The following is a 72,089-nucleotide window of genomic DNA, read 5'->3' as shown; positions in this document are numbered from 1 at the left end:
GGATTCCATCGTCTCTCGTGACCTCCAGTACAAATATGTTAATATTCTAAATCAAATAGAAAAGAAACAGATTAAGAATATAGCACAATACTAACTTCACCCTTTTGCCAAAAATAAAACATGCTTTGTAAAACATTTTGCCCTTTTTCTTTCGCCTTCTGAAATTAAGCACAGGTTATAGAGAACAAGCATACATAAAACAACATTCAATATTTAATGCATTTTCATTCTGCACACCGACTCCATAAACTTCAGCTTCTTTTTTATATTATGTATATATTTACATATATTACAGTATTTATGTGCCATTATAATCAACCATCTTTATTTAACTTCTCTGTCACTGCCTCCTGACTGTACCCATTTATTTTACCTTTTTGTGTTCAAGGCACTTTATCTGTTTCTACACGCTCCAGATTTTTTATCTTATGTCTTGGATGACATGGCTTGATTTGGTTTACATGCACAAACTGTTCTGTTGCTGTTTTACCTTCAGTCTTTAAAATGTTATAAACTACAGGAGAGACTGTATCTATAATTCGGAATGGCCCCTGCCAGGCTGCTAGGAATTTGGAATTTTTCTGTTTACTTTTTCCAAAATGAAATTTATACACCTGATCCCCTACACAAAATTCCTTTACTATTGACTTTTTATCATAATATGTTTTAGCACTGTCAGCAGCCCTTTCCAGATTTCTCTGTACAAAAGCAAATGCATGTTGTAAATGCTTCCTCAGCTCATCAATGTATTCATGAACTGTAGATGCGCTTACAAGTGTTTGCTCATGTGTTCTGTATAGCAGGTGTTGCGGCAACACCATTTTCCTACCTGTCAAGACCTCATGTGGGCTAATACCTGTTGCTTTGGCAGGAGTTGATCTGATTGCCATCAAAACCAATGGTAAACGTAAATCCCAGCTGGAACCTGCTTCAGCTACAAATTTCTTTAAAATGTCCACAACAGACCTATTACCCCGTTCAACTCCACCTGAAGAAGCCGCCCGATATGCGATATGTAGTTTCCTTTTCACACCCAGTATTTGCCATACCTTGCTCAATAGAGCACTTGTGAAATGACTTCCTCTGTCTGACTCAATTCTTTGTGGCAACCCAAACCTTGAGAACACATGATTCACTAGCAATGTGGCTGCTGTTTGCGCACTACAATCTGGTGCAGGAATATACTCAATCAACTTCGACATCAAACGTACCACGCTCAAAATATAACAGTTTCCTCTGCTCGATCTTTTTAAAGGCCCTACATAGTCTATTTGCAAATCTGACCATGGAAGAGTTAGGCCTCTTTTCATTAGTGGAGCTCTGTGCATTGGTGAAGCAGGTTTAAATTGGGCACATACTAGACATCCTCTAGTACACAATTCCACATCTTGGGACATATGTGGCCAATAAGCATAATCATTTAGTATTTCCAATGTTTTTTTGTGAACCTCTGTGGCCTGCAGTTATGGCATCATGTGCATGGTGTAGCATTAGCCCTCTAAATGAAAGGGGTACCACCCATTGTATCTGTCCTGTTATGGACTCTCTAACCATGAGTCCATCCTGTAGTCTAATTTGTTTTTTATTATTTAATAGCACCCTCAATTCCTCTTTTCCCACACAATCATCTTCTGTTAAAGGGTTTTGTCCAGGATCTATCAAATGGTTATAATAGATTCCCAAAATTTGATCATTCTTTTGTGCCTCAATCAAATCTTGGTCTGGGGTGTTGTAACTCCATTGTACCACTGGTTGCTCTGTCTCCTTTGGTGCTTTAGAACGTGTTACTGCATCAATCTGTATTTCACCCAGTAAATGTTCAATAGGTAGCAATTCTCTCATCACAGCCCCAATTTTAGCCAGTTGGTCTGCCTTATCATTCCCCTCCTTATCCTCTCCTGGAGTTTTTAAATGCCCACACAATTTTCTCCAGTATATTGTCAAATTATTTTCTGACACCAATTTGTCTATGGCTTGTATCATTTTTCCATGCTTAAGTGGCTTTTTGTTGTATGTAATCATGCCTCTCGCTTTCCAGCCAGGTAGATGTTCCACAAAGCTATTTCGTGCATAGTCAGAATCAGTCACCAGGACAATTTCACTGAATGTATTATCAATTGCCGTAGCAACTGCTTTATAAATGGCTGCCAATTCCGCTACTTGACTGCTCCTAGCTCCAATTCTCATCCCTATGCTGGGGATACCTTCACATTTCAACCAGACATTTCCTATTCCTGACACTAATTGTTTATTACTGTCATTTTCAATGTGAAAAGCACAACCATCAACATATACAGTTGGCAAGTCCTTGCATGTTTTTTCATCAAAAGCTTTGTGTGGTGATTGTTCAAACTCCTGTAAATTAGGTTCTATTTCCATTTCATTTGATGCTTGTTCAGCTGCACAGTCGTGTAAATCTGCTAAACCTTGAGCAATTGGGCTCTTTTTATTTTGGCCATATCTCACTTCTACAGGAAAACCTTGTAATGCTAGCGTCCATGAAGTGATTCTGGACTGTGCTAGATTACCTGACCTAATTCTTTTACTCTCTAAGAATTGCAAAGGTTGATGATTTGTTTCAATAATCACCTTTTCTCCCTGAACAATGGGGTGGAAATGTTGTAGCGCCCACACAGTGGTTAATAGGGCCTTTTCACATTCATTGAATTTCATTTCAACTTGGGAAAATGCTTTACTTGCATAGGCAATGGTTTTGTGATTCCCATCATGTTTTTGTGATAACACTGCTGACATACAATGTTCAGAGAAACCTATTTCTATAAAGAAATCCCTATCCTTTATGGGGTATGCTAAACATGGTGCCTTTACAAGACATTCCTTCAATTTGGCTACTGCCTCAGACGGCTCTTTCTCCCATTTCCAGGGCGTATTTAGTTTTAGCAGTTTAGTCAATGGTTGAGTGATTTCAGCATAATTTTCAATTAACTTTCTGTTATAGCCTGTCATTCCTAATAAACTTTTCACCCCTTTCACATTTTTAGGGTCTTTTAGTTTTTGTATGGCCTCTATTTTCTTCTTTTGTGGATTTAGTCCATGTTCAGTCACTTCATGGCCTAGAAAATGCACTTTTTTCTTGCACCATTGTGCTTTTTGTAAAGACACTTTGGTGCCTGCTTTCTGCAATGAGCCAAGCACATGTCTTATTTCATCAAAATGGTTTTTTAAGCTTTCATTTCTTATCAGGACATCATCCACATAAACTATGGTTCCTCTTTCTGCTGCATCAGGCATAGCCTTTCTCAAAAATATTCCAAATTCACTCCCACTATTGACATACCCGAATGGAACTCTAACCCATGCGTATTGAGTCCTGTCAAATGTAAAGGAAAATACATTCTGTATCTCTTCTGCCAATGGCACGCACCAATATCCAGAGGTGAGATCTAATGTGGTAAACACCTTTGAACCATGTACCTGAGCTAGGCCCTGAACAATGAAAGGCAGTGGCCATTTGGACACTGGTACTCTTTTATTTAACTCCCTCAAATCTGCACCTAGCCGCCATTGACCATTTGGCTTTAACACGCCTAAAATGGGCGTGTTGGATGTGCTATGGATAGGCCTGATGATTCCTCGCGATTCTAAATTTTTAATAATCTTTGCCAATGATTCTAAACATGCCAGCGGTAGTCTATACTGGCGTACAAATACTGGACTTCTGCTACACCCTTCCGGAAGTGTGGCCACATGTAAATTAGTTAACCCGCAATCATAGGCATCTTTTGCAAATACATCTTTAAATTCCATAAATATCTTCCTCAATTCGTTTCTATCCTCATCGTTGTCACACGCATCCGCTAAGGAGATCTGCTCTTCTACCATTTTGGAAAATTCCGGAAAATGTTCTGGTAGTGGAATCTCGGCGCTTTCCTCTAGCTGTGTCGCTGTGTCTCTTTGTAAAGCTGCCACTTTTAAATGTTTTGTCATGTCAGCTTCCATTTCAATGGGCTGATTTTCCATTTCATTTTCACTTAAATCAAATGTTATACAACTCTCTTGATAACAGCACACTGTCTCACTTGAATCAAAAGGGTACACAGAATGAATTTTAAATATTCCTTTGGGCTGAGAGTCCAGGTATTCTGGCAACTCACCCTTGGCATCTACATACTTTTCAGGGATATTTCCAATCACCATGTTATTTAGATCTGCAGTATAATGTGGTTTATGTATGGCCATTCATAATGGGGAGTTTTCCTCTAAGTGAATATCTTGACAACCCTTATTATTTACCATAATTCTTACAGGCCCTTCACCAATATCTACCAATGGAATGTATTCATAATCCAGGCCTTGCTGTTTCATGGATTCATTCAGGCACACAAATGCATCAGAGTCTTTCATCTGCTGTCCATTTTTGCATTTCAGTGTTATTGCAAACTGTTTTGTAAATGCAGGAATAATAGTATCTTTCCTCATTTGTAGTTCGATTGCATAAGGAACCAGTTGTGCACAATGATAAGCCCTTCTTTTGTCTTCAAATTCAGGTGCCGGCCCACCTAGGCGGGACCATATTTTTTGATTAAGGAAATCTAACACCATACACATTCTGTGCATGATGTCATTGCCCATGTAAAAATCATTTTGTGCTCCACTCACTATCCATACATTATGGTAAATTGTTTTCTGCCCAATGCTAATTTTAAGCATGCATCTGCCTGCAATTCGGTTTTCAAAGTCTGGACTGTCCAACCCAGAAACATATTGGTTTTTAATCCTAAATTTTGGGATTTCCTCCCTCTCCAATATTTTTTGCAACAATTTCTCATTAATGAAGCTCCTCTCCTGTTCAAGCGCTAAAGTGGCTTTTATTGTTTTAAAACCGTCATTTATACCAACATCAACCCATGGTTGCTCATCTTCCATGCGTATTTCAGCAAGAGTGGTAATGTGTTTTTCTGAATCTGCTTTAGGAGTAATATTTTGTTTGCATATCTTTTCTTTTAAATAAAAACGTAATGTGTGCTCATCTATGGCGGTCTGCCAATTTTTCCTTGGGTCCAAGTATATTTGTACAGGTAGTTTTTCATTGGCGCTCTGCATTTTGTCTTGACACATTAATATAACAGTGACACTAGGTATGCAACTATTCTGGAGATATACCTCCACAGCATCATTTGTTTTGGCCATGGTGTGACATCCATTTATGTTGCTGTTTTGTGATTTTAGTTTCTTAGTTCTCAATGGTTTTTTGGTTAAGGACCACAGCACTCCATTCACCCCATCTATGAGAGGAGACAATCTTTTCAGGCAATCTGTCCCCATCAGAAATGGAATTTCACAAATAGATGTGATCAATACCTCTTGTTTCATTCTGTGCTTTCCTATTTTTATGTCAACCTCAGTTACGCCTATGATGGGCACCTCCTCCCCATTAAAGTTATGCACTGGACCTTGATTTTCCTTCACTGTGATCTGATTCTGTGGGGATCTCCCTTCATTGATACTCTTTACCAGCTCCTTGGACATAATTGTGGCCTGTGTGCTAGTGTCAATCATTGCAAATGTTTGGCATTTTTCTTCTACAGTGATGGGAGCATAATACCTGTCCTCAACTTCCTCTAATACACATAAAATGTGTGAATTCTTACTGATTTCAGGACTCACCTTTCTCAGGCATTTTTCACTTGTGGATAAGCACATTGGTAAATGGAAACACATTTTTCCCTCCTTTTTACCCATTTCTGCGCAAGAGACTTTATTCATTTCTCCATGTTCAGAGGTTTTTTGGAGTGTGGCCACTGTTCGCCTATCCATCCAGGTATCATCAGAGGCCACATTACAACCCTCCAACTGAACATGATATGATATGGCATTTGTAACGCGCCTATACACAGGGGTTTCAAGTGTTTCAAGGCGCGACGAGGCAGGGAGGGGGAAACGCGGGAAGACAGAAAACGATCCTACTAGGCCAGGTGTCATTCAGATCGCGCAAGTGCAGGGGTAGGGGGAAGGGAGAAAGTGCAAGGGGAGGGGAGGGGGGAAGTGCAGTACAAGGTAAGTATATATAAATAAAATGAATAGGGCCAGCTGGTGGCAAGTGCAAGGTAAGTGCAGACAAGTGCTGGAACGGGGGCTTTAGGGATACAGAGACAGTCCCTCAGTGCAGGGGTTGCCAGGGAGGCAGTGCAAGTGGAGAGCGGCTGGGCCCAGGACCAAGGTCAGCGAGAGTGGCCCAGTTGCAGATTCGGTGCAGATTCAGCGAAGAATTAGCAGGGGAGAGGGAGAGAGAAAGCAGAAGCAAAGAGGAAGGTTTTGAGGTGCTTCCGGAACCGTAGATGGTTCTCCTCAAGTTTCAGGGAGGCAGAAAGGCTGTTCCAGAGGGAGGCCCCTGCCGCAGAGAGAGATCTACCCCCAGTTCGTTGCTTCAAGAAGCGGCTGACCCTGAGGGAGTTGGAGACGGATGAGCGAAGGGCTCGGGAAGGAAGATATTTAGGAAGAGAGAGTTGAAGGTATTTAGGCCCCAAACCCCAGAAGGCCTTGTGGACAATGCAGAGGGTTTTGAACTTTATCCTCGCAGCCACTGGGAGCCAGTGTAGAGACTTCAGTCCTGGAGAGATACGGTCCCTGGGCTTAAGGCCAAGGACAAGTCTCGCAGTTCTGTTCTGGATGAGTTGCAAAGGGCGGAGAGTGGAGTCAGGCAGATTAAGATAGAGGCTGTTATAGTAGTCCAGCTTTGAGAGAACCAGGGCTCGTGAGACAGTGAGCTTCTGGGGGAAGGAGAGGAAGGGAAGAATACCTCTGAGGAGGTGCAGCTGGTAGTGTGACTTCTTAGAGACGTCAGATATATGAGGAGAGAAGGAGAGTGTGGAGTCGAAGATAACCCAAAGGTTTTTTGCCGTGCAGGTAGGTGCAGGAAGAGGGCCAAGAGAAGCCGGCCAGAGAGCTGCAGGGAAGGAGGGAGTGGGTGTGCCGATGAGGAGAATCTCAGTCTTACTGGCATTAAGGCAGAGGTCATTGGCAGCACACCATTCCTGGATAGCAGACAGACAGTCAGAGATGAGGGAAGGAGAGGAGGAGGCCGAGGGTAGCCTGAAAATGAGCTGGGTATCGTCCGCATAGCACTGAAAGTTGGGGCAGAGAGCGGCGATGCGGTGGGCAAGGAGTGCCAGGTACTGGTTGAACAGCCAGGGGGAGAGATTTGATCCCTGGGGGACACCACAGGTGGAGAAAAAGATGTCAGAGAGGAAGAACCCCAGTTGGACCTGGGAGGGTCGATTGGAGAGGAAAGAGGTCAGCCACGTCAGAGCCTGACCAGTGATACCCAGGTTATCACGGAGACGGTTGAGCAGGATGGCATGGTTGACAGTGTCAAAGGCAGAAGAGAGATCTAGCAGAATGAGAACACACGGAGTGTTGGAGTCAAGGTTCAAGAGTAGGTCCTCACGGATGTTCAGGAGAGCAGTTTCCGTGCTTCTGGCAGCTCTGAAGCCAGATTGATGGTCATGAAGACTGCCAACAGATTCAGCATGGAGGTTAAGCTGGGAGATGGCCAGTTTCTCCAGGAGCTTGCCCAGGAAGGGAGCGATGGAGATTGGGCGATAGCTAGCCGGGCAGGAGGGGTCAGAAGAGGGTTTCTTAAGAAGAGGGTGCACAAGGGAGTGCTTAAGGGGGGATGGGAAGACTCCAGAGGCGAAGGAGTGGTTGCAAAAGTCAGCCAGGGCAGGAGCCAGGGCGTCGATGTGGTCCTTGATAGTTTTGGAGGAACAGGGGTGAACCTGTTTAGATGAGACTTTCATAGATCGGACTTGTCTGGAAACCTCGTCAGAAGAAACAAGGGGAAAGGCAGAGAAGGAGGGAGGAGGGTTGGCTGTAGAAGGGCCAGAGGAAGAGCCAGGACGAGAGGGAGGGAGGTGATAGGAGGAGAGTGAGGACAGGATGTCCTGAGTTTTAGAGATGAAGTGAGAGGCAAGTGCAGTGCAGAGGGCCTGGGAGGGGACAGGAGATGTAGAGACTGCAGCAGGGTTGGCAAGCTCCTTGCAGATTTTAAAGAGTTCGGCCGAGTTGTTAGATACCGCAGAGATGCGGGCTTGGATAAGGGCTCTCTTCTTGGAGAGAACGGAGAGACGGTATTGCCTTTGGAGCAGGCGCAGGCCAGTTTGTCAGAGGATGAACATGAAGAACGCCATTTCCTCTCTGCCACCCTGCACTTGCGTTTAAGGGTGACGAGCTCCGAGTCATACCAGGAGTTACATTTGGCTTTGAGCTTCAGGCGGATTCTCATGACAGGGACAAGGATATCAAAAGTATCAGATATAGCAGAGTGGAGCATGGAGAGGGCAGTGTCAGGGTGGGAGTCAGCCGAATGGGGAGGCGGGGTGCGAAGGTGGCAGCGAAAGCCTCAACTGACACGCGCTTCATGGGTCGGATGACCGATAAGGTGGGTGGCAGTGATGAGGGTGGCTTTGTCAGTGGGGTAGGGAGGGTGATGTGGGAGGATAGGAAAAAGTGATCACTCCAGGAGAGAGGAGTGGAGAGAGGGACGGAGAGGGGAAGGTCAGAAGAGATCAGAGCATCAAGAGTGTGCCCTGCAGAATGAGTAGGCCCAGACGGGAGAATAGAGAGTGAGAGAGAGTCGCAGAGGTCACGAAAGATTCCCGTGGGGGGACAGGAGACATCCAAGTGGATGTTGAAGTCACCAAGAAAGAGGAGTTGAGTGGTTGAGGACAGGAGTGAGGAGGAGAGGTCAGCCCACTCGGAGAGGAAGGAGGAGATTTGACCAGGTGGCTGATAGATAGTAGCCACGGTAAGGGAATGGCTAGGAGAGAGAGAGAGACGGCAGACAAGGCATTCAAAAGAGGAGTATGACTGCGTAGGAGTGACAGTGGCAGGAATCCACTCAGGGAAGATAAGGGCTACACCCCCCCCTGCACGGTTGGGCCTGGGCACGGAGAGGATCTTGTAGCCGTCAGGTAGGAGTGTGTCAAAGCTGGTGACAGAGCTGGCCGTGAACCATGTCTCAGTGAGACCGAGGACGTCAAGGTCCAGTTCCTCAAGAAGGTGACAGATATCAGAAGAATGCTTGATTGCAGAGTGAGAGTTAAGAGTGGCAATGTGGAGAAGGTTGCCATCCTTGAAGGACTTCCGGGGAGGGGTACAGATCAGAGGTACGCCCTGTGGAGCTGTTGAAGAAGGGGCAGGGGAGGGGGCAGGGAGGGAGGGTAGAGGCAAGGTGGGCGAGGACAGAGGAGGGGGGACAGCAGGAGAGGAAAGGAAGTTAATGAGGCATGTGTAGCAACATCATTCAGCAATCTGTCATTGTTTAATTCTGTGCATTTGTGATCATTTAGTGTGGTACCAGCCCTTTCAGCCTCTTCAAAAATATGTGGCTCAAAGAATTCTTCAGGTGATTGGCATGTACCCTCCCTTGGAGTATTTCCTTTTTCTGCCTGTGTTTGGTCATTGTTGTGACTGCCCAGGGAAGAAATCATAGCATCTCCACTTACTCCCTGTTTACTGGTATTCCCCATGCATGAGTCATTTTTCTTAAATCTGTCTCTTTGTTCTCTTGGAGTTTCAGGTTTTCTTATTTCATTTGTACAAATCTCCAATGTTTGATTTAGCTCTAGGTTAAACCGTAGAAGTATTTGCACTTTCTGTTACATGTTCATTTACTAGCATTTTCACTTTTAAATCATTAGACATCTCAGAGTCATTATGCGAAATTACATCAGAGCAATCTGTCTTCTCGGCGCTGTAGGTATCATGAGTACTTAGTCACTTTTCAGAAGAAGCCCCCCGGTCCTTGCTATGGCCATCAGCCCCCTCCTTTGATGACTGTTTTTGTGCTGTACAAAGCTTCCCTATTTGTTCAGCTAACATTTTCACTTTGGCCTCAAGGCACTGGAACCTTTCCATCTCTCTAGAATCCTCCCTCTGTGGCCTAGATCGATATTGGTTGCTTTCTCCCTGATTGGATCTATTCAGATACCTCCCAGGTGAGTGATTTCTATTGGGATAGTTTCTGAACTCTTGATTCATTTGTGGATGGGAGCGGGGTGCACCCATCCTTTGGTTGTAGTCCCCTGGTGGGGAATCATTGTACTGACGTGGAATGTAATTCATGTTCTGTCTCATGTCCTGTCTGTCATGTTGTGGGTACTGACCCCTATGTTGATTCCCATTATCAGCAAATTATCAGCACTCAGCAAATCGATCCACATATCGGGGTTTACCTTGATTACCATATATCATGGCGTTGGGATCAAATTTGCTCTGTGTCCCTAATGTCTGGTAGGGACCATCATTTCTTTGATCTTGATTTTGTCTCTGATTGTAGTTCATACCTGACATATCAGGTTAATAGCCTGCCCGGGGCCTATCTCCTAAATACCTAGGACTGATGTAGCTCTCCCTATTACTAGGATCATGTGATTGAAACATTGGTGCAGAGTGTGATGACCTTTGTTGATTAACCCTTTGTTCAGGTGCCGAATTATTTTTACCTGGACTTTGAGCAGACTCAGGGGACATCTTGGCTGATCTGATTTCCATCACTGTTGCTGAGGGTTCTTTAGATTTAGGTCTAGTATCTTTCATTTTATCACTTTCTCTACCCTGACAATAGAGTACCTCATATAGTTTTGTGCTTTGATGCACAATCCACTCAAGGGACCCGCACAGACAAATTAATGAACCAATGCACCTTGATGTCTTAGAGCAGCCTCCCCAAAGGTTGGTTTTGGCACTGGCTGCCCAGGAGAATGCTGCAAGTGGCGGTCCTCATGTTAGGGGAAGAACGAAAATGGAAACTGACTTGACCTACGGTCTAACCTCAAACAGACCAACCCATTCCGCTTACAGTTCTGAGCTTCAAGATGAACAGCCCAGCAGGAGATTGGCAGACAGCGATCCCTTGGACCACGTACCACAGAGAAACACTGACATGGAAAGGGAAGATGCTGCAAGCAGAGAGCGGCGGTCTCCAAACAAACCAGATTTCCTCTATAAAAAATCAGCCCTGTGAAAGCATCACCCATGCTCTCACTGTGACTAAAGGTTGTGGAGTGTCACATTTTACAACCTTTAGGCTGACACAACAAATGCAAACATGCCAGCAGATAACTGTGTTTATTTTGTTTGGATTAAGTTTCTGTACATACATGCTTTGCTAGGAATAGCATGCTGACAATTTATTTGAATGCTGCTTCTGGGTATTGGGTGTATTTTTGTGTTATAAACATAATTTGTTATGCCTTTTACAAAAATCCATAGATGGCACCTTGGTTCGTTCTTTGCACCTGTACATTTATTTTATTTTTGTGTATTAATTTAATTTAATATCTATATCCTAACTTTCTGCGCAAATGCGCTTCAAAGCGTATTCAACATCTGTTCACTGCAGTATAAATACCTATAATGTACCATTTTCAAAATAATGGATTTCGAGAATTCACTCTGCACCGAACTCTATTTCCACAGTGGGTTGCACACTACAAAAATGCATTTATTAGAAAATACTGTTTCTTAACTAACAATTCCAAAGACCAGGACCTTGACTATCTCGTATATAAAACACTCCTTTAGTTCTATTGTAAAATTTGCCTAGTTGACCATTCAAACATACATTTGAATAATCACTTGAAACTGGGTCTTCCAGTCCATGTGCCGTTGGCTGTATTGTTTTTGTCCTTCGATTGTTCACCTAGAAAAGGACTTCAGAAAGACCAATCAGAACTTCTCTGAGCTTTGATATGATTACACAGTCATTATGATAAACGTAGTGGTTTGGCATTGAATCTAGATAGTCAAATATGTTTGGGGAAAGCACCATGATTCATTTGTAACACTGTGTTAATTGTGAGATCATTTAAAAGGCGGGGAAATTGTCTACAATCTCTGTCCTTGGGCAGTCACATAAAGGGGGAAATGATTTGATATCAGCCTTGTCTGCTCTTTAGAGAGCGCCATCTAATGGCATTTTCATATCTAATGGACTATTTCTTCAACCCAAAAACAATTCCTAAAAGCCTCAAGCCCTACCTATCCCATGCATTTCCACTAATCCTGCGCTTTAATGTCTGGCTTTAATAGGGACAGGTTTACACTAGAATGTAGTTACTGTGATGGTAGTTGACATGAGTCGAGGCTGTGATTCACTGTACAGATTTATAGTTAAAGTTGTGAAGTGCAGAATATATTGTACCAAATCTTTCCTTTTTAAAATGTGCTCATGGAATCTCGGCTTTGTCTTCAACCTGTTATTTTTACATGCATTCTTGCCTAAAAGTGGGGAAGACAGGGTGTGATCAGTGGGCATGATTTAGGACATGTAGTGTATTTTGGTCTTAAAGTGTAGCGTTCTTTATATTTTAAAATTGAGGAATAAAGTGTCAATATTTCCCTCCTGTGAGTGGAACGATCATGAAAGATGTTGGTTACCATATAATAGTGCAGTGAAATCGTGGAATATTATATATAGCTGTTCATTTCAAGATTTTTAGCATTAAACCCCATCTAGGATCTAAAATTCATATAATGTACAAGTTATTTGAACTACAACAGTAGAAACCTGAGTGGTGTTATCAACCAAATATTCGAGCCTGTTTTACTTAATGATGAAATGGTGAGAATGTCATCCACGTTTTAAATACGTTTTTCCCAGACGTACAACTTGAATGGAGTTTCCTCTGACTTTTCCTGTAGTAAATCGGTGAGCTGGTGTAAACGTCTACTGCTACTTTCATTTTCCTCTAGTAATATTACAAAATCCTATTAAGCTCTAAGGGAGTTTATTAGCAAAACAATGCCAAATTCTTATTTGTAGAGTTATAAACCCTCTTGCGATTGACAAACCAATGAAGCATCTTTAAAGATAAGGTGAATAGGATAATCGCTATAGCACAGGCAATGTTTATGAAGAGCTTGTACATTCTAACAAGTTTGTGAAGTACTATATTTGTACAATTGTTAATATTGAAAGAGAGGTGTGATGGTTAGCTATGTTGGGCCGGTAGTATGGCAGTTCACTGTAGTCACCTGCATCTGCAGCACTTTCGTCCAATAGCCCAAATCATTTCCTTAGACTAAACATGAATTCAGAGACCCCAGTTGCCATTTTCTCTGGGTCAGCAGACACAAATAAACTGGCGTGAATATGTGGAACTATTTGAAACAAGAATTTGCCTTGGAAGGTGATTATTACGTGTCAAAGGGAAACGCACACTAAAGGCCCCTCTCCAGGCAGTATTCTAAACACTACTCCAAGGGCGTCTGTAAAAATGCTGTTTATTACATCATACTGAAGAAGTTGGGATCCAAGATTAATTTTTATCAGGGAAGATACAAGCCAATGTGTCAAATATGAAAAAACCTGGAGTACTCTGCCCCACACCAGTTGCCTATCTCCCCTGTTGGTACACAACCAATTTAGTGTAGATATAAAGGTATCACTTTTCATAAATAGTGATGGATTCTTCTTTAAGAGGTTTTGAGATTAGACACAGATTGTGCGAAAAGCCAACCAAGTGTTAAATGAACGGCGAGAGTTTTGTGCATGAAATCTTTCTTCTAAACGGGTTAGATTCTTTCTCATGTACTCTTAGTAGAAGAATACGGCATGATCACCACCAGGATTTAGGCAGAACACTGCCCTGGTTCAGTTGGGGGGGGATCCCACTATGCCAGGACATTGATAGTTATTTGCTTAATGTCACACCAATCCACATTCAATGAAAATAGTGTACATACGGAAGAATTCGTGCTGCTTTCCAGCAAGGCCAAAAAAGCAATCTTTCAATGAAAACAAGATCCGTTGCATGTTTCACCAAACCTGATCTTTGCTTATTTTTCCATGGAAACAGTGAAGTAAGGAACATTTGCCTTGACTATAAAAAAAACCCAATACTGATTGAAACATATGCAAACATTTAAGTGAAAACATTTAAAACTGATAAAATCCTAGAATTATCATGCTCAACATTTCAAAGGGAAGAAGCTCAGGAGTCTTTCAGGTGCTAGTGTGGTATGATGGCAGAAAATATGCAACCTTTGTAGGTATTGCTTTATAAAGCAGATTTCTTGACATGAGAACCATTCAGTTTGTCATTCACGCTACATAACTCTTCCTCACTCTAGCTTTAGTAAACAGGTCACATTTAATAATGTATATTTACCACATTAAAAATTGTGCTCCTCGTTTACAAAAGGGTATAGTTGAATCTGTCAACTATTCACTCTTACATTTAAAAGATTATAAAGAGATGACGGATCTAAAAGTAAAAGAACCACTTAATACAATATATATTAAATAACAAGGGAAACCAGCCCAGGGAGCCGAGACACATGTGCATTTGAGAAGAGAATACAAGCTGAAACTGTGGTTAACCATGCTCCGGCATCTATAGCTATTCGTACAACATTGGTACCTTAGAAAATGTAATTCTCATGAAAAAAAGTTGTTAGAGTTCACTTTATGTAAAGAGAAAAAAGTGTATTGTGAGGCTTGTATGAAGACAAACTTGACCATGTCCCTGAAATTGGCCTAGGAGAAAAGAAAAACCAAAGCAATAAGGTGGAAATTGCATATGCCTAATTCAATCATTCAAATAATGCTTGCGAAAGCTCAGACTTCCAGTTTATGTTTTCCTGGAAATTCTCTGCCCTCCACCATGCAAACCGCCTGAGATTTCAGTTTGTCACAATTGCGTACAAGACAGTGCCTTCGGTGAGAAAAAGTATGTGCTGGAAAATTAATCTGTCAAGATTAGAGGAGTGTTCCTGTTTAGCAGGTACACATGCAAATTATAGCTTGTCTTAACAGTCTGATTGTCTAGGGGCTTGAAAGTAACTTCACTTGCTCACTTCTATGCAAATACCCTTTAATAGCAAGAGTACGAATTACAAACCTGACCATAGTACATATTCCTTCATTAACCTGTTCAATTATTTTAAACAAAAAAGCAAACTGTGCTTATACACTACATACACAAACATACAACCTACTATACCAAAAGGACAGTTCCATCTACCGAGGCTAGTTTGGAAATACACATTTCTTCTACAAAACATTTAGTCTCATAACAAACGTAACACGTTCCCCACAACTTAATGTACCATTTTATAAAGAAAATTAAAGAAAGGGTACTCAATGAAAGTTGAGATTTGTGACAAAGCATTGTCTTTTAAAATGAAAATCCTAATGCACTTGCCTTTTTTTGAGGATCCTCCATCAATGTATATAATACGATTCCAAATGCAAGAACAATTGTGTGTACCTAGATCGAAGACAGTTGAGAAATAATTGTTGGTTCCTCATAGCTCACCAATAGTTCAGAAAAAAATGTTTACTTGAAAATGTCTTTCAAATGCCCAAACTAGATCTGTTCCCAAGTAATTCTTTTTTTTAGTAGTTAATGACCAAACCACAACGCCACCCATTAAACATTCCCGGCCAACGCACCATAAATATGTAGGGTATTTTGTATAGATTTGGGGCCTAGGAGTATTTTCTTACCGCCAAAATGAAAATAATTCAGTAATAATCACTCTTTGCATTCAGATTAGATTTGGTATCTAGTACTACAGTATACATACATTATTTCAGCACACAGATACATTTAGTGGTATACATTATGTTGGTATGCGTTATTAGTTTGTTCGTGTGATCACTAGAGAGGACTCAGGCTTACATTTCAGGAACACCACATTTTCAATTGGAGTGCCACCATGGGCTGTCCTCACTGACTTATCTACGGCAGCGAGCTAACATGTGGTATTCATCACCAACCTATCTACATCGGTGACCTATGTCCAGGGCCTCTCTTTCTGCTGACTCATGTACCTCCAGCAGCAGTCTATTTCATTATGTTATTACTATGTTCCGTTTAGAAAACATACACTTATATACTGAATGGAATCATGCACACAGCTACCGCTAAGTCTTATTTTTAGCTAGCTTAAAAATGACAATTGCACTGTCTAAACCTCTCCCCATATTATCAGTACTGTAATGGTAGATGCACAAATAAAAGAGAAAAATAAAACACACTATCCATCTGCTTTCAGATATTTTTTGTGTATTATAAAAAATTGCATTTCAACACGATCTTACTCTTTTTACAGAAATAAATGGAAATTGCACAGTAACAACCTTATCTGTAACAAAATGAGAAGAGAGTGGCGAGAACATATTCAATTCGCAACATTAAACATGTTGATAAAACACTGGAGTTCCCTCTTCCACGCTGACTGAATAGTTTTGCACACATACACACTGCCCCCACACTCTGTAATATAATTACCAGGCCTGTCCAGCATGTGAAATTCGTCGGCTGGACGCCTTCTGGAAGTGGTTCAATGAATTCTTCTTAAATCACCCCAGCAAGGACGAGCATCTGCCGTCACTCAAACCGGGGCTTATTGACTAGAATTCCCAGTCTCTGCAGCAGTGCACTGGGATCTGCTTTTTCAATCAGGAAAGTCCCCAGCCACCAGCCAGGTCTTTCTCCCAGCTGTCTAAAATGTCTTCGCTCCCTCTTCTTCCCCGAGGTTCATTAGAAAAGCTCTGTTACAGCCTACCAAATGAGTTCAACCAATGAAATTCTATCATGTCCTACCCTCCTTCTCTTGAACAATGCTTGGCTTATACAGTTGCAACTGTAACCAAACTGATTTCCTGCTTATTCAAGTCTTTGCTTCCTGCAAATACTGTGGACAGAGCACAGATAGAAGCAAAGAAATAAAATCTGGATGCGCGTTTAAAATGACTTTCAGAGCCTGTCATTTTCCATCTCATTTTGCACTGGAGAACACATTATATTATTAATGAGTTAGAATCGTTAGTATTGTTAATGAGGTTAGGTCATTAATCCTCAAATGTGTCTCCTGCAACAGAGGAATTTCAGGTGAGAAAAAACATATGCTTTTAACTGTGAAAAAAAAATATTTGCATTTTAGATGTAGAAATCGTTTTTTGACTGAATAGCCTGTTTTCATTTACATGTCCATGTCACACTGGCAACACATGCCTTGCTGTACCGCATTATAGCAATGCACCAAACCCTTGCAGTGGTGCTGCATGAAAAGAAAATGTTAAATACTCTTACAGATGTCAAACCATTAGTTTTAGCTTTGGGATTTCCTTTCATTCTTTTGGGGACCTGACTTTGAATAGGATTGGGTTGAAACTTTGTACTTCTCATCTTTGTTAACATTTCTTTTTCTGAAGCATTCTCTACGGGTTTGGGTGTCCTCTCCTGAGCCTTTTTCTGAACTTGAGAACTCACAGACCTGTTGGCAGCCTTTGCAAGCTCCCTAGGGTCTATGATAGTCTTGTCCACAAGCTGCTAGTATAGGTCAACCTAAACATTCTTCAATACATGTTCACCCGCAATCAAAGTGTACATCCCTTTAAATGTGTGAACTTTTCTACCAGCCACCCACCCGCTCAGATATTTCAACAAGTCTTTGAATGCTTCAAATGTCTGCCCACTTTTCTTTCCAAGCTCTGTGAAGCACTTTAATACTGTACAGGGGTTTTAGAGAACTTCCTAAGAAGGGCCGCCTTCATGCTCTGATAAATGGGACTTTCCTTGGGAGTTAACTGAAGAATTACATCAGTCTCTGTTGTCGGTAGGTGACTCATCAGGGCTACACCCCACAGTACATTGTCTACCTCCTGTAGATGAAAAGTAAGCTTGAGCACTTCAAACTAGTCAAAAATATCCTTCCCCACCTCATAAGCCTGCACTAAGTCTTTGGGGATGCAGCGCTGGTGTTTATCCCATGCACCCTGGTTTGAGCCACTACTGCTGCTTTTGCTAGAGGTGGAACTGTTGGCCACCTTTTTCTCATCAAGTGCCAGTATGTGCAGCTCTATGGCGGCCCTGTCCCGTTCCTTTGCGACCTTGTCCCGCTGTTTTTGTTCCTCCAACACCAGTCTCCACTCCACAAACAGGAGCTTTCTAGCTGCTATATCGTTAACAGCCGGAACAATTGCTGGGCCACTTAGAGACTGTGCCGAGTCTTGGGACCTGCAGGATTCCGCAATAGCCCCTGATGTCCATGACACTTTAGAGTGATGAGAAACCACGCTTGCCCCTTGGTCGGATGGTTGGGGAGAAACTCTGCTCATGGTGTCTTCCTCGTCCTCTTCCACTACCCCTCCTGGAAGTTCTTCTTCATTTAGGTACCTGCGGTCTAACTCATCCACCACCCTCCCTTCTACCCAAGCTGGAAGGCTGGTCAGCAACTCAGGTTTATTAACCTTAGTGCTGTGGGGAAGTCCCCTCTCTTGACATAGGATGTGAAGGACATCTTTGCTCATGCCTTTCACAGTCTCTATGTCAAGATCCATGATTATTACAAATACGTAGCAGTGCTCTAAACATTGCCTGCAACAGTACTTTTATCGTTGGGTGACAAAGCTGTGCGCAAGGCTTCATCTAGATCCAATGGCATGCCACCAATGTGACGAATCAACGTCAGTGGAACCAGTGGTCAAGGGATGAATATCAGTTTCTTAACCATCAACCAGCTCCACATCTCTGGTACAACAGAAGGGATCTGAACAGATTGGAAACCCAAGCAAATTATAAACCTCCTGTCCAATTTTGGTAATGTGGACGGACCGGCAGGCTTATCTCCGAATGGTCATGGATCATTGGTTAGTTGCAACACAGCGAAAATAAAATTATTACCAAATGATAAAAGGGACTGTGCAGCCAAGGTTGTATACAATTATCTATTATATTATCATAACAGTCAGTTCCAGCACACTACAAATTACAACCCACCCTGTAAAGGAATGCAGAGGACCGACAGTTTCAAATAAGGAAAAGGGATGCACTCTGGATAATGACAGGAGGGTAGTCGGTTTAGTAATTAATCACAATAGTTCAAGGATACTTGGTTTAAACACAAAGGTAGCAATGGGTCGTAAAATGTCACAAGGGGCCCCCGGAGAAGGACCTGGGAACAGAACAGAACCACAATGTACCTTGTGCTGGAGATGTTTTTGGTGCTCGACAGGGCTCAGTCTGTTTCAGGGCGCTTTGCAGCTTCTGCAACAGAGTTCAAGATGGGAGACAGCTACAGGTATCAGGCAGTTTGGCGAGCGAAGCTGGACGGATTGCTGTAGGCTGGCCTAACTGTGGATCAGTTTCAGGAATCATTGAGTACTGGTCGGCGATTCTGAAGAACTCGTAGAGGCGTCTCAGATGGCTTTAGCAATTGCGGCATAACAACAGTCACCAGAGCAGTCAGTAGCATATCAAGGGGCTTGACTGACTAGAAAATATTGTTTTAGGCGTGCATCGGTAGATACTTCTTCATGCACTCCTTCTTCTTCAGTGGGCTTGTGTCATCCTTTAAGGGGGACGGCCAATGCTCAGGAGAGTGTTGAAGGCAGCTGCCTTGTCCTTGGTTTGGTTCAGAGACTCTCTGGCACTTCCCACCTAGCAAGCTTGCTGCAGACCCTAGCAGGCCATGCTGTGTGCTGGCTAGATAACAGTTCTGGAGCTGCTGAACAGTCTGCTGGATTCAGTATCTCTCCCTGTTCCCTGGGAGATGTTTAAGGGAGGGATCTTGCTTCCCTCTTGAAGGTCCTGGCCTTCCTTCACTGGCAGAAGATGTTACACAGGCTCTACCTATAGCCAGGGTCCTATGATGAGTTCTTTCTTCTGCTTCTGGTGAAGCATTCAGATGATTTTCCAAAAGAAGGGCTCAGCCCTATTTAAAAGCCAAATGGACACTGGGTCCCCACCAACAATCTTGTGTATGCATGAGGTCATAACCAGAGTGCTTACCAACAGAAAAGGGAACAGGGTAAAAACATGTAATACTAAGTCCCACCCCTCCTCCTGTCTGCTGTGGATGAAAGGGTCCCTCTGGTTTATGGAGCTCTCTGTAGTTCCTGATTAAAGTGGCAGGTCTCCCTTGAAGCTGCGGCGAGACAAGACTTTTTGGCACCATCAATCCACATACTTGTACCTTCTGAATGAATCTCCCTGCATGGATGTCTACTGTAAACATGCAGTCCTAGACATGATATTTCATTGCAATCGATACTGAGGGGAAGAGCTATCATCAGGTGGGCAGAGTGCATATGAAAGGGTTTTGGGGTTTCCTGTCTCCTTTGCTAGCCTCTGCAACCAGGCCTCATGTGGGCCTGCTTGAATTGAACTCTGAGTAGTATGTGAATGCTGCCACCAGCTACATGGTTCAAGGACAGGCAGATCTGTGGAGCCTTTGTGAGTTAATTAGGCTGACCATGGCTGGGGGAAAGTTCCCCCTCTTCCCTTCTGAGATGACATGGTGTACTGATGGCTGTCATATCCCAACTAAATATGACAAGTAGTATCTGTAGGGTGTTTCCACCAAGAGTACACAGGTCTGTGTGTATGTCTTTCAGTGAGCATAGGAAAATGTGTATGGATAAGCCCCACACATTTTCCGGAGGTTGATCTACCATCATCCAGTTTCCTTTAACAATTCAAAAAAAGCCCAGGCGAGTGCACACTCACCAGGCAGATGGTAGAATTCTTCACAAGACCTTCATCAACTGTGAGGCCCTTTTGAGGGGGAGAGATGAGGCAGCAGCATCAATAGCCTTCAGCAATGTCATGTGAATTGCAACAGCCACAGAGATATACAGGATTTCCAGAAAGAGTGGAATGATGAAAAACCCTTAGAACATGAGCTGGAAATGGAAAGAAAATGTAGCAAGAGAAATATTGTCTATCTGCCATCTTCTACAGTTCTGTATGTGATTAACTGAGGGCTGCTCAATAGCACAAGTCTGCTCTTGAATCAAGCAGACGGTTCATCGAAAAGCCACACATAGGTCTAAAAGAAAAAAGCCAACACTCCATCCACATATCCATTATAACTCAGCCCCGGAGTCCCAAACCTCTCATACCTCAGGAGGTCCAACTCGGCCGCTGCCGAAAAACCTATGATAGGCTTCCCCTCAGGATTCTAAACCCATGCAATCCCAGAAGTGGAACTTGACCCTACTCAAAGCACACGTTTGGGTGTTTACGCTTCTCAGGTCATGGAATTTGAAAGGAAACTACATCCAAACGTGTTTGCTAACTAATCCTCAAGTTGCCTGCCCTTTCAAGTCAAGGAGAGGTCCCAATAGGAGCGGAAAACCAACTCAAACCCCTATAGTCATCCAGCCCTCAGTCTCCAAATGCTTTAAGTCTCTATTTCGCAAAGGAGCCCCAGTCCAAACACATGGTCCCTGATTCATGGATTATTTGCGCCGAAAAAAACGAGATTTGTGCACCATTCTGGCCGCAAATCCCTGTTTAACAAATGGGGATTTGCAGGCAGAATGGCGCACAAATCCCGTTTTTTTTAGCGCAAATAATCCATGAATCAGGGCACATGTGTTCCCAAATCCCAAATGTTACAGAGGTCACAATGAACCCACCATCCAAGCACCTATGCTAAGATCTTGGGCCTCAAACTCTGAAAAGACACATAATTCACAAGGGAGCTCAGTCAAACCCTTTTAAGTTGTGTTGGTTTCATTAGAACCCCTGTTCACATACCTTTGCTATCCAAGCCCTTAACTGTCCAACCCTTCCAGCTTTTGAAGTCCAAATGGAAATAATGGCAAGTAAGGCCCCTCCAGAGCTATAAACAAATGTTCTGGGATTCAATTCAGAAAGAAAACTCACTAAAACAAAACTTTGGGCACAACTGGTATAACAAGGAAGGGTGAAGATATATTGAAAATAGAACATGGGTAAGCAAGTGCTTCAATAAGCAGAAGAGATAAAAGGGACCAGTCTTCTGCACATTATTGATAGTCAACATGGCTACCACAAATGAATAACAGAAGACGGTTCATCATGCGAAATCGTGTGCACCCTTAATGACTTACTAATGTCCTCCAAAATGCCAACATTAGGAAGGGTCCGCCCTGAGTAGTCAAAGCACAGACAACACTCTAGTGAAGGTATTGGGTGAAATCATGGGCAGTTCAGGAGGTTTCCGATTACTGCAGTGCTGTACTCATCCATGAGTCCAATGCCAAATGCTCAAATGGAAACCCCTAAAATCACTAGAAACCCCTGAAATAATTGCTGAATTGCTTCCTAAGCTCCATACTGAGAGTGACAAGACTGTCCTCACACGCATCTCCACCAAGGTCTTCTCCAGACCAGGCTGTATTGCCATTCTTGCAAGATAAGTCTACTTTTGTTTAGCTCATAATGCAATTGCAGAAGCAGCTGTTATTGCCAGGAGGTATTGTTGGGCCCCTGAGAGAGCAACTCCATTTTGGATGTTTCACAATCAGTGGTAATTTGTTTTCAGTTGATGTGTGTGGATACATGCCCATAATGTGGGGGAGCAAAGAGCTTAGCGAGGGGGCACAGACCAGCATAAGGGGTCTGTTAAACTATGTAAAAAATGGGTTGACATTGTGCATTTTATAGCACAACTTTAGAGAACGGTTGTGTAAAATGCCATACAAAAAACACATTTGTCTCAATCTTAGCCTTCTGCCTTCCTCCACCTTCCTCCTGCCCTGAATGCGACCTGATTGGCTGACACATGAAGGCTGTAACCCTAAACTAAGGAAGGCTAGGCCAGGAAGGAGCACACGCTGAAATCAGCATACCCAGCTGCAGGCTCTATGAAATCTGGCGGGCTTTTGTTTTATCGGCCTGATACATTTTCATCTAGGTATCAAAACCGCACCCTTTTTTGGGCATAATTTCAGCCCCCTCATACGACTCCCATCCTCCTCCTTTTCTTCACCCACTTTGGCTGTGACCTGATTGGCAGTCGATCACAGGCCACCTGGCCTGGATACCCACAAAATCATGTTCTCCAAAAAAACCTGCCTGGTACCGCAACAGGCATAGCAAAAGATATCACCTGCTTTCCTATGTGCTTGACACCCTAGACCTAGGACAACCCCAACGTGGATCAAACTTATCTATGATCAGGTATGTGTGGGGTGAAATATAGCCCCTGAAGGCCAGAAATAAAGAGGCCAGAGTGGTTTGTAAATGTGCATCAAAATATAAGGCCAGCACAGAAATGGTGATGTCAAACATGAGGTCTTGAACCAAAAACAGGCCTAAAATCTAAAGGAAAGAAAGCAGGATTGAATCTTGAAAGTGTGAAGATATGTGTGATGCATTTCAGCAAGGAAAAGAAAGACATGCGGCTGATAATGCCATTTTACTCAATCCATGAAGAGCTGCACTTATACTTAAAGAGACAGCAGTGCATACATTATCTTCAATGTAAAACCAGATTGTGTTCCAGGAGGCTAAAGTGAAACCAAGCTCATTTCCTTTACAAGAAATTAAAAGAATGTCCTTTTAGTTTTTCCCTCCTCCAAATGAAAGTATGCTAAGAGAAATGCTCACTAAACTTTCAAAGTTTGAACACGGTTTACTCATGTAACTGCCCTATACATATGGACAATCCAGAAGTGATGTTCATGTATTTTGAAACTGCGAAATTAAAAAGAAACTTAGTACATATGGATAAGGCCAAGGTGCCTTACAAGATGTCATGTGCATTTCATTGAGTGGAAGTTTATCAGGCCAGTGCTTGAGGGTACATGAGGCGGTCATTTCTCCAAACATGAAACTTAACCTCCAAGACCTTTCCTCTGCTGCCCTGAAGAAAGAGGCCTGTTTGTTTACTATCAATCAGGGCCATTACTTAACAATATAGAGAAGGAAATACACTGCCTAGATGTAAACCACGGTAAAGATCGATAAGGCCATGCCTGTTCTTTCAGCAGAAGTGACCTTGAGGTCAAAATTGCCATACAATGTCCATTAGAGTTGCTATCAGTTGCTATCAGTGCCTTACAGGTCGAAGCGGACATAAACAGGAGCCAACCTCTGCCTAGTCATGCACCTAAGGGTAAATGCAATTGAAAGAGAACAAAGGGGAAGGCTGCAGTTGAATTAATAGGACAATACATATTATTGCATGAAAGGGGCAGCGTAGATGCCACAACAGTCATTCCAGACATTTATTAAAGGTGACAGTAACCCTACTTGAACCATGCTAAAATGATTTTTGTGTGATAAACATAACTAAAGTTATTAATGAAAATATGATTTGGGCCTTCCCTTGATTCCAAGAGATTTGAAAGTTGGTGCGAGGGGGAAGGAAATAATTAACATGAAAAATATGAAGTGGCATATTTTTCACTGATACAGCTCCTGAGTAAATGAAGAAAAAATGTATCTCTGCATAGGAAGAGTGTGCCGACTTCCGATTACCATTATCTGATTTGCCTTAAAATGTAGTTCTTAAAAATATACTCATACATGTAAAGATTTGAAGACTTAGGGTACTTGACATGTTGATAGATTTTTTTAGTTTTAAACATGCCGAGCCCCATGTCAAATTGGAATGACAAAGCTTTCTCCTCCCACAGCTGTCCCAACTCACTTCTCCCACCTCCTTGACCTATTAGCTCACAAGTGGGAGGTGGGGAGAGAAAATCAACCTATCCCTTTATCAAGAATCATGAAAAGTTTGTGATGTTATTTGCCCTATAAACAAGCCAGTTTGCATTAGAACTTTTTTTTTTTTTGTCACTGATTCCGGCAGGCAACCTGCTGCTGAAATCCTACGAGAAACGTCCCTGCTGAGAGGCCTATATCTTGCATTGGATTCAGGAACCAGGAGACATAGAAGCTGACTGGGAACTCTTGCAGGATTCAAAGTAGACAAACCTTGACTGACACCCTTGCTGTCCCAGTGGTGACCTGCTGTTCCTGGATGCCCATTCCACAGACTCTCCTGTAAGTAAAACTATCCCCAGAGCTATAGATTGTGTAGGCCCTGCATTTTTCAAGTATTGTTCTAGTTATTTCCCTATATCCTGTTTGTCTGTGCAGATCCTTAGCCTATTTAATTAAAGTAAATCAATTAATTCCCCTATTGAAATCACGGGATGTGTTTTGTTGGTATTCAAAACAACTAGCTCTTCCAAGTATGTTTTGAGCCGGTACAGACATAAAGATTTGAAAAAAGAATTAATCCCAAAGCCCTATTCCCACTTTAGTGTGCGGGGTGCAAAGCAAAATTCCTCATTGATTTCCTTCATTTTAAATCAGAAGTGTGAAGCCTGGTAGTAACTTTGCATTTGTAGGGTGCAAAACAAAACTGCCCCCTTGTTCCTATTGTGCTCTGACCAAAACCACAAAGCCCTGCCTTTTCTTTTTAGGTGTGGCAAAACTAAATTACCAATTGCTTTTCTTTCCCTCATATTGAATCTGTGATTTGAATCCCAAAAACAATGTTCTCATTGTGTTCCCTCTCGCTGCCACTGGCCTTCAATTCAGAGGGATCAAGTCTAATTGATGTTTGGAGGGTGGGGGTCTCTGGGAGAAAAGTATTATAACCAAATCAGCAATCACTGTGTGTTTTGAATTGTTCTTTTTCTGTATTGGTGCGTGATTTAAAAATAAATAATTGTGACTGCATATCTCAGTGTTATCTCTGTGTTGGTACCTTTACGGAAGTTATTTTTGTTCTTGTGTTGCCGCAGCATTGGTGGCTGATGTTAGTCTGTTGGTCAAATTTGGTTTAAATAAATTAATAAATATATATATTCTGACTACACACCGGCCTGGTTCTTAGTCCATTGTGGCACCGGGTACTGGTTGGGTTTGGGTGTGAGAGGTGTTGGAGACCTTACTAAACCGAACCTTAACAAAATGAATAGTGCTTTATTGTGTGCCATATTCACTGGGGGGGAGGGGGAAGAACTCCCTGAGTTGAGTGTGACCATGTAATAAACCTCAAAAATCTGGAGTCTCGTGCCAAGATTGGTAGAGAGTTTTCACTCATGACAGTGCATTTACGTGTAATTGCATTTCAGTGGATGGACAGTTGTGTTGCATTGTGAAGGCGCCATTTAGACCCGTACCCTGGGTTTCAGGGTGGTGTGTAGATAAAAGTGTTGATTGAGTTGTCATTGTGAGTATAAACTAAGCAGGAACAGGGTTGAGCACTTGCATAGAGAGCATATGAGGTGCAGCACACATTTCAGAATGAGCACTGTAGAATTCAATATGACCAGTAAGCACCTTCTATCCAAATTGATTTTTAAAGTTGAATGGGTAGAACAGGAGGATGAAATATGGCGGGCTAGATTGATGCAGGGGGTTACCTATGGAAATGTTGATATGTGGCAGTTTAATGGGCTATTACCAGCAGGGAGGAGCAAATTAAAATGGCTCAGCGCGCAACATATACGTACTTCCATATGATGATCATGGAAGAAAGATACCAGGATAGTGTAGCTTCTGTGCAAAACCAATCTTAGCTGTTGGATCAAGCACAGAGAGGATTCAAACAATTAGAGGAAAAAGCGCAACAGAACCAAAATTCAGAGTTGAAATTAAAAGTAAGTATTCAGCAGCTAAAAGAGCAGTTAGTGACACAGTTGCAAGCAACTTTAGAGTTTGAGGCTCAATTTTCAGCACTGAAAGAGGAGTAGCAAGTTGTTCACAATAGAGCGTGCTTAGAGGACATTATTGCATTTCAAATGCAGATTAAACAACTGAAAGATGAGAATAGCCAGATGATTATTAAGGATGTCAATTCCCGGGCGGAATTCAATCAGATGCGCCAACATCTGAGCACTCTGACACAACAGAGAGAGCACCTCCGGGAAGAGAATAGCAAATCGTGTCAGAAGAAAAGTGCCCTGAATCAGGAAGTGTGCCAGTTAAGGACGGACATGGAGAAAAGTGAGTCATGTTCTCAGGAACTGACTGAGATGAGGATACAAAATGAAAAGTTAATGGGACATGTGAGGCAAGCAGAGTTTGACATAGACTAGACAAGACAGGCCAAAAGTGCACAAAGGGAGGTGATTAGTCTCCTGCAAAAGAAGAGGTCTGAATATGCCCAGATGTTACAAGCCTCACAGAAGGAAAATTAGTCCTTGTGTGAGGAGCACAAGAGACTCAGGGACCAAGTGGTGGCACAAATAAAACTACTAGAAGCTGCTGTCATGATCCCTGCTTCCAAGGGGTCAGGACTTGCCCCACGACCTTGGAAGCAGGCCCATAACTCTGATCCCAGGAACCAGCCAGTCCCTATTGGGACCTTTTGGACCTTGTCCTGGCGCCAGTGGCGCCAGGCTCATGAAGGTGACTGGTCCCGGCACAGGAAGCGCCGGGCTCATATTAGATAAGAGTGCTTGGTGGACCTACCTGTAGCAGACCATGCTGCTTACTTACCAGCTAGCTGGTCTCCTGATCATTCTCTGCCTGGGACTACTTTTTCTGTCTGGATGGAGCAGGAGCCACTCCCTGGAAGCAGAACACAGGAACTCTTCTAGAAATCTGGAACTCTTTTTCTTACCTGGGTGGGGCCGTGGAAGAAGACGCCTAAGCACTACAGAAGGCTATTTAAACCACACCCGATTGGTTTCACATGCTTCGCGTTATTCTGCATCTGCAGCAGGACGCTCACCGTGTCAGCTCCAGGAAACCTCCAGCTCCAGATCCTGTGAACACGAAATCACCTGCTGGGATCCAACCTTCAGTCTTCTTCAGTCTTCAGCAGCTCCTGCAAAACAAAGGCACAGGTTAGGCTAAAGCAAAGGCAGTCCATCTACTTACCTAATCCAACGGCAGCATCCAAGGCGCCTTTTTCAGCCTTTCTCTTCCGGCATCCGACATCTGCAAAGAGAAAGAACATCGGTCAGTAATATTTAACTACAAGGTCTGCTTACCTTTATTACGCCCGTTCCAACTCAGCTCGCGCTACATTCCGGCACCTGCAAGACAAGATACATCGGTTAGAAACGCTTAGTTACAAGACTGCTTACCTGTGTTACGTTTGCTTCCAATCTGTTCGCGCTGCACCTCGGCACCTGCAAAGACAAAAGAGACATTACGGTGCATTCTACAGCGCTTGTGCAGTCTTTCTACTTACGTGCCATTGGAAGGATAATCTTCACCGCCACAGCATCTGAAAAGGGAAAAGACATAGACTTTAAAGACTTAAGACTTTTGAAAGAGAAGAGAACAATCTAAAAGGAACTTAAATACTTACAAGGCACGCTTGTGCATTAACGGCGTCTTCGCTCTCAGCTAACCCTCTGCTAACAAGAGGCAGAGCTTGCATCCAGAGAAGCAACTGGACCCAGCGCCTCTGCACAAGACGCAGGATGGAGAGCCCGGCATTTACCTATCTAAGGTAAGCGCAATTATCAACCCAGTTCCACGGGGAAAGAAAGGGCGAGAGGGGCTAGGAACTTTCCCAACCTTCCAATCACTAATACCTTGGTTTACCCTTGCAGACACCTCACTCTTCAGCTTAAACTTTCGGTGAGAAGGTGGCCCTGTCCGGGAGCAAAACAAACCCTGCGCCTAACAATGAAGACGGTATCCCCACCAGATCAAGGCCTGCGCCTCCGAGGGAACCAGGTGAGCGTTACAGAACGCGAAGCCTTACCACATAATTCCCGCCCAGGCGCAATGGAAACCTCAGACACAGACCAATTGGCCCATTTACTCGGGGAGTTGAGGGCGGAAGTACACGCCGCACGTCAGGAAACAAATGCCCTAAGGAGGGAGTTAGTGGTTTCCAAGGAGCGAACAGACGATTTGGCTAGGCAATTGCTGCAAGCCCAAGCTGGACAAACTCCTCTACCCACCCCTAGTGGGGGCCACGCTCCTACAGCTTCCTCAAATCTGGTGCAAATCAATCTACCAGGAAATATACCTTTGGCTCCGCCCGAACGCTTTTCAGGTGATCCGAAAAGGTTTGCTGTGTTCATCAATCAATGTCGCTTGCACTTTTTATGCAGACCCGCCGCTTTTCCAACGGACCAGGCTAAAGTGGCCTTCGTGCTCTCTTATCTCAGTGGCAGTGCCGCAGATTGGTCTGTTCCTTTAGTGTCTCAAGATGACCCCATTCTCCATAACTTCCAGGACTTCCAAGCCAGTATGGAGAAACTGTTCGCAAGGCACTATCAGGGACAGGCCTTGGACAATGAACTTCTTTCACTACGACAGGGCAATCAAGATCTTCTGACTTATATTGCATCATTTAACAGACTAGTGGTGGAAACCGGATGGCCGGAGGATAAGAGGATCACACTGTTTTACAGAGGTCTGCGTGGGGAATTAAAAGACGTTCTGGCTCAAGTGGTAAATCCTCCACAAGACTGTTCCGAATATATCGATCTGGTAGTGCAATTGGATCATCGACTACAGGATCGGAAAGCCGATCGATCCAGATTTGAAACCCGACTTTTTTCAAGGCCACAAAGTTCCACGAAAGGAACTGATTCTGTGGAACCCATGCAAATAGGGGTTGTTAAAGGACCTTTAACCCAAAAGGAGAGGGAAAGGAGGAGACAACTGCAATTATGCCTCTATTGCGGAAATTCAGGGCACTTTCTTCGAGATTGTCCAGTGAAGCCCAAGAAGAAGATAGTAGGGGCGTCTGATAAAGGTACCGAGAATTCTGAGCCGGGAAACGACCTCGCCCGGCAAGTGTAGAGGTCCGCTTGCCGAGCGTTAAAACCAGTTCTTTGACCTCGCATTTCATCATGCCCATGGTCCTCGTGAGTCCAGAGCAACCTAATCGTATGCATGCCATTAAAGCATACATTGATAGTGGCGCAATCGGGAATTACTTGGACTGTGAACTGGCCGCCAGGATGAATCTATCTCTTTGTCCAAAGACGGTGAAAGACGTCATCACCACCGTGGATGGGACGGAAATAGCTTCCGGACCCGTAACTCACACCACCATGGAAGTAACGTTAGTAAGCCAAGATGGGCATCAAGAGAAGATCGTGTTTGATGTGATCAAGGCCCCGCAGTTTCAAGTCATCTTGGGAGTTCCTTGGTTGGAGAAACACAATCCTCAAATTGATTGGCGAGCAAAGACAATCCGGTTTCCAGAATGCACTTCTACCTGTTTCCCTCAGCCCTCCACCAAACTAGCTGCAACTGTTTCTGAGAGTCCACAACTGCCTCCTGAATACCAGGAATTCCAAGATGTCTTTCGGAAAGACCAAGCTAATTCTTTGCCTCCCCACAGATCATACGACTGTCAGATAGACCTGATTCCCGGATCCACTCCTCCGTGCAGTCGGATTTATGCCCTCACTGAACCTGAAAATCTCCACCTAAGGCAATATTTGGACCAGTACCTGGCTAATGGATTCATCCGTCCTTCGAAGTCCCCGGCCTCCTCAGCTCTGTTCTTCGTGCCAAAAAAGGAGGGAAACTTAAGAACGTGTATAGACTACCGTGCCCTGAACCAGATTACAATTAAGAACAGGTATCCATTGCCATTGATCCCAGAACTACTTGACCAAGTCAAAAACGCCTGTATATACACTAAGTTGGACCTCAGAGGAGCCTACCATTTGGTGCGAATAAAGGAGGGCGATGAATGGAAGACGGCCTTTCGTACCAAGTATGGATTGTTCGAGTATCAAGTGATGCCCTTCGGGTTGTGTAACGCACCGGCCGCGTTCCAGTTCTTTATGAATGACGTGCTCCGTGAACTCATTGATGTGTGTGTGTAGTTGTTTATATTGACGATATTCTGGTTTATTCGTCCTCTGAGGCAGAACACCGAAAACACGTCACCGCGGTACTGGAGAGGCTCCGAAAACACAAACTTTTTGCAAAATTAGAGAAGTGCGTCTTTCATGTCACTGAGGTCGAATTTTTGGGATTTATTTTGTCGCCTGACGGAGTTCACATGGACTCGAGGAAAGTAGACGCAATCATCAAGTGGCCCTCACCAACGTCTGTAAAAGGGGTTCAAAGTATGTTGGGCTTCGCCAACTTCTATCGTAGGTTTATTCCAGACTTCTCTCGGGTAGTCCAACCCATTACAGCTCTCCTCAGAAAAAGCAAACGTTTTGAATGGTCTACCGAGGCAGAACAAGCCTTTCAGGAGCTAAAGACTAAATTTACCTCAGCCCCGATTTTAAAACATCCCCGCCCGGAACTACCTTACATCGTCGAGACCGATGCCTCCAGCCTCGCTATGGGAGCAGTGCTTTCACAAAGAGATCCAGAAACCAACCAGTTACACCCCGTGGCGTTTTGGTCTCGCAAATTCTCAGCCCCAGAAATCAACTACACCATTACTGATAAGGAACTTTTGGCTATTAAGTCCGCCTTTAAGGCCTGGCGGCATTATCTCCTAGGAGCCCGACACACTGTCACCGTCATTACTGACCATCGTAACCTACAGTATCTTAAATCAGCCAAAGCCCAATCCTCCAGACAACTTCGCTGGGCATTATTTTTTGCTGAATTTGATTTTATAATCACCTACCGACCAGGCAATAAGAATGGTAAAGCGGATGCCCTCTCTCGAATTGGAGTAGATGAACACATGGTTAACCCTGAGCCCGTACCTATTATTCCTGAACAAAGAATCCTGGGTCTGATCGGCATGCAATCCATTGAAGAAATTGAAGCCCAGGTTAAACAACTTGTAACTCCAGCAGACATACAAAAATGGCATCTTCAGGGGGAAGACTTCACAGTAAAGAACAACTTATTGTACTTCAAGGAACGACTTTATCTACCCTGTACTAGCTTACAAAATCAAGTCATCTCTTGTTATCACGACTCCTTAATGGAAGGACACCCGGGTATGGCCAAGACCTCGGAAAAGGTCAAGCATCATTCTGGTGGCCATCTTGGAGAAAGGACATCAGAAACGTTGTCATGTCCTGTGGAGTATGCGCCCAAAACAAGAGTCCTAAGGAGAAACCAGCAGGCCTCTTACAACCAATTGACATCCCACCTTGTCCCTGGCATACCCTCTCCATGGACTTTATCACCGACTTACCTCCCTGTTCCGGATACAATACAATCCTGGTAATCGTAGACTTATTCTCAAAAATGGCACATTTCATCCCACTAAAGGGTTTACCGTCAGCAGCAAGCCTGGCTCGAGAATTTCTTGAAAACGTCGTTCGGTTGCACGGCTTTCCTTCAATTTTAATCTCGGATAGAGGAAGTCAATTCATCTCCCACTTCTGGCGGAGTTGCTGTCGGTTGGCTCAAATTGATGTGAGACTTTCAACCAGTCACCACCCACAAACCGACGGTCAGACCGAAAGGACCAATCAGACTTTGGAACAGTACCTACGCTGCATGCTGCAACAGACAGAAGGAACTTGGAAGGACATCCTTTGGATAGCCGAGTACGCTTACAATAACTCAGTCCACTCTGGAACCGGAAAGACCCCGTTTTTTCTTTTGTATGGTAACCATCCTCGAACCTCTAACCTGGATCCACCTCAGGATCTTGGAACACCAGCAGTTGACCACCTACATTCAACCATCACCCAAGCCTTCAAGGAAGCTACTACCCACCTTCAAAGGGCCAAAGAACAATACAAGAAAGGAGCAGATCAACATCGGAAGGAAGCCCCTCAATACCAAATAGGAGATCAAGTCTGGTTATCCACCAAACATTTACCCTTAAAGGGATCACGCACCTTTAACCCAAGATACCTGGGACCCTACTCTATCACTGCCATAATAAATCCAGTAGCGGTCAAGTTGGATTTACCCCCTCGTATGAAAATGCACCCAGTCTTTCATGTTTCACTACTAAAACCTGTTCAACCAGAAACCCGATTGACTAAATCTCCTGAACCTATCCTAGTTGACGGAGAACTCGAGTTTGAAATCAAAAATATCCTGGATTCCAAGATCTCCAAATCAAAACTGCACTACCTGATTGACTGGAAAGGCTACGGCCCCCAAGAAAGATCTTGGGAACCTGCAGAACATGTACACGCACCTCGACTAATCAAGAAATTTCATCGGACATTTCCTAACAAACCAAGACCTCCGGAGAAGTCAACCTTGGGAGGGTCCTTAAGGGGGGGTGCTGTCATGATCCCTGCTTCCAAGGGGTCAGGACTTGCCCCACGACCTTGGAAGCAGGCCCATAACTCTGATCCCAGGAACCAGCCAGTCCCTATTGGGACCTTTTGGACCTTGTCCTGGCGCCAGTGGCGCCAGGCTCATGAAGGTGACTGGTCCCGGCACAGGAAGCGCCGGGCTCATATTAGATAAGAGTGCTTGGTGGACCTACCTGTAGCAGACCATGCTGCTTACTTACCAGCTAGCTGGTCTCCTGATCCTTCTCTGCCTGGGACTACTTTTTCTGTCTGGATGGAGCAGGAGCCACTCCCTGGAAGCAGAACACAGGAACTCTTCTAGAAATCTGGAACTCTTTTTCTTACCTGGGTGGGGCCGTGGAAGAAGATGCCTAAGCACTACAGAAGGCTATTTAAACCACACCCGATTGGTTTCACGTGCTTCGCGTTATTCTGCATCTGCAGCAGGACGCTCACCGTGTCAGCTCCAGGAAACCTCCAGCTCCAGATCCTGTGAACACGAAATCACCTGCTGGGATCCAACCTTCAGTCTTCTTCAGTCTTCAGCAGCTCCTGCAAAACAAAGGCCCAGGTTAGGCTAAAGCAAAGGCAGCGCATCTACTTACCTAATCCAACGGCAGCATCCAAGGCGCCTTTTTCAGCCTTTCTCTTCCTGCATCCGACATCTGCAAAGAGAAAGAACATCGGTCAGTAATATTTAACTACAAGGTCTGCTTACCTGTATTACGCCCGTTCCAACTCAGCTCGCGCTACATTCCGGCACCTGCAAGACAAGATACATCGGTTAGTAACGCTTAGTTACAAGACTGCTTACCTGTGTTACGTTCGCTTCCAATCTGTTTGCGCTGCACCTCGGCACCTGCAAAGACAAAAGAGACATTACGGTGCATTCTACAGCGCTAGTGCAGTCTTTCTACTTACGTGCCATTGGAAGGATAATCTTCACCGCCACAGCATCTGAAAAGGGAAAAGACATAGACTTTAAAGACTTAAGACTTTTGAAAGAGAAGAGAACAATCTAAAAGGAACTTAAATACTTACAAGGCACGCTTGTGCATTAACGGCGTCTTCGCTCTCAGCTAACCCTCTGCTAACAAGAGGCAGAGCTCGCATCCAGTGAAGCAACTGGACCCAGCGCCCCTGCACAAGACGCAGGATGGAGAGCCCGGCATTTACCTATCTAAGGTAAGCGCAATTATCAACCCAGTTCCACGGGGAAAGAAAGGGCGAGAGGGGCTAGGAACTTTCCCAACCTTCCAATCACTAATACCTTGGTTTACCCTTGCAGACACCTCACTCTTCAGCTTAAACTTTTGGTGAGAAGGGGGCCCTGTCCGGGAGCAAAACAAACCCTGCGCCTAACACTGAAGACGGTATCCCCAGATCAAGGCCTGCGCCTCCGAGGGAACCAGGTGAGCATTACACTACTCAAACCATGGTATCACAGTTGAAAGCTCAGACCTTTATATATCACCAACAGATAGGTACATAGAAAAACAAATCTGAGAGTTTGGAGAAGGAAATATCCAAATTTAAACAGGCTTTGTGACCAGTTAGAGTATTGAAAGGCACCCTCCAATCACAGAGTGATGACCTCCATACCAGGGATCTCAAGCCAACTCACCACATTATATATGCAGGGTGCTGCTAACTTAATTCCTGCCATTTTGCAAGAACAGGGAAACATGAGGCAGCTGGACTCAACCAGGCCTAGTCCAACTGAGCCGGAAGGCCAGTCCTTATCAGACATTGACGGTTATTCATCTCTACCCAGATTTAAAAATACCCCAGCATGTACTTCTGACAAGGAGGGCTCCTATGATGAGAAGATCAGGGAGTTAGACTGGCAAAAACTAAAGTTACAAAGGCACAACCTGGTCCGCTTTGCAGGCAGAAAAGAACCACATTCCAGGCCTCCAAAGAATATTTTAAAAGCCTTCACACATTCAGAGAGGTTGGGGGAATTCTCCACCGTACCCGGAAGAAAAGATGAGGAAGGTGAGTACAACCCTGTGCGAACAGGGGAGTCCAATGGAAGTGACCCTGATAGCCCACAGTACCACAGGGAAGAAGAGACCAACCCCTGTCATTCTGGGAGGGATTCCCAGCCTCATAGAGGTAGTGAGCGCATAGACGACAGGCAGTGGACCTCCAATAGTAGCAGCTCTGAGTCAGAGGGTGAGTGAACTCAGGTTCAGCAGAAAAGGAAGGCTGCCAAACAGAAGAGAGGTCTTGTAAAAGACCCAATTCGGCAAATAAAGGCCATGAAGAGCTTTATGACACCCTACCACAAGACTGCCAAATACTCAGGTTGGGAGCATCTAGAACTGTATGACCAAATGATTTTGTCATTTGCTATAAAAAATGATAAAAATTCCATGGAGTTTGTCAAATGGACATTCTCCCCGGAATTCTCCAGCTTCATTGCAGGGCTGGAGGATCAAGATAACCAAAGATAGTCCACATATAAGGTGGCTATCTTAAAGCATTTCTCCATTCACAGGAACCATCAGGAGGCCTGCAATGCGGCCTGCAACCTGCAGTGTGGGGAAGACCAAGCACCTAGAGAGTTTGTGCAAGAGCTGAAGCAGGCATTTGCCCAGACTTCTAGTCGGGTGAACCCAAATAACTGGGAGTTCATTAACACTAACTTCCATGCACTCCCGAAATACATTATGACACAACTGGTAAGGCACTTTAATGAGCGTAGAACCCTGGATTGGGTGATGGAACAGGCCACCCAGATGTATGAAGTACAAGAACCCTCTGAAAATAAAATTAATCCTAAAAACCCCAGACTGTCAAACACCCCCGCTGCTGCAAAGGTGGCAGAGGTGAAAAATACCACCATATTGGACTTGGAAATGGGGGTTCTAAAAAAACTCCTCCCACTAATACTAATAAGCAGAATGAGGAGACCCTCTGATCCAACCGAATTGTATGGCAGCCAGGCAGGGTATCCGACCAACACTCCAACTGACCCTGCCACCTATATCAGACCTAGATACAAGGGTACCAGATCCATCTTGAGGTATGTATGGACTCCACCGGCAAAAGGGTGGGGGATCCAATCAGATAAGTACTGCCCCAGGAAACCTCCCTCTAAGCATTTGACCTGTTTGGCAAATGAGAGGTCTGAGTCAAGATAAAAGCCTAGTGTTTTTACCTCGTGCTCCACTTTAATGCTATTGCCATCAATTATGAAGGAGGAGTAGTCAGATCCTATTTTTCTTAAGTTAGAAGGGGTGCCCAGGATGATAAGTTTGGTTTTATCATCATTCAGGCATAGCCCATGTGTGGCCATCCATGCCTGGATGATGATGTACACTCTATTCACCAAGGCCAAATCCTTTCCCTAATCCACTGAAAGCGGGAGGAGGATCTGGGTATCATCTGCATAGTTAGTGTAGGTGATACCAAGATGATCCAGATCATCGAAGAGGGGCTTAGTAAAAATGTTGTAGAGTGTGGGTGAGACGCAGGATCCCTGAGGCACACCACAAGTGATGGGAATGGGGTTGGCAGCTGCTAAAGGCGAGAAGACCCTCATTGGTCTGGCATTTAAGAAGGCTCTAATCCAGGTGACAGCGTTGTCAGAGAAGGGTGCTGCTGTGTCAAGGTGGTTGCATAGAATAGTGTGGCCAACCAGGTCAAACGTAGCTGAGAAATCTAAGAGGAGGAGTAGGGCTGATTTGCCATTATCTCTAAGCTCATCAATTTGGGTCTTGAGATCAATGAGGGCTGTCTTCGTTCCATGTTGGGGACGGAAGCCTGATTGTCTGTCTCCTAGTAGGTGGTGTAATTCCAGGTGCTTTTGGATTTGTATGTAAGCTACCTTGTCCGGAATTATTAGGCGGAAGGGCACTGTAGTAATTGGCCTGTAATTGGTAGGCGTCGAAGGGTCGAGAGTAGGTTTTGTTAGGAGTGGGATTACCCAGGATTGTTTAAGGTTGGTGGGGATGATACCAGTGGAGAAGGACGCATTGATGAGTTGTGTTATGGAGAGTGATAGGTCTTGGGCCGCATCCTTGATGAGCTGTGCCAGTCAGAGGTTGCCCTGGCAGTTGGAGGGTTTGAGGGACAGACTAATTATTTCCACTTCAGGAATGGAGACTTTAGTGAAGTTGAATCGGGTGGATTCATTTGCATTGGTGTTCCCAGTTATTTTGGATAGAGGGGGGTCATTTAGAGATGCAGATTTTGTTGGCTAAAGCCTGTTGGATATCTGAACACCATTTTTTTTATCTTTAGTGCATGTGTCAGTTAATGCTATGGGGGTCTCTATTTCTTTAAGAATGGTGAATAGAATGGTGAATAGTTCCTTCATGTTGGATTTGGCCTGGGATATGCTCGTGTTGAAGGATATTCATTTAGCTAGGCATATTTCTTTTTTATAGAGGGAGGACAGTTTGGAGAGTTTAAGTTTGTTTGCTTCTGACGGTAGTTTTTTCCAGGCAGCCTCACAGTTTCTTTTTTGTTGCCTTAGGTTTTTTAGAAAGGGTGTAAACCATTTATCCAAGTGAGTTTTCGGCTCGCTTTGTCTAAGTTTGAGGGGGGCGATCTGGTCCAGTGAGGTGGTCATAAATTTGTTGTATTCCTCGACCAGGCTCTCGGGATCAGTATTGTCTGGGAGCAGGTTGAGGGTGGGAAGTAAGGCCAGGATAAGCCTGTCCACAGTAATGTTCTTTTTGTTTCTGGTTAGTGTGGGTGGAGCCCTGAAGGCCGGTGGAGGTGGGGGTCTGCTAGTAGACAGCATGAATGACACAAGGTGGTGGTCAGTCCAAGCTAATGGTGAGATGGAGAGGATGTTGGCCTGACAGTTATGGTCTGCCACCCAGTCAAGTATACTACCTTTGTTGTGGGTGGACGTTTTTCTTCTTTGGGTGAATCCAAGTTCTGATATTATGTTAGCTGTAGTTAAGGCAAGCTGGTCTGAAGGGTCATTAAAGCCCATATTAAAGTTTCCAAGTAGAAGTACTTGTGTTGAGCTTTTGGGATTGCTAGACAGGTTAGTGTTAATATCATCCTCAAATGACCCGGGAGGGCCTGGGGGGCCAATATATCAGGTGGATGTTAAGGGTTTGGGCATTGGTAAGTGGTACTTTAACTGATAGTAGTTCACATGAGTGAACGTCGATCGGAGTGGCTAATCTCATAGAAAGGCTACATTTGTAAATGATAGCGATGCCTCCTCCTCTGGATTTTAGTGTGTCTTGTCTCACGATAGAATAGCCGTCTGGGACTGCTAGCATAAGCATAGGACCTGCAGCGGGATGTAGCCATGTCTCAGTGATGGCGAGGAAGTCTAGGTCATCTTTCTGGATCAAGTCGGCAGTTTCCGTGGCATGTGCTACTAGGGATATGGAGTTTATTAGAGCTCCTTTAATCTGAGGGCTCGTAGTGATGTTTGTTGTTGGTTGGGGGCTTGTGACGGTTTGGATTCGCCGTACTTGGCTGTACTGTTTGTTAACCTAGGGCTACAGTTGTGAGCTAGGTTCATACTTGTAGTTGTTTGACTAGGCAGAGTTTTAGGAGTCCTTATTCCTGTAATGGTAGGGAGAGATCTGGCAGGGCTTGTATATTTTAGCTAACCTAGCTCTAAGGTGTATGTTCGTACTTGGGATTTGTGCCAAACTTGGTATGATGGCAACAGTCAGATGGGGAGGTACTAAATACAGCAATCAGGAGGGGGGCACATATGAGCTAGATGCTGCAGTCAAATTGAAATAGCAAATAGGCTAAATGCCACAATCAAATGGGGAGCAACCTAGGGCTAAATGCAGCAATCAAATGGAAATAACATATAGGTTAAATGCAACAATCAAATGGGGAGCCACCTAGGGCTAAATGCAGCAATCAAATGGAAATAGCATATAGGCTAAATGCAACAATCAAATGGGGAGCCACCTAGGGCTAAATGCAGCAATCAAATGGAAATAGCATATAGGCTAAATGCAACAATTAAGTGGGGAGCCACCTAGGGCTAAATGCAGCAGTCAAATGGAAATAGCAAATAGGCTAAATGTAACAATCAAATGGGGAGCCACCTAGGGCTAAATGCAGCTATCAAATGGAAATAACATATGGGCTAAATGCAGCAATCAAATGGGGAGCCACTTAGGGCTAGAAGCAGCAATCGATGGTGGGCAACAGTGTGCCTAATTGGTTAAAATAGCGGTAGTTCAAGCACTGATAATGGGAGATATAGTGCACAGTGCATATTACCAGGAAAAATAGACAGAACCCTGTTGGAAAGTACGCTGCAATAGGGTACAGTATACTCAGTAGATTATTGTGTGGTGTACAATAGAGCAGCAGTACACAATGTTTACAATACAATGTGGAGTCGACTAGTAAGGGTTGTTGAATAGGCCAATATGTCTCTACACAGGTAGTGAGCTGTCAAATCACAGGAAAGTTAACATGGCAGATATAGCCCCTAAAGTGGTGGTAGGGATAGTACAAAATTAAAGTAAGTGCAAGCAAGGTAGTGGTACTGGCACAGTCAGCAGCATAGAATCAAAGTATCAATGTACAGTATGGCTGCCTGCTGAGCAGGACACAGCGGACCAATTACAACATAGGGCTCATAGTTGCAAGTAGGTAACAAGTGAAGGTTGCTACTATGAGGTGATTAGCTAGGTCAGGGCTGGGAGGTGGGAGAGACTCAAATGACGCAATCCTGCTACTCAGATGAGACATAACATATGGTGCAAACGTGGGAGATGGGCAGCAGTGCAGAGATGTACTTTGAAGCAAAGGTGATATTTAGTGGGTAAACAAAGTGTTCGGCTGCGCAGGAATAAGGAATTCAGTAACAAGTGTAGCGAATTGGCGGCAGCATAACACTGGCGTAGTGTGATACAGAGGGCACAGGGGTGGTAACAAAGCTACAAATAAAGGTGTAATGGCAAAAGTACAGATAGACACGTGGTGATAGCCGAGCGTCAGTTCCGTGGCGTGCATCAGTGTGGACAGGGTGACAGCACATTAATCAATATGAGAGCGAGGTGGTGCTTACCATACGGCTCAGAGGCATGCAGCAATAGTCATGGGGAAATAGTCAAGGAGGAAAAGAGGGCAGAGTTCCTTGCCCTGGCCTCTGGCGGCTCTGGACAGGTATAGGACAGGTGGATGTCCTTAGGTCGTGGTCCTTCGGGCGGTGGGCCGGCGTAGGATTGGCTAGTATAAGGTATTTGCAGCCAATCAGGTAAAGTAGCCAATAGAAAAGAAGGGCTACCGACGAACTTCAGCTCAACGACAGATTGATGGGCATCTTTGAAAGGCCACGGCCTCGTGGGGAGGAATGGATGTTTGTGCGCAGTTACCCACGGGCGGATGAAATCAGATGCGCAGAGTAACGGGACAAAGCAGCTATAATGCAACATGGCCAGTTGCAATTGTAGCGCGATCCACTCACTAAAGAGAGGACGCACCCCAGAGGCTGTAATAAGGCCCATGGGCTTACCTCGATGCGTGAGGTTGTTGTAAAATGGAGGCTACTGCTCCTGCAATGCAGAGGAGCTCCTGCTCCTTCAAGACACGGTGGTGGACTGATGTTATGCCTCCGTCAAGGTACAGGGTCAATGTGCATTATCAGCACTGGTGGATACTGGATCCGAAGCCACCCTCCTGTCCAAAAAGGCCTTTGATCAAATGAATTCAGGAAGGGGGAGAGTCACCAAATTCCCCTCACACCTCTTCCAGGACAAATCCAAAACTTTGATGGAAATTATATTTCCGTTGAAGGGATTGCAGATCTGGAGATTAAAATTGAGTGACATAGGGTGAAACACCCGGTGATAGTCATCAATCCAGATTGCACTCCTTGTCTACTAGGGAATGACCTCCCTCTGGAGGTTATCACCCCTCGCTGACTGTGTGAACAAGGCCCTCTGCAAAACCGGCCAATCAAATTAAAACAATTTACAAATGATGTGAGTTTAAAAGTCACATGCCGCATGATTGAACAATGGTCTTACCAAATAGAATTTCACTTTAGGAACAATTAAGCCCCAGACATCACTATCAACTCTGTAGGAGAAGAAACTGGTGATGGGAACCCACCACCATTTTTGAAAATTAGCACTCCTCACAGTTTTTAAGTGGCATTCCATACTAGTAGAAAATACTTTGAAATTTTATACCACTCCAGAATCAGAAGAAAACCTAAATCCCATGACAAAAGTGATGAAAAACCAGCTCAAGGTTTGACCTACATCCAGAAAAAAGGGTGAACAGGTTGTTTTTCCCCATTCAGGTAAATGAGGAGGGAGCCTGTTCTCGCCTGAGTATCCATGAATAATGGAAAAAAGCTTCATCAGCAAAGCATTATTCAGTAAATATTCTGGTCAGCTCAATTGCTGCCATATGCAGTTGAAGTTCAAATGGGAGAAGAGTTCACCATCCTATGACAGGTACGACAATTTGTAAATTCCCCTTAAGCGAGGACAGAACCTTAAAAACAAGGACGCTTATATACATGTTAATTCTCACCTTCAACAGCAAGGTTTGTATTTACAACTGACACCCCTAGTTGACCTAGAACAAGACACCATTTGAATATTGGTAGATAACAGTGACCCTAGAAATATCACTTTGGATGCAGACACCTTTATTGGAATGGCGGTTGATGCCCAACATTATTCTATTGACTTAGGTAATGAGATCATGGGACAAATTCCAAATGACTGTTACAATTTTCATGATGATATCCCTCTGGAAAAGATTTTCACCCGGCAAGGGGGGAATTTCTTGGTTTACTCCTCCTGCCCTTATGGTGGGAAGAGGTGACCTCTGACACCAGGAAGGATGAGGTGGTATTTCAAGTCAACAGTGACTACCTCCCATCTTTGAAACCTCATGTCCAGGCCAACACCATAACAAGAGATCTCACAACCAAACTGGAGGATACCGCTGAAATTGCCAAACACAAGGTATTTCCAGGCTTTAAGCAGATGGTTGAAGAACTGATCAATCTCGCTGATGCCTGTGAAACCGAGGAGCAAAAGCAGAAGCTGAAAAAGGTGTTTTGGGATTTTCAGGATATCTTTGCTGTGGATTTGTACGACTGGTGTAGTACAGAGATACATTCAACCTTCAGACCTACGGACCCCCAGATGGCTCCCGTATTTGTGAAGCAATACTGGTTGCCTCTCACGTCTGTGGAGTCACTCACAGAGATTATTATCAACAAAGAATTCCGTGGGATAATTGCCCAGTGCACAGTACCTTTAACAACCCGGTAATGGGGATACTCTAACCTAATGGTCAATTGAGACTGTGCACAGACCTTAGCGAGTTAAATAAACCGATCCACAGGTCAAGATGGCCCCTTCCCTACATAGATCAGGGACTGGGCCAAGTCCAAGGGTCAAAGTTGTACACCACCATTGACCTGCTCAATGGTTACTGGACCGTACCCTGGAGTAGGGAAGACCAGTACAAGCTTGCCTTTATCTCCGGGGGGGGGCAGCAATGCACTTGGACCCAAACCCCCTTTGGTACATAAACTCTGGCAATTAATTTAATATCTTCCTACAAAATTCCATGCCCGACTTGGGCGAAAGCGGTAACCTAGCCTATGTAGAAGATGTTTTGATCAAGAGCTCAAATGTGGAGGAACACATAGCTGAAATACGCTATGTTCTGACCCAGTTGCAGAAGGCTGGAGCAAAACTGTCCTTTCAGAAGGAACAGTTGTTTAAGACCCGCATGAACTTCTTAGGGCATGAAATCCCCCCTGTGGGTCGCAGTCCCCAGGTGAAAAAGGTGGAAGCATTATTGAAATTGAAAGACCTTATCACTCTGAGAGAACTATGGCTCCTTCTTGAACTCACTAATTATAGTAGAAAGTTCATAGAGGACTACGCAGAAGTCACACGACCCTTGGTCCATTCTTAAAGGCCAGGGTTAAGTGGGACTGGGGTCCAGAACAATCCGAGGCAGTAAAACAACTAAAGAGAAGCCCTTCCCAAGTGCCTTGTTTGGCTTACCCCATAAAGAACAAGGAATTCTTCTTGGAAACATGGTTTTCCAATACTTGCTTAACAGCAGTATTATGCCAAAAGCACGACAAGGGCAACAAAGTAATCTCATACGCGAGCAAGACTTTGTCCTCTGTGGTGGAAAAATTCAACGATTGCAAAAATGAACTCCTGGCAACGCAGTGGGCATTGAAGAACTGCTGCCTGTTCATCCAGGGGGAGCACATTATTGTCAAGGCTCCTCACCAGCCCTTGCAATATCATCAAAGTGACCGAATCCGAACAGGGAGAATGTGTAATTCCAGAATTACTTTGTGGATTCTCTCCATGCAAGGCTTTCCTGCGGAGGTCAGATATGGCCAAGACAAGAAGAGGCCCCTAGCGCAAGGTTTGGCTGACTTGCATGACTGCTCAAGAAAACTGCCTCGAGGAAAAAAGTCTAAAGACCAAAGACAACATGGAGGCGTACCTTACTTCCCTGCACAAAGTCTATGAGGAAGACAGGTGCCAGGGGATACCCACAGTTTATGTGGATGGGTGCTCCTACCATGTTGATAATCACCAGGAAAAAGAACTAGTGGCTGGCGTTGGGAATTTATTTATTTATTGCATTTATTGGTATGCCCAATCCCGGAGGTATCACAGCATAGGTTACAGATTGCTTACTGGTTACATAGTAATAAAGCATACTTAAAACAAAGTTACATATTACTTGCTGGTTACACAGTAATACAAGCATACTTAAAACAATAAAGGACAAAGAATAGGGAAAACAAGTCAACTTGGCAGAACATACCATGGTACAATTTGTAGGGTTAAGATAGACAGTCAAGGTGATATAAGGCATGGTTTACAATTTAGAGGGGTAGGTGCATATACAGTGGAGGATACAAAGGTTCTAAGAGTGTGAATGAGGTAGTATTGGACTTAGAATCTGTTAAATTGCCAGGTTTTTAAGTTTCTTCAAGTGGGTATAGGAGGTTTTGTTGCTGTTAGCTGGGAGTGAATTCCATAGTCTAGGGGCAGCAACCATGAAGCTGGCGTTACCGGTTCTCTTATTCATGAAACAAGGGATAAGTAGATGAGTGCTAGAGTTGGATCTGAGGAGTCTGGTAGGGGTTTTGCAGGTGAGGCATTGGTTGAGGTAGATGGGGGCATTTAGGGTAATACATTTATGAGTGGTAGTGAGAGATTTGTGTAGGATTCTTGCTTGAATCGGAAGCCAATACACATCTTTCCTGACTTGTGAGATATGTTAACTTTTATTTAAGCCTTGGGCTGCTCTCAATGCTTTGTATTGAAGGAGTTGTAATTTGGTTAGGTTCTTTTGGTTGTCCCTAGAAAAAGTAAGTTACAGCAGTCAGTCTAACTTACACATGATGACTGCTCTGACGAGTGTGATGCAATTCTGTGTAGAAAGGAATTGTCCACTGAGGTTTGGCTGTGTAGGCTGTGGAGGAAGCAAGAGAATTGATATGTTTGTTCATAGTGAGTCTAGAGTCAAGATATACTCTTAAGATTTTTACTTGGTTGGAGATGGGGATGGGAGTGCCTTCAATGTCAATGGAGGTATAGTCTTGGGGCTATTTGTTCAGTTGAGCTGGTGATCCCACCATAAGAATCTCCGTCTGTTCGCCATTCAGACAGAGGCTATTGGTAGCCATCCAGTTCTGGATGAGGGGGTGTATTTTGTTTATGATAATGGCGTTTTGATCTTTATTTCCTGTGATTGGGATAAGTACTTGCCTATCATCAGCAAAATTGGTATATATTACTCCCATGGTGGCTAATGCAGGAAAACGAAGCTTAGTATAAGCATTGTATAATGTGGGGGAGAGGCAGGATCCTTGTGGCATGCCCAATGGGACATGTATAGGGTCCGCTGACTCATCACCTGTAGGTACCCTGGAGGTTCATTCTGGGCTTTAAGCAGATGCCTAATATGGTGTAGTCTGGTGGGATAGCTAATGTGAGTAGTGGACCTGAGGCTAGATGTAGCCATGTTTCAGTCAGTGCTATAAAATCTAATTGGTGTTTCAGGATGTGGTCGTGTACCTCAATGGCATGTGCACCTAGGGATCGCACGTTCAGTAAGGTGCCTTTCAACTGTGGGCTAGGAGCAATCTGTGCAAGGATGGTGGGTTAGAGTGTGGTTTGATAGTGAGGGGCTGTGCTTTTGGCCTGCGGCATTGTGGAATGGGATTGCCTATAGCTGAGCTGAGCATCTGTTTGTTGAGGGGCTGTAGGGTAGATGCAAATTTGTCTTGGTTTTTAAACGCAGGAAAGAGGTGGTAGTACTGTGTAGAGAGTGTAGGTCTTCTGTTGGCTCCTACTATTGGAGTGGAAGAGGCCAAGTGGGCTTGGGTTCTTACTCTTAGTTGTTTCATGTGTGTCAAGCCTTTGCAGGGGGTTGTGGGGGTATGGACAGTTGGGGGATTAGATGGGTAGGATGCGTGAGTGTGCAAAAGTGGTATGGTCTAGCTCTGCTATAGTTGTGCATTCACCATATGGTGTGGTGGAGCAGTTGATGGTTACAGTGGTGGTAGGAGGAACTTTGGGGGAGAAGGCTGCAATTTTGGGTATAAATGGCAAGGGGCAGGGAAGAGGATAGTACCTTGGGCAATAAACCTGGGCAAGGCCTGAGCCATGCTAAAAAAAAGGTTCCTTTTGCGCAAGGAGAGGTAGGTATCCCATTGCTGACTTGCTGATAGGACATGTTAGTGCGTAGAGTAATGGTGGGGATATAGAGAAGGCTAATGGCATCCAGTCATTGGGCCTCATCACGACTTCGGCGGTAACCCTTAAATCCGGCGGTAGCGCTATTACCGCCGGATTTAAGGGTCCGCCGAATCAGGACTTCGGCGGATTTCGCCCCAGCTCTGAGCTGGGGGGAAATCCACCGAAAATGTGCACTATTACTGCCGGCGGGAAATCCGCCGGCGGTATTAGCGTGAGGATTCCCCATTGAGCCCAATGGGGAATGGGGCATTCCCAAATGGGCTCAGTGGGGAATGGGGACTTACATTACCGCCAAACTCGTGATCTGGCGCTATTAGCGCCGGGGAGTTCGGCGGCAGGGCTAATACCGCCCGCGCTAATAGCGTTACCGTTACCGGCCAAGTCGTGATGAGGCCCATTGTATCGAATAGAAAGCATTGAATGCCAAAGCCTTGAAAAAAATGCATCTAAAAAAGCTTTTATTTTAATTTTCTGGGGTAAAAAAAGGGGGTCAGTGGGACCCCCCCCATTAAAAGAAAAATGGAAAAAAAAATATGCATTCAATGCTTTTTTTTTGTTGTTGCTTTTTTTTAGATGCTAAGGCATTTAATGCTTTGGCATTCAATGCAATCACTATAAACCAGGCTAACAATTGTAATAATATAGTGCAGTATACTAATCAAACAAAGCAAGTGAATCATTGCAAGGAATGCATGGGTGAAAGATGCCCCAGAGCCCTCTGCTGGGTGCAAAATAGGTCCCCAAAGTAGTCAGGTGGCAGAGTTGATGGCGGTACATCAAGCCATCCTCACTGCCATGCAACACCAACTGAAAGAACTGTTCATAATCACTCATTCAGATTATGTCAGGAATGGGTTTGCAAAGCACCTGATTAACTGGAAAAATCAACGCATGCTGTGTGCGAATAACAAACCGCTCAAGCATTGGAAATTAGTCCAAGCATTTGATGCTCTGGTCACCTCGAATGAGATGACCATCTATTGGAAAAAGATCAGAGGTCACTTCAGACAAAAGTGGATATGTCTTGGCTGACCAGTTGGCCAAAACCGGAGCCATCCACGGGGATCTCACAGAAACCGAATCCATGTTGGGGGAAATCCGGGTCGTTGCTGTCACCAGGTCCCAAACACATGCCCAAAATGAACTCTAAACTGCTCAGTGGAGTAAAATAACCCCAGAAGCTGATTTGATTACGGCACAAAAAGAGAACCTGATGATTGGGAAATGTTATCGACATATTGAAGACCCTGTGAGGTTTCCTCTGACAGAATTTGAATATATCAGGAAAGAGGATCTCCAGGTGTTGATAAAGTTTGCCAAAATGTTCTGAATCCAGATGGTTCGTTGGTACAGAGATCCATATCTGGATGTGACCAGTGGGTGGTACCTACCTCATTCTGAAGCCTGATGGCAAGTCACGCCTATGACGCGGGCAATGCCAGTCATAGGGGGTTTTTCGTACAACTTTAGAAATCTTGTGAGAAGTTGCATACTGGCCACACATGGGTCAGGATCTTGACCTATATTTGAAGGGATGTCTTGTGCGTGCTCAGTTTCAGCCAAGTTCTCTCACACACAGAGCTCCCATACAGAAAAGGGGAATGACACTGCCGTGATCGGATTTAAAAGTCGATTTCATCGGGCCAATGATTCGCTCCTCTAGAGGAAACAAGTACATGTTGACCGTGTCATGCTTGTTTACCAAGTGGGTGGAATGTCTTCCGGCCCCAAATTACAAGGCAGAGGGCATCATCACGACTTGGGCGGTAACGGTAATGCTATTAGCGCGGGGGCTATTAGCGCAACCGTCATACCCCCCGGCGCTAATAGCGCGGGATCACGACTTGGGCGGACTTGGAAGTCCCCATTCCCCATTAAGCCCATTCGGGAATGCTCAATGGGGAATTTTCCGCCGGCGGTAATAGCGTGAATTTTCGGCGGATTTCACACCAGCTCAGAGCTGGGGCGAAATCCGCCGAGGCCCTGATTCGGTGGACCCTTAAATCTGGCGGTAATAGCGCTACCGCCGGATTTAAGGGTTACTGCCGAGGTCGTGATGAGGCCCAGAGAAAGCTGCCACCCTAATGATGAATCACATCTTCTCTCATTTTGTCCTTCCCCAAAGGATTGACTAAGACCGAGGAAGTCATTTTAACAGTGGTGTGATGAAAAAGATACTGCACATTGCCTACCACCAAGCCTCGAGTGGGGGAGTTCAAAGGTACAATAAAACGATTGTGGGCATATGGAAGAAGTTAGTGGCAGACTCTGGACCTACTTGGGACATCCAACTACCGCTTGTCCTGATGGCCATCAGGTCCACACCATCTTTTGCAGCAAAAATGTCACCATTCAAGCTCATGACTGGATGAAAAATGCTACTACCTCAGCATCTGCTCTACAGAACTCAAGAGCAGACCCTGATCAACGCATCCACGACCCATGAGTAACATGAAAACTTACGAAAACACCTTCAGGATTCTTTTGCTTACACTCAGCAAAATTTACAAAAGTCAGCGGAGGGGATAAAAACCCTCTATGACTTAAAGACAACCAAGAAAGAGTCTGAAGTAGGAGGCAGGGTCTACCTGTACAATTTCCAAAGGAACCAGACCAAAGAGCAGAAGTGTCTCCCCTCCTGGCATGGTGCTTTTGAAATTGTCGATTAAATCTCACCTGTCGCATATAAGTTCCAAATTACTAAAGGAGAACAGACGGATGAGAAATCGGTTCATATCTATCCGTTGAAAAGCTCTCATCCCAGACAGAACTTGCAACTGAGTGAAAAACCCAGTAAACCATCTGAAGAATAAAGGTAAAGAATGGGAACCCGGATGGAGAAAATCACGCATTTACATGGAGTAAAACATCTTATGCTTATCAGGGAGGTAACAAGAATATCTGTCAGTGTCTGAATTGTGTACGTCATGTAAAATGTAAGGTGTGACTTTTTGTTTTGTTGTCAATTCGCCCATCAATAATGGGGAAATGAGTACTCTATGAAATACATAACCTCTCTTTTATTATCGGCATATTAAATAACTCATTGCCTCTACAGGGCAGAGGTTAAGCTACCGGAAAGGGAGGGGCCCAGGACCAAAACCCAAAATCCGAAGAGTGGAGGGCAGACCAGAGCACCACTCCCGCAGGACAAGGAAAAGAGCAGAAGTCCTCCAATGGGGATCCATGGAATTAACCCAAGCCACAAGGAAACAGAAACCCCACTCTCTCCTTGCTCTTCTCGCTGTCTCATTGTAATCAAAGACCCAGGAGGGGGGTGTGTGGGGTGAAATATAGCCCCTGAAGGCCAGAAATAAAGAGCCAGAGTGATTTGTAAATGTGCATCGAAATATAAGGCCAGCACAGAAATGGTGATGTCAAGCATGAGCCCCATTGAACCAAAAACAGGTCTAAAATCTAAAAGAAAGAAAGTGGGATTGAATCTTGAAAGTGTGAAGATATGCACGATGCATTCCAGCAAGGAAAATAATGACATGTGGTGGATAATGCCATTTTATTCAATCCATGGAGAGCTGCAGTTATACTTAAAGAGACAGCAGTGTGTACATTTTCTCCAATGTAATACCAGATTGTGCTCCAGGCAGCTAAAGTGAAACCAAGCTTATTGCCTTTACAAGAAAAAAAAGAATTTCCTTTTTGTTTTTCCCTCATCGAAATGAAAGTATGTTAAGAGAAATGTTCACTAGACTTTCTAAATTTGAACATGGTTTACTCCTGTAACTGCCCTATACATTAGGACAATACAGAAGTGATACTCATGTATTTTGAAACTGTGACATTAAAAAGAAACTTAGTACATATGTATACAGCCCAGGTGCCTTTCAAGATGCCATGTACATTGCATAGAGTGGGAGTTTAGCAGGCCAGTGCTTGCAGGGTACATGAGCCAGTCAAACATGAAACTTAACCTCCAAGACCTTTCCTCTGCTGCCCTGAAGTAAGCTGCCTGTTTGTCATCTATCAATCAGGGCCATTATGTAAAAATATAGAGAATGAAATACACTGCTTAGATGCAAACCATGGTAAAGACAGATAAAGCCATGCCTATTCTTTCAGCAGAAGTGAACTTGAGGTCCCAATTCCCATAAAATGTCCAACCTATCCCTTTCGTGAGAATCAGGTATGTGATGTAATTTGCCCTATAAGTAAACCAATTTGCATTAGAACTGAGGGTTTTTGTCACTGAATCCGGGGTGGGGGGACCTGCTGCTGAACTCTTGCGAGAAACATCCCAGCAGAGAGGCCCACATCTTGCATTGGAGACATCAACCAGGAGACATAGAAGCTGACTGGGACCCCTTGGAGGATTGAAAGGAGACAAACCTTGATTGACACACTTGCTGTCCCATCAGTGCCCTGCTGTTCCCTGATGCCCATACCAAGACCTCTCCTGTAATTAATACGATCCCCAAATCCATTGATTGTGTGTGTCCTACATTTTTCAAGTATTGTTCTAGTTATTTCCCTACAGCATAATATCCTGTTTGTCTGTGTAGATGCTTAGTCTATTTAATTAAAGTAAATCAATTAATTCCTCTATAGAAATCACAGGAAGCATTTTATTGGGCATTCAAAACCAACAAGCCCCTCCCTGTGTGTTTTGTGCTGTTATAGAAATAATCTTTTGCCAAAAGAACGAATCCCAAAACCCTGTTTCCACGTGAGTGTGCAGTGGGCAAAATGAAATTCCCCATTGTTAGGCAGAAACCTGTGCAGTTCCCTTTGGGACCACTGCAAAAGATTTAGGACTACAGGTGTTGGCAGTAAACCCACTTGGTAGCAGTCTGCACCACACAGATTCACTGTTGGTAGCTGTGGCTGAGCAGTCAGACTTTCCTCAAGAAGAGTTAGGCAGTATGTAAAGTATACACAATAGGCACTCAGATACAATAGCACAAGCAAACACGGACAAGAGCTTTGGTATCAAAAGGTATATAATTATTTATTTAAAAAGACACACTTATAGAAACACTCCAGCACTAATATCGGAAACCACTTCAAAAACACTGTTACTATTACTATGTACTCCACAAATTCCCTATCAGACAAGTCTTCGTTAACACCACTTATTTCCAGACAGAGGTGAGCGCTTAACTAAAGATGGCACTCTGATAAGTTAACGAATTGGGAGGGAAAAGGCAGAGATTTTGGAAAGCACACAACACACAGACTTTAGAACATTTAGCGCAAGGCAAGAAAGACAGAGTCTATCGGTGGGCCAAAGTCCAAAAGCCGGGCCCGCTCTTAGAGAGAGTTAGGCACAAATGTGTCCAGGATCACACAGATAGACAGAGTCAAAACGTCTTGCAAATAGTTCTTAAAGAAGCAAGTGAACTTTTAGAAAAGATTAGTTAGGGTGTCCCAGGCTAACCAGGATCGAGAGTCGAGGGCTAAAACTACCTCGTACAATCGGTTGCAAGGGAAGCCGGGCGGAACAGAGTACCTTGAGTGGAATGGATCCTCCAGCGGGGGCAGATGTTCCTGGCAGTGGGTGCAAGTCGCAGCGTCGTCTCGAGGAAGAGAAGGTCTCAACGAAGAGGAAAGATGAAGGTCATTGCACTGCCAGGGATGAGGCCAGCCGTGGAGTTACCCAGCCACAGGGTACAACCCTTTTCTTCGCGGTTGCGGTAAAAACTTGGTATTCCAGCTACCAAGAGTGCTGGGCACAGGTAGGACGGCCACGAGAGGTTCCAGGAAGCAAAAACGGAAGAAAAACTGGTTATCCCCACCAGTCAAAGGAAGAAGACTCTCCGGAATGGAGATCTCCTCTGTCGTTGGGAGTGAAGAGTCGGTTCAACAGGGCTCCACCGGTGGTGTCGTTGTTGCAGGTCGGCTCAGCAGCTCCCTCGTCGGATTCTTAGGTCCTGTGGCGACTTCTGAAGAACCAGTCCCAAAGACCCTGCTTTATGCAGCAAACCCCCATTCATTCAGCCTAGCTGTCACTCAAACATGCTAAGTGGTGAGCGGGGCGGCTCACCACTTGGGCCAATCACACCAGAGTGCGACATGAGTTGGCAAGGCAACTCATTCCAGGGTGCCTAAAACCCCCTCCCACACCCCCTGTGGTACCCAGACGGAATGGCACCACTTTGGAGGGCTTCTGTGTAGAAGCCTGCCAAAAGTGGAACAAAGGGCTCAACTTTGGGTTAGAGTCACAGAAGCGAACACATACGCCATTTTAGAACCGAGTTTCGTAAAAAGTACCAACCGGAGAATTAATATTAATTAAATAAACCGGCGGTATGTCCGAGGCTATGGTAAAAAGTATTAGCCTCGAACAATGGGGAAATCTCATAGAGAAATATTCGCGGTCGAATATAACAAGTAGTATCGACTGCCACCAGCCAAAACTCGATCAGGGGGGACGGAGACGTGCCCCCTCGAACAACAGACCCCTGGGCAATCGAATTGCCCCGACCAGTACATCCACAATAAGATGGTTTGTACTGGTTCTGTTGAGAATTTAAGAGTAGTAAAGTCAATGGTGACTTTACATGCCCTGGGAGACAGTAGTCAGTCCCAGGGTATGGAGTCTATGTTTGGGGGTCTCTAGGACACCCCTGTGTTACGGCACTGAGGGTACTGTGTAACACATATCACAAAAACATATGAAGCCCTATGGAGTAAAAGACCCCATAGCCCATTAAACACATCTAGAGTCAAGGAAACACACTCAAATCATGTCCAAGAGTGAAGGTAAAAGAGTCTCACTCTTGGCAGGAGAAAAAAAAATAAACCCAAGAAATCCAGCAAAGCTGCTGGGGGACTCACTAGGTTAGGAAATTCAGCCTAAACAGAGAATTCTCCCTAACACCCATTGATCCCCTTTATTTTAAATCAGAAGTGTGAAGCATAGTAGTGCTTTTGCATGTGCAGGGTGCAAAACGAAATTGCTGCCTTGTTCCCATTGTGCTCTGACCAAAAACACAAAGCCCTGCCTGTTCTTTTTAGGTGTGGCAAAACAAAATTCCCATTGCTTTACTTAACCTCATATTGCATCTGTGATTAGAATCCCAAAAACGATGTTCTAATTGTGTTCCCCCTCTCTGCCACTGGCCTTAAAATCAGAGGGGCCGTGTCTAATTGATGTTTGGAGGGTGGAGGGTAGGGGTCACTGGGAGAAACGTTTTATAACCAAATCCGCAAAAACTGTGTGTCTTGAATTGTTCTTTTTGTGTATTGGTGGGTGATTTAAAAATAAATAATTGTGACTGAATATCTCAGTGTTATCTCTGTGTTGGTGCCTTTACAGAAGTCATTGTTGTTCTTGTGTTGCCACAGCATTGGTTGCTGATGTTAATCTGTTTGTCATATTTGTTTTAAATAAATTAATAAATCTATATTCTGACTACACACCTTCTTGGTTCTTAGTCCATTGTGTCATCGGGTACTTTTTGGGGTTGGGTGCGGGACTGGTTGGAGGCCTTACCAAACTGAAACTTAACAAAACTAATAGTGCTTTATTGTGTGCCACATTCATTGGGGGAAAGGAACTCTCTAAATTGACTGTGGCCGCGTAATAAACCGTGACAACTGCCTCACGCTAGAACCACACATCAACACAATAGTGAAACAATGTTTCTTCCACCAATGCCTAATTGGAAAGATCATGCCCTAACTTTTCTTCACACACGGGATGCTGGCCACCGTATTTCTGGTTCAATTGAGAATCAATTACCACAGAATCTTCTGCCTTGCTATGCCAGGATTCCTTGAAAACTACCTACAACACATCTAAATCACACCAGCTATACTACTACTCAGACTAATGAAGAGAGAACACATAACCCCACCTTTAACATGTCCCGTATTTTAAAAACACATCACTAACATTCTAGAGGGTAGTCCGCAGGATCCCTCCTGATGGACTGACACGGCACATTATTAGGTGCCTTTGTCTTGTGCACGTACACTAGCACACACTAGTTGCAGTGCCAACACTGCATTGACATGGCCATATCCGATTGTCTGTGCCTCACACACGACATACAACATACCCACAATGGATACATTCCAAACATTGACCTTTCCATTGAAGAGGGAAGGTTGAATTCCACCTCTGCTCTCCTTCCCACAAGACACACGAACCGGAAGAAGAACCAATGGAACCATGAGTGTTCGTATCATTTTGGACTGATTCCTACTGCTCCCATGGTAGAAAAGTACATTGAAAAGTACCCACTCAAGCAAACATATAGCCCAGGAGCCATGCTAACATTGCCCAGATTGTATGAGGAGCATCAGGATAAGACTAAGGACACTTCCATTGACAGACTCGACTAAAACACCAAGAAGCCATGTATGACGTTGTTAGAGACATCACAACATGGCAGCGTGAGACATGAAGCACATGCGCCATCCACACAATCTTGACATAATCACGCAACCAAATACACGAAGAACACATGCGTACCATTCTATAAGTCAGAGGACAGACACACCTACACACTGGGGGTCATTCCGAGGTTGGAGGTAAGGAATCACTGGCACCGGTAAGCGTGCCGATGCCGGTAATCCCTTACCTCTGTATTCCAAGGTCCGTTTGCGGGTTCTTCCTTACCTCCTGCTTTTAGCAGGAGTTAAGTACGGGACCCGCAAAGGTACTTCGGAGGTAATTACGGTACCGTAATTTACGGGGCCGTAATTACCTCCTTCCCCATTCCCATTGAGCCCTATGGGGCAGAAATGGGAATGGGGAAGGGCAAAAGGTGAATGGGGAATGACCGGTCCCTCCAACCCTGGAATGGACCAGTAATTACTCCATTCACCATGCCGGATTTGGGACGGTTTCGGAGACAACCATGGAGCTAATTACTCCATGGTTAGCTCCAAACCCGGAATAAGGCCCACTGTCTTTACTTTCATTATTTTGCCACTACCTTAACTCGCAGCAAAGCCAGAACCGCAAGAAGCAAGAGATCCTGAACAAGCTTGCAGATACTTAAGTGCAATTAACCTATGGAACTGCAGGAGCACCTATGGGACCTGACAGAGCCGTGTACGACTAACATATGAAGGATATAGAATAGCACAATGTAGAGCCATGATACAGTTTAGGAAAATTACAACAGGCCATAGACTCCCGGCAGGAGCTGAGCTGAGTGAATTCAGACTGCACAGGCCAGCAAACGTGTGAGACAGGGTCTGCTGCAAAGGGTACCAAGATTCAAGTGGCATTCCATTCCCTCAACTGCAGTAACATTGGAACAGTAAATGCAAATAAATCAGAGTAATTCAGAGCTGCAGGAGCCCAAACTCGGTCTCTGATCACGTGACCCAGCTGCGCTGATGATGAACTGAAACTAGCAGCTGGGAAAGAGGAGAGATCTCACGCAGCCAGACAGAAGCTGCAACAAAGTAGTTACAGGAGAAGACAAATGTGGCATGATATGGACGGGCACTCTCATAGTCTTTGGTGGTGCACCCATGTTACAATGCAGACACATAGTTGTTCTTATTACCTTGAAAATGTACACTCCGAGCTGAGAACCGTTTCGGGTCCCAGGCCTGGTGTTGACAGCTCTAGCCAATTACAGACCAGGACCCTAGGGGTGGGTAGAAATGGGCAAGAACCAATGATCAGACCCCACACACTGTAACATTGTTTAGATGTAGTAACAATGGGATGGGCCATGCCTGATACTTGACATGGGAGAGCTAGTGAAGTAACACATATAGGGGCTGCTATAGGTGGACTACCACTGAACGCCCAATCTAACTGTTCGATAGGTTTCCTGAAGAGGGGCCCAGGTTATGACATCATTGTGATGTGGCATTCCATCAAAAAAGGCCTGTGAGCTAGAGATCACTGAGACCTTCCAGGAGCTTGTTCCTTGTACTGATCCCTGTTAGTTTTGTCTGTAATAAACCGAAGTTGAACTTGCTGTCTGTCTGGGCCTAAATTCCTTTTTGGGGAATGTGTTGGGCGTTCTCTGAGTCCTGAGTTGGCGAACTCCCAGTAGCCCCAGGCCTACCTGGGATATTTCCCAACAAGTTGGTAGCCAGATGATGGTTACCTGCGCCAACCCGGCATGAAGCCGACCTCTTGGCCACTGAACCTGAATGGCTGTTGGACTGTTGTGTGTATTTCGAGAACTACAGGAAATGCGCACTATTTAAAGGTTGTCAGAAGCCATTTGGAAGTCATCCCGCACGGAATCGGCGAGTTGTCCAGGCAGACAAGCACTGGGAGGCGAGCACTTTGACGGGGGGCCAGCAGCCGAGCAGCATCGGTGTAACACAGAACGTAAGTATTGGTCCAGACTAACAGCAATGGAGGGTGTACGGGAGGGTATTGAGTACTGTGGGGGTAACAGTGGGTATTGTTGAATATTGGGAAAGTATTGTGTAGAAGTGTAATAGTACTGTTTAGTATTGTTGTTGTGAATTGGGACTGGAGCAGAGGTAGAAGTACCCTTTTCTATGTTTAGGGCACGTTTGGTCCTAGAGGGCTTGGAGGTCAAGAGTTGTAAATAAAGTATTGCAGTGGGGTATTGATATTGATATTGATATTTTATTTCTATCGCGCTCGTACACAAGTGTTACAGAGCTCGACAAGACAAGGGAGGGGAATAGGGGAGAAAAACACAGCGATCTTACTAGGAGCAGTGACATTGAGAACGCGCAAGTGCATGGGAGAGGGGGAGGGGAAAAGTGCATGGAAAGGGGAGAACTGGAAAGTGCGAAGCAGAGGAGAAACAGATAAATAATAACAAATAAATAATAAAGGCAACAAACATGTTTAGTGCAGCCAGCAATTTGCAAGTGCTAAGTTTAAGGCAGCAGACAGGGTGGGTCTGATAAGTGCAGGAAGAAAAACGGGGTGCTGTATGGGTACAGATACAGATCCCAGTGCAAGGGGTGGCCCAGAGGCAGTGCGGAGGGTGGCAGGGTGAGCAGGTACCTGGGCCGGAGGACAGAGGGTGGCCAGGTGCATGGTGCCAAGAGAGGACAGATCAGCAGGGGAGAGGGGGAGCGAAGGCAGAAGAAAAGAGGAAGGTCTTGAGGTGCTTCCGGAACCAGAGATGGTTCTCCTCAAGTTTTATAGTGACAGGGAGGCTGTTGCAGAGGGAGGCCTCAGCCGAAGACAGAGATCTACCCCCAGCTTGTTTCTTTAAAACAACGACTGACCCTGAGGGAGTTGGAGGTAGAGGAGTGAAGAGCTCGAGAGGGGAGGTATTTGCAGAGGGATAGCTGAAGGTATTTTGGACCCAGGCCCCAGAAAGCCTTGTGGACAATGCAGAGGGTTTTGAATGTAATCCTTGCATCCATTGGGAGCAAATGGAGAGATTTCAGAGCTCGAGAGATACAATCCCAGTGCTTGAGGCCAAGGACAAGTCTTGCAGTCCTGTTCTGGATTAGTTGTAGAGGGCGGAGAGTAGAGGCAGGTAGATTTAGAAAGAGGCTGTTACAATAGTCCAAGCTAGAGAGAACCAGTGCTTGGGATACCATGAGCTTCTGGGGGAAGGAGAGGAAAGGCAGAGTACCTCTGAGGAGGTGCAGTCGGAAATTTGACTTTTTAGAGACCTCAGAGATATGGGCAGAGAAGGAAAGGCTGGAGTCAAAGATGACCCCGAGGTACTTAGCCTCGCAGGTGGGGGTAGGAGGTGGGCCAAGGGAGGCCGGCCAGAGAGTGAGGGGAAAGTGTGGTGAAGGTGTGCCGATGAGGAGGATCTCCGTCTTGCTGGCATTCAGACAAAGATCATTGGCGGCACACCAATCTTGAATGGCCGATAGGCAATCAGAGATGAGAGAGGGAGAGGAGGTGGCAGAGGGCAGGCTGAAAATAAGTTGAGTGTCGTCAGCGTAGCACTGGAATTTTGAGCAGAAAGTAGCAATGCAGTGGGCGAGAGTTGCCAGGTATTGGTTGAAAAGCCAGGGCGAGAGGTTAGACCCCTGGGGAACACCACAGGTAGAGAGGAAGATAGATGAAAGGAAGGATCCAAGTTGAACCTGGGAGGGTCGATCTGAGAGGGAAGAGGTCAGCCAGGCCAGAGCCTGATCAGTGATATCCAGGTTTTCACAGAGACGGTTGAGCAGGATGGTATGGTTGACCGTGTCGAAGGCAGAAGAGAGATTGAAGAGGATGAGGACAGAGGGAATGGAGATCAGATCTTAATGGATGTTCAGGAGAGCAGTTTCCGTGCTTCTGGCAGCTCTGAAGCCAGACAGACTGGTGGTCATGGAGACAGCCAACAGAATTGGAATGAAGGTTAAGCTGAGAGATGGCCAACTTTTCCAGGAGTTTGCCAAGAAAGGGATCAATGGAAATTGGGCGATTGTTAGCTGGACAAGAAGGATCAGCTGTGGGTTTCTTGAGAAAAGGATGCACAAAGGAGTGCTTCAGAGGAGAGGGGAAGGATCCCGAGGCAACGGAGTGGTTGCAAAAATCAGTGAGGGCCAGAGCGAGGGTATCAATGTGGTCCTTGATGGTTTTAGAGGAACAGGGATGAACCTGTTTTGACGAGGCTTTCATAGATCGGTCTTGTCTAGCGACCTCTTCAGGGGAGAAAAGAGGAAAGGACAAGAAGTATGGTAGGGGGTGGCTAAAGGAGGGTCAGCAATCACAGATGGGGAGTGGAGAGGAGGAGTGTGGGTGGAGAGGGAGGACAAGATGTCCTGGGTTTTTGAAATGAAGTGAGAGGCAAGAGCATTGCAAAGAGCCTGGGAGGCAACAGGAGGGGTCGAGACTGCAGCAGGGACGATATTTTAGGTTGGGTTGGGTCATAGATGATGGTATTCCCGTGAGGGGTAGCTGGAACTATCCTAAATTGTGGAAGATGAATTGGCTGGTAAAGTCTACTAGAAAGAGGCGTTTCACACGTTAGGCGATGCAACAGATGCAACAGATGCATTTCGATCACAAGAAATTTTAGTATTATCTGCCTGGAGGGCAGGAAGACAGCTGTGGTGTTTGTGGTGGTTTGAGAGTAACAGGATATTTTGTGTGTATGCAATATTTAATTTACATGTGCTGTATTATTAGCTTGGTGACGTCACCCTTAGGTTATACATAGGATGGAGAATTTGTGGACGGTGAGGAGCTAGTTTTGTGAACTTGGGATTGGCAGACGAGGTGAACCACTGGTGGAAGGCACATGCGCAGGATTGTGGTGGTGTGCCGGTGAAGGCACTGATTGTGAAGGAGGGGCGGTGCGCGCAGAACACCTGATAAGGAGCAGAGCCAAAGAGGCTTGTAGAAATTTGAATGTATTACCATTGCATTGTGTTTTTTATTCCTTGAACAGCGGATTATCGAAAGCCTCAACTTGAGGTCAGGTAAAAAAGAGTACCAAAAATATATTAGGGAAAGAGCAGGGGAGTTACCCACCTTCAGCACATGTGTTAAACATTGCCACCTTACAAAGTAAAGATTGTCAAGTACAGTATAGAGTGGACCAAAAACACTGAAGGCAAATTGACCAAACCATGGCTGCCTTGCGGCAGTTTCTCCAGAGACGTGCAGCAATTGCTATTGACACACATACAGGGTTCTTACAAGGAGAAGAAATTGACCAATTACATGGATGTATTCGAGTTATGGCGCATGTTCCAGGAGTGAAAGGGGGAAGCAGAAAGGTGTCAGTGGATGCTAAACCAGCACGAGGTGAAGAAAGAGGTATCACACCCTTCCGCACATCCCTCTGCCCCTCCAAGCGTAGTATTTGATGACACAGATGATGTGCAGGGGATATATCCAGTGAGGGAACTAAGGGCAGCAGAGGGTTATTCAAATCTGACATATAAACCACCACTATACACTAAGGAGTAGAACCTGAGTATGGCAGAGTAGCCAGCTAGTGGCGCGGGAGTGAGTAAGGAGGGGCTGCAGCGTGCAAAAGCTGAGTTTAGGGCATAGACACAGATGAATGGATAGCAGCACAGATACTCTTAAGACTCAAATGGAAGACAACAGGGGAGGCAGAAGGGGCAACTAAGGCAATTGAGAGCCTGGAAAAGGCTTGCGGTACGCCTGACTGGGCAAAGATAATGGAGGAGTAGGTAAGAAGGGAGAAGGACAGGGAAGTGAGGTTAGAGCAGGAGGACCGACAGAGGAGAAGAGAGGAGAAACTGGAGCGGGAAGATAGGAAGCGCAAGAAGGAGGAGGAGAAAGAACAGCTGGAAAGGGAGCATGAAGAAAGAATAGAAACAGATCTCAAGAAAAGAAACAGCAGAGAGGAATATGAGAGAGAACAGGGAGGAATAGAGAAGGCGGTGAGATGGAGGGAGATAGCTGAGCATGGGAAACCCATGTTAGCAGAGAGGGAACAGAGAAAGTTGCAATTGGATAGACTGGCAAGAGAATGAGCATGTAAGTAGGAAGATGAGCAAGCAAAAAGAGCAGCAAGGACTCAGGTAGCAGTAGAGTTGGAGAGGAATAAACGCGAGGAAGAGAGAAGGGCAGAAACAGATAGCACAAATCCACAAGGCAGGAGCGCACCAACAGACGGTGGAGCAGGACTAGGGGCCTGGCCAGGAGAGGGAAAATATAATCCAATGGACGTTGATCTCAGTATGAATGCTACTACAGATTTAACATTGAGGAGACTACGTTTTGCAAGTGACTTTTGTACTGATATGGACACGGGATCTGACAATGATGACAGACACAGCGGTGATGAGAGGGGGCAGGAGAGCAAGAGCAGACCCCACTCCATGGGGACAGGAGGGGGAGCATCATGGGAGTGTATGTCCCATGGACAGGGAGAAGGATGGGCTAAGGACAGGGAGCAAGCACAGTAGGCGAATGACAGGTGCACCTCACATAACACATATGTTAACAGGCTCAGGGGACTCCCAGAGGGCAGGAGGAAGGAAACACCAATAGCATGTTCAAAGGGGTTGTTGTCTAGGGCCTATGACAAAAGCAAACAAGTATCTACCATAGAACCAGTAGATATATGTGCTGACATTGAAGACGAGAGGGGACCTTTACAGATTTGACCGTATTGAAGGACACCAGAGGAGAGGGCAGAATATTCACCGATGCCATCTCTAGAAAGAGGAGAGGTGAGACCTCAGTATGTGCCCTGGAAACACACAGAGAAGGAACATGTTAAGTGCAGATTACCATCCATAGGTGCGGAAGCTGGGAAGTGGATTTATGTGATGGAGAAACTGACAGCGGGTCACAGGCTGGCAGTGGGTGACGTAAAAGGATTATTGGTTTCGATACTGGGTGACGCAGCTGATGACATATGGAAGGGGGCGGGGTCCCCACGGGTAATGATACAAAACACGGCACACAATGGGTCACTATTTGCAAATTGTACAGCAGAAGTTTGGCAAGCATTACTCACACAGTACCCATACACGTCAAACATTGGGGCGAGCATGTCACGCTAAATGCGTGAAGACGAAGATCCTGTGCAGTACATTCAGGAGATTCAAGAGCTTTGGCGCCTTGAAACTTGAGAGTCGTGGGACAACACTATAGCTATGTTCTATAATATTCTAGTGCAAGGATTACCAGAACCAGTACAGAAGAGTTCGAAAAACTGAGTGGGATGGAGGAGACTATTGCAGATTGTGTCAGGAGAAAGAAACATAAAAGGCAGAAGAGATAAAGGCAAACAAGGCCAAACTAGGGCAAAAGGAGGTATCGAAGTATGCTATGGAAGGGGCGGTTATAACCAGCCCAGCTACACAAGCACCAGCACCACAACAGCCGTGACAGCAAACACAAAAATATGCACCGCCAATGGAAGGAGGGTACATGGGGAGAGGCGGGTTCCAGCCCGTGTCCTGAGGGAGGGGATTCCAAAGGGTGTGTGGCTTCAGACCACAAACGCATCACAATCCAAGGGGGGGTTCAGGGGACTGACCAACAGATACATCAGGGACCAGGAGACTTTCAAGGGGGTTTCCCAGAACAAGGTAGGGATCAACCTCAGTGCTGGACCTGCGGGCAGCCAGGACACATTTCAAAAGCATGCCGATTCAGAGGGGCACAACAGAATTGTGGAGATCAGGGACAGCAAAACTATCAAGGGGGACAGGGCAATTATTACATTCAGGATCAGCAGCAACAAGGACAGATACAAGGCACCTACCAGCATATGCCACAAGCACAAACACAAGCACCAGCACCATCACAGGTACAGACGCAAGCAACACACATGGCAGCACCTTTGCCACAATATTTGCAAGCATCACAGATCAGAGAGAACACACAACAGCTAGCACAAATACAGAACAATGGTATAACATAACCCATGGACATAGTGGCAACAGTGCCATTTAAAAGAGTGAGAGGGGTTGCCATGGTGGGAACAACCCCTTCACAGGGAACAGGTTGTCATTGTACCCTCAATAGGACAGCCCACAGATGAACTTGATGTGTCCCGTCCTGTCAGTCACACCAATCCTGCGGAGGAACCTTGCATAGGGGTGGCGATAGGTGAGAAATCATTTTCCTTTCTTGTTGACACTGGTGCGACTAAGTCATGCATCCGGGAAGGGACACTTGCATTGTCAGGTGATGCCATGAACACTCAAGGATTTGCTGGGGCTTGGGAAGTGGTTCCTTTTACTGATAACATCTCCATATCTATAGGAGATCACAACTTATCACTACCTTTACTTTACTCTTGACAGACAAATGTAAATATACTGGATGTGACATAGTGAGCAGGCTAAACATAACCATTTTATTCACAGACAAAGGCATAGTGTGCTCAACACCAGGCATACACATAATGGACGCAAGATAGATTGCTCAGGCATATTGTGAGCACACAGAACAGAGGGGGGGTACCAGTGGACCCCGAGATGTTTCAATACAGGTCAGAAATCGCCATTGCATGGATGCCAGGAATAGCAGGAAGGGTATGGCGAGTACCAAGCGAGTACCTGTTCAGACCAGAGACACCATTGGATGAGCCAGAGGGAACAATAGTGTCCATAGAAATAGAGGCAGTATTGGCCAGAGAGGATTGTATAGCAGTACATTCAACAGACGACACAGGAAGGGCATTGAGAGCAATTATTACAGTTGCAGAAGGGTGCAATTTGACAACAGTGACAGATGAGGAATTGTTTAAAGAGAAAAGACTAGAGGTGGAAATCGTGTTCGAAATGAGTGTAACCTTCTGGTTACAGATCCATTACAGGGTGGTGCCAAAGAGAATGGTGATGGCGCTGGATGCACTGCCCGCATTCTGGGAGGAGGACATGGCCAATGTACCTGACAGCTTATGGACCACAAGTCCTTATGACGTGGGGTGCATAAAGAGTATAGGGGGAGTCAAGATCAAATTGAAGCCAGAAGAACGTCTGCCATGGGTAAAGCAGTATCCCTTAACCAAGGAAGCAGATGAGGGCATTTATGAGACAATCAACGCCCTCATTGAGAGAGGCATTGTGGTACCAAAAGAGTCTCCATGCAACATTGCAGTTTACCCTGTGCACAGGGCCAACAGGGGGTTGTGTTGCTTTCTTCAGGATTTAAGACCCCTTAACCATACTGTAGAAGCAGAGTATCCAGTAGCAGCAAATCCAACAACCATTTTGTGTGGTATTCTTGAAGAAGACACCTGCTACACAGTTATTGATTAAAAAAACCACTTCACCCAGACTTACAAGTTCTCACCTACTTTATGTACCGCAACCAGAAGTGGAAACACACTTGTTTGCCACATGGGTTCTGCGAACCACCTATCTTCAACAGAGTGATCCAGATGGATCTAGGGAACATAGAGACAGAGAGCACAGTCCTACAGTATGTTGACAACATTTTGATTTGCAATGAGACAGAAGATGAGTGCAGAAAAGACCCAGTGCACATGTTGACATTGTTAGCTGGCAAGGGGAAGAAGGTGGACAAGGCCAAATTACAATACTGTCCGAAGGAAGTGCTATACATTGGACACATGATATCCAAGTACGGCAGGCACCATGCCCCAAAGAGAGCAGGAATTATGTTTGCCACACCACAGATCAAAATAGTGAGGGAAATGCAACAATTCCTGGGGTTTGTTTAATTACTGCAGAACATGGGTCTTTGACTACAACACATAGATCAGGCTACTCCTGTCTGCACTAAAAGAGGCCCAGAGGGGAACAAAGACACTACAATGGACCACAGAGATGACTGATGACACGTTTGAGGAGTTGCAGCTGGCCATATGTGCCACTCCAGTGTTAGGGACCCTTGACTACAAAAAGGAATTCTTCCTGTTCTCCCACACTGAATGTGTAGTGATAAAAGTAGTACTGACACAGAAAACAAGCATGGGCCACAAGGCAAATGCTTACTACAGTGGACAACTTGACCCAGTGATAAGAGGACACTACCCATGCGAAAAATCATTGGCAACTGCAGCCTTCACTGTAGAAAGGGCATCAGTAGCCTCAATAGGGTGCACCACCACTCTTTACGTGGAACACGCCCTGTTTGTGATACTGCCAAGCCAAAGAGCATACTGACTACACAGAGAACATCAGGGAATGAGGTCATACTATCAATTGTGTGAATGAAAATAGTGCGGTGCAGGACAGTGATTTCAGCTACATTTTTGGCAGACATTTTCAAGCCAGGAGACTATGCTCATGATTGTAAAAAGAATATAGAGCTATTCAGTGAGACACTGAAGGTGGAAGAGGATGCATTTGAGAGTGGAGATGTGCTATTCATTGATGGTTCTTCGACTATTGATCAAACTGGTGGGATCAGAAGGACTGAAACTGCTGTAGTGATAATGAATGAGGACTGGACAAGTGAGGTGGTTGTGAGTGCATGGTTACGATCTCATTACCCAGCACAAGTCGCAGAGCTAGTGGCTCTCATATTGGTGTTAGAGCACAGCGTAGACAAAAATGTGACGATATATTCTGACTGTGCTTATGTCACATCAACAGTACATTCAGGATTGGCGTGTGAAATCAAAAAGAAGATATTGAGGCTGAGTACCCCAAAAGGAAATACCCAAACGCAGGTTACAAAGAAAGATACAAAGATCTTTATTCTATACTGAACAGTTTCAAAGGACAAAGCAACAGATAGCTATCAGCATTCAGTACAACACAGCAAACTCCAGCCCTGTTCGGTGTGCTCAGTGAGTGGGGCTGTACATTAGAATAGTTGCACCTTTTGTACAGTCCAAAACATGATGTCCAGCCCATTTACAAGTTAATACATCATGAATCTAGGGTTCATGCCGAGTTCATACATCTATATATTTAGGGTTTACCATTAATACATTCACCAACAATTTACAATGGCAACAGTGTGTCTTCGGACTTCTCGTTGAGCCTTCTCATACATATTTGTATAATGCAGTTAAACAAGTGTTAGAATTTCAGTATTTGAATATATTATGTTTAACATGCACTCGCGGATTAGCTTTGTTGGCATAGGTAATCCTCTATACACAGGTCAATGAAGGACAAGGTCTCAGTTCATGACCCCAACATGTGGCCTGCAGGCAAGTTACATATTAGCTTGTACACAGAGGTCAAGACAGCCATGTTACATTCGGAATGACACTATCCACCATTTTATAATGCAGTGTGACTTTAGAGAGAGAATCTAAAATGGCGGATGGACCTAAAATGGTGGTTTACGCAAATCTAGGGTCAAGACCTTGTAACGCGGATTTCTTCGCAAAGCGACTTGGCGTAGGCCAATATACATATATTCATACAGTATAGGAGGCACGATATGATTTCCCGTTTGACAATCCCTTCCTTTGGCCTATGCCAAGCGCTAAACTACTTCTAATCACTTTTACGAACAACTCCACGTCTCAACGTCCATACACCCTGAATCACTATCAGAAATATTTGTTGCCATTAGATCAGTTATCAAAATTTCTTTCAGCACATACTCATTGGAGTTCTTGTCTGGGGCGTGTACCTTGCGTCCTAATGTACCCATCGCCTGTGCGCAACATCCTCCTTACATCAAACATATACTAAGAAGACACTGTATACAGCAACAAAGAAACACAAGGATTCCCAAATGATCAGCAAGACCGAAAGCACCTTCCAACCCCAAGATTGCAAGAAGTCCAGGAATCAAGCACTAAGATCCCAGTTTCCCTCGGGAACATGCACTTCTGAACTAAGGACGTGCAGATTTTGTATCGCCTTGAAGATAGTTGGGGAGGAATCTGGAACGAAAACACAGCAAGCGGACTCCACTAATTTACACACTCCACCACGTTCAGCCAGAATAACTTCTAATGCCATCCGGTTCTGAAGTGCTACTAACCTTATTGCTTTCTGTTCTAGAGTCATATTATAGAGTATGTCAGTAGTCGGTTGATGGTTCTCTCCAGTACTCTCGCTAGTCTCCTGATATCCTAAGAGTTCATTATTTGTCCCCAAAATGGCACAAAGGACTTTGCTACATCTCAAAAAACTTGTGCTGGTGTGTCACCATCCTCGTCCCGCCGTGGACAAGCCTTTGAAACCTCTACAGTACTGGCTATGAATACCCCAGGCAACAGGATCCCTAAATGACAAGTTCCCTGTTAGTCCCTGGGTAACCATGGAAATGCTACATTACTGCAGACAAAGTAGACAGGTTCGCCTACATACAAAGGTCTGTCTTCCCCAGTCAAATTCGCAACGTTGGCACAACCTTTAATATCTCCCATTGACTGAGTACCATTCCTCTGTATGCAGAAAGAAACTGAATCAGGGCTAAGGTTAACAGCGTATGAAGGAGGCGTGGCATCCTTATTGCCTATAGGAGCCATCTTGAAAGAAATCAAAGATTGAAAAGGACGAGACAGTCTATCGGAAGGCCTAATAGAAGCAACATTAAGCTTGCTCCTATTCGCAAAAAGCGAGCATCCCAGGGGCGTAAGAACACGATTCTAAAAATTATTCAAATTAGTACCGTCAAAATTCCCTGAGATGCTATCATTCCATCAGCCAAAGAACAGTGCTCTAAGAGAAGCATAACAAGCAGTTGTCAAAGGTAAAGGATGAATATACCAACCTAGCCCCTTATCCCCGTGTGGTGACAAATGCAAACAAACCCAACAGTTGAACTTATTAAAGATAGCATGTGTAGCATTCATGATGAGTAATAGTGTATTATTGTAGTATCTCTGTCTGTCCTGAGAGTCCCTAGGAGATAGAGTGTGTAGACGCACGAAAGGAGTAGAAACAGTGGGTACATTTTCAGTTGGTAACACATTTTCTAATGGATGTACTTCTTCTAGATACCAGAAGCCTAAAACAATGACTATTATAAAACCTATTAACATTATGAAAAAAACAGCAGTACGTTTTTGGGGCCCAAACAGTTTGTCCATTTTCACAGCTGGTCACACGTCCATTTATCAGTCCTGTACGAACGGTAGCGGTTGCAGGCATTGTAATCTTCAAACGAACACGCCAATGTTATTTAGCTGGCAACCTCCAGGCCGAGCAACTTATTAGCCCTTCCACAAACCCTAGCCAAAAGAATCCCCTTTTTCAAACAATTACTTGGGCCAAAAGCAAGCCCCTGATGATTTTTTTTCTTCTTCTCCGAATGCACAGCCGACCTGTGCCGTAAATCTATTTCCTTGGACGCAGATTATACCTCGTTTTCCCTGGTAATGATTGATCCGAGAACAACGTATCGTCACTTCCCGTTGGAAGCAACGTTTTAAGGGCAAGTGAAGATGCAAGATCAGGAACAACAGCTTCCGGAAACAAAAATTTTGGAGAGTGTGGAGACAAAATGGCTGCTTCCCCAGCCCAGGCCTCACAGGCTCAGAGAGAGTCTCTGATGCACTCTCAATGTTGTTTACTGCTTCGGGATCGTTGGTTGCTGTACTGGTGAGGGGTTCTGTTTCTTCTGTATCGTATGGCACTGGTTGTGGAATCCTCTGACGTGCATCACGTGGATCCAGTTTTTCCGGCCTGTGACCCGCACCGCAGTCTGTGTGACCAGCAGGACTTGGAAGGGGCCCCAACAACGAGGTGCAAGGCAAGAAGATCACTCAAATGCCTTTGTCAAAACCCGGTCACCAGGCCGAATACTATGACCTGGGCCCTCGTATCGTACAGGTAAAGCCTCTTGCACCTGGTGAAAATCAAATACAAGTTTTTAGTCAACTGGCTACAGTAATCTGAAAGAAGTACATTTTCAAGATTTCTCAAAGAACAACATTTTGGAAGGTTCCATATATTTGCAGGTCTCCCCATTACCACCTCAAAGGGAGAGAGCCCAGTCTGAGGGATTGTACGCATGGATAACAACACAATCGGTAAGGCGTCCAGCCATTTTAGTTTGATGCCGGCACACGTGTTCGCGAGCTTGTTCTTGATAATGCCGTTGTGTCTTTCTACTAGTCCGGCGCTCTGAGCGTGTCTGGCCGAATGGAACCGTTTGTCGATCTGTAATCCCACGCATATCTGCAGAATTACAGCAGCGATAAAATGTGGACCATTGCCCGCCCAGATGGCTCTTGGTAGCCCGAACCTAGGAAAATATTCCTTTAACATAGTTTTTGAAGTAGTCATGGCTGTAGCGTCTTTAACAGGAAAAGCCTCAGCCCATCTGCTAAAAGCACAGATGACAACTAACACGTATTTCAAATTATTGCACCGTTCCATTTTGATAAACTCAAAGTGTATGACCTTGAAGGGGACAGAAGGTGGACCAAAACTTCACCTAGGAGTTTATGTTCCCTTTCCCACATTATGCTGTGAACAGATCATAGCACTCAGCTATTTTAGAGATTTTGTCATTTGCCCAAACTTTCTCCAACCTTTTCATAATCTTGCGGGCACATATATGTGTAGGGCCATGAGCCATAACAACCATCATCATGATGTACGCATCAGGAAGTAACCATTTCCCTTCAACTATGTCCACCCAACACCCATCATCATCGAGTTTCCCCAAGCCCTCAGCCCATTTCTTGAACTCTTCTAATGTGGCATCGGCTTGGATATCCCTTACAGAATCAACACCCTCATCCATTGCATGGGCATTTACGGTCTCCTTTGAAGTGTACATGTCTGCAGAGAGATTGGTGGCAGTCTGTTTAGCTATCTGATCAGCGAAAGCATTGCCTTTTCCTATATCATCAACAATCTTTTGATGTGCCGCACATTTTACGACAGCTAACTGAGTAGGAGGTGCAAGCGCTGAGAGCAGTTGGTCTATTTGGGAGCCATGCTGGATCTTTGTACCATGTGAAGTTAAGAACCCTCTTTCTGACCAAAGTCTCCCAAAGTTGTGAACCACCCCAAAGGCATACTGACTGTCAGTGTATATATTCACAGTAAGCCCTTCGGAAAGTTCACAAGCTCGGGTCAATGCTATAATCTCTGCGGCCTGCGTGGAGTTATGCGTGATTCTCTTGATTTCCACGACCGTGCTCAAGGTAGTGATTGCATAAGCAGCTGTGGATGTACCATCCGGAAGTTTGAAGCAGGAGCCATCACAAAACAGCTCCCCTTGTGGATTGTTCAAAGGAGTATTTTTTAGATAAATTCTACCCTTTGTCTCTTGTTCGGTAGTATAAAGGCAGTCATATAACTCTTCGTCACTGCAAGCAGTACCTTGTGGGAAAGGTAAGAGTTCAGCCGGATTGAGGACACAACACCTCTTAATTTGTATGTGTGGTGCAAACAAGATCAATTCATATCTCGTCAACCGTGCGGAAGTGAGGTGTTGCGTTTGAGTTCTATTCAGTAGAACATCTACAGAGTGAGGTACCATCAAGGTTAGATCATGGCCTAGGACCATTCCCTCACTCTGTTTTACAGACGCAGCAGCAGCAGCGACAGCTCGCAAACATCTTGGAAAAGCGCATGCTACAGGATCAAGGGCAGAAGAAAATTAACCGCATGGCCTATTCTTCCCTACATGTTCCTGTGTTTATACAGCCAAAGCACATCCATCACATTCATGCACAAACAACACAAAGGCCTTTTCATAGTTTGGTGTGCCCAAAACCGGTGCCCAGCACAATGCAGTCTTGAGCAAAGCAAATGCACGCTGGTGCTCCATGTTCCACGGCAATGGCGAAGAAATGCCCTTCTTTGTCAGAGCCAACATTGGCTTAATCGTTAACGAAAAGTTAGGGATCCACTGCCTACAGTAAGAAGCCATTCCTATCAAAGCTCTAACTTCCTTCTGTGTATTTGGGACAGACATGCCAGAAATGAGTTTTATCCGTCAGGTGTCAATCTTCTTCCCTCCTTTGACAGGAGGTAGCCTAAATAGGCGACCTCCTGGCAACAATATTGAAACTTTTCAAGCAAATCTTTGTGACCATGTTTAGCCAGGTGAATAAGCAACAACCCAGTACCCTCCCTACAAGCGCTCTCTGAGTCAGCAGCTAAAAGTAAGTCATCAACATATTGAAGCAGTGTACAAGTAGAGAGCAACTCAAGAGTATAAAGCTGTTCTTTCAAAGCCCTGCTATAGATGCTAGGACTTTCCGTGTAACCTTGCGGTGCACGGGTAAAGGTGAACGAGCGTCCCCCTGAGGTGAACGCGAACAGGTATCTACTTTCCTTGTGTATAGGAATACTAAAGAAAGCATTCTTCAGATCCACAACACTAAAATAAGGAGCTGAAGCTGGGATCATAGTCAATATTGTCGTCACATCAGCACAATTTGAAATTGTGGAGCGACGGTCTTATTGATGGCACGTAAATCAATTATGAAACGAAAAGGAATTGCATTATTGCCTTTTTTGTACACGGGCAAAATCGGACTATTGCACAAACTACCTGCAATTTCCTCAATCACCCCTCGATGCACAAAATCGGAGACAATACATTTCAAAGCTTGCTCACCCTCGACTGAAATCTTATATTGTGGAATACGTGGCAGCTTTACTCCATGTTTCAAGAATATTTTAACACGCTCGATCTGCAAAACACCAACATCATTGTCGTCAATTGCCCATAAACACTCTGCAACAGTACTAAATTCTGGCAGTAAAGGTCTAGTCAAGAATAGAGAGACAGAAAGTTGCTGTGGTGAAATCATCAAACGCAATCCATCCGAAGAACAATTAATTACCGCATTTAATTCATTCAACAGATTCAACCCCAGCAGATTCTCTCCACAATTCGAAGTCAAAAGGAATGGACAGTGGTCCGTAAATGGACCCAAAGAAATAGGTACCGGCGAAGAAACCGGACAGACAAATGGTGTGCCAGAAAACCCTACAGAAACATTAGTTTGCCCTGACAGTGGAATGCTTGGAACCCAAGAATGATCAATGGAACACTTCTGTGCCCCTGTATCTATCAAGAATAGATGTTTCCTATTTCCCACTAACATTTCAACGTAGGGACCTTTCTGATTAACGGGAATAGGCGTAGGTTCCAAACCCTGCTTTGGGCAATCCTAGTGACACAAAATATTGTCAAAAGGAAGTTCTTCAGAGAGGTAAGTGGCAGAAGGATGATCGAATATGTTTCTAGTATCCACACTTGGTGCCTGATTGTCCTGCGAAAAAGGATGCTGTGGATCCTGTGCAAACTGACCTCTACCAGGGCCCCATACACCCAGGCGACCTCTGGGTCGTCTACCCATATTCCCAAATGCATTATTTGACCTCTGTTGAAGGACCGGGCACTGTGCACACCAATGACCCTCTTGCCTACAATAGGCACACTGGTTAATGTTTACGGGACCCAAGGGCACATTTCCTTGTGGAACATACTGACCTCTAATTTGCGAACTACCCCCTCTAGGGCCTCTAACAATTTGCTGTAATAATACTTTTGTCTTCAAATCACCTTTTCTCTTTTCAACTCTTTCCTTTTCATTATTGACATGATTGTCATAGTACTGAGCCATGTGCAGTACTTCTGATTGAGACTTCGCTTGCCAAGTGCTCTCGGAAGACATAATTTGCGACTGGATGTCAGGCAGCAATCCATGCACAAATTTGTCTATGAATAACCTATTCCCAGACTCTGTGCCTAAGTCTTGTCCACAGAAATCCGAGAATACCTGTTCAAACCAATTAAAGAACTCGGTAGCACCCTCAGACTTCCCTTGGACACAGGCCGTAAGCTTGTCCCAAATAATTCTTTTTTCGGGAATTATAGATTTCAATTTTGCAACGATTCTGTCAGGTAAAGGTAGTATCACCTGAGGCAGTCTCTCACCAGCTGGCCTTTCTCCATCGGGTCTAATTATGTTAGCCCATGTATCTCCTAACCCTGCTACATCATCTATAGTCCTAACCTGTTTCCGCAAATCTATGGGCAGGAGTACAGGAAATAACAAATAAATATCACTTAAAGTGAATACTGAGGATTGCTAAACGGACTCTATGTCTTTATAGAACCCTGTCAGATTTTTCCTAATGTCGGGAATAGATTGCCTAATGGTGTTCACTTCCTGTCTTGAGAACGGGACGTGAACGAACTGCGACACATAATGTGCAGGAATTTCATAGGCCTGCGCACCTGTTCCAACATCTGCCGGAACCTCGACTTTTGGGACAAGCGTAGGAGGAACCTCTCTCGTAGGCAACTGAGAAGTAGGCAA

This window comes from Ambystoma mexicanum, chromosome 11 (assembly GCF_040938575.1).
Source record: "Ambystoma mexicanum isolate Mex_15411 chromosome 11, UKY_AmexF1_1, whole genome shotgun sequence".
Lineage (NCBI taxonomy): Eukaryota > Metazoa > Chordata > Amphibia > Caudata > Ambystomatidae > Ambystoma > Ambystoma mexicanum.
This window is presented reverse-complemented; position numbering follows the sequence as displayed.